Consider the following 72,089-nt stretch of genomic DNA (forward strand, 5'->3'; position numbering starts at 1 on the left):
CAGAACGGACCGGCTTCACTGAACTCCCTCCCTCTGTTATATTGTCAACTTCCTGCGGATTACGTTTTCTATGTAAATTGTGTCTTTGGTCGGCGTGGTTTCTGTAGTGTAGCGGGTTCGCCTCACACGCGAAAGGTCCCCAGTTCGAACCTGGGTAGGAACATGATTTTGGATCCTGCTCCAGGTAGTGAGGCGACTGCGTTCTCATTCGCCTTGGAAACAGCGGCCAGGATGTTTTGCTCTGAAGTCAGGAACCCTTGATTCAGTTCAATTCCGCACAACTGGTGTGCAACCAAATAATCTCCCATCGTGTTTGCTGTCTCTCTCTCGTTCTCTCGCCATGTTTTCCTTGAACTCCTCATTCTTCGTCAGTTTGTCTCCTGCCCATTTTTTTATTCTCTCACTTTGTAAAGGAGACTGTTATTTTGGACGAAAGGAAGGAAAAATATTTCGATTCAAATGAATTATCCCATACAACAGCTGTGAAGTCTCGTTCAATGATTGTACTTAACACAGAGACAGTTCGAATTCTACTAAGCGAAGTATGTGTTGAACAAGGGAAAAGCCAGAAATCTGTCTTGAAATCGACCAAACAGGATCTTGTTGAATGGAGAACAGAGCTCTACGGGACGAACGGCCTGCTCGTGCTCCAGTTGGTTCTGCTTTTTGTCACCTCCAAGTCTTCGCTCACAAGCAAATTCCCCATCGCTCCATCTACACTCTTCCCTCACTCTCACACACACACATTCTCTCACTCTCACTCTCACACTCACTCTCTCTCACTCTTACTTTTTTGTTCCGCTTCCCTATTCCGTCAATCGTTGCATTCCTTCCGATCCGCTTCTTTCCCTCCTTCTCTTGTTGTTAATCGCTCTGTCCCACTGATTCATTCCAGTCTCTGAGAAACCAACAACTCTGTCTTTCTATCTCTAATACGCAGCAAGTGAGCATCAATATTTTCCCAGGAAATATCCGGATGCTTTCAAAACCGAATCAGTGACTAAATCTACGTTTCTCTATGAAGTATGGTGGGCTGTCTAGGGGTGTGTGTGCCAGCTGACGCTGCCGGGAACTGGAGAACAGATGGAGGATTACCAACATTCACTGGACAGTGAACAGCACAGGCAGTTCTGAGAACATACTGATCAGCATTGGGTCAGCTAGCACAGGGGAAGTTTGGAGGTTGGGCGCGTATGAACAACCGGGACCCAGCGAGAGACCAGAACTCAAAGACATGCCGGAACCTCATAAACTTGACGATGCCGGAAAATATCTGGAAGTTCACTGGTCACCGGGAGTTGGTGATTTGGCTGCGGATGGATATCTGCACTCAGTAGCAGAGAAATAATGAGTCAGACGGATAAATAAATAAATATTCTGCCTTTTTTCCCTTTACCCCGAACTTCAACTGACAATGGAATTCGTCTTCTGTTTCGGACCCGTTTTTTGATGTTACACTTCCTTATTGACATCCAATTTGAGCATATTTGGGCCCAATCCAATCCAAGAGGTTTTGAAATCCGTAGGGCTGATACTTCACAACATCAGCGGTGAGAAACAGAATGAATGCTGAATGGGAAGAGAATCAGAAAGGCTTTCCCAGTCCGCACTGACTCACCCAAAAAAAAGTTTAATGGAGCGTGTCTGTGAAGGGATGGGTCCTGAATCAGTGTGTTTGCAGCACCGACATTGAACAGCTCAATAAAGAGAGTCAGCGGCAAGCGGCTCCCAGGTACGGCTGCTGCGGAGAACGGCAGCTTTCTTCCGGCAGTACTGGATCATAGAGCCGATATGCTGCGCTGTTGCTGAGCCTATCCGGCTGGTTCTGCCAAGTGCAGTCCGCGGACCTGGGCAGCGATCCGTGTTGTTCTATTGATTATAAATACCCAGACCGCCCGTTTACAGTCTCGTCTCTGCTGATCTGTCGGGAAGATTCAGCTGGAAATGCGGCGACTGCCTTCACGTGTGGAGGGGAAAGCTGGTGGCGACAGAAGAAAATTAACACCCTGGGAGAAGCGGTGACCGGAAATTCAGCAAAAGGAGAGCGTTGAATGCCAAATGTGAAAACGACGATCTGCCGTGACTCGGATTCGAATCGAGGTTGCTGCGGCCACAACACAGAGTACTGACCACTATAAGATCTCAGCCTCACACTTGATCTGTGCGCTTCCTGCACTGCCAAATCCTCTGATACCGGTGTGATTCACCCTCTGACGCTCCACGGACCAACATCGTGCTGACCGTCCGCGCTTCCGCGGTGACAAACAGAGACAATACTGGAAATACTCGGCTGATCAACCGATTCTGCTGCGAGAGAAAGAGATTCAGTGTTACGAGCCCTTGATGCGTTGACAGAATGGAAAAGGAAACCAAGGAGTTTACGCAGTGGATGTGTGAGAGTGGGATGTCCCTGACAGGGTAACGCCGGGGTGACAATGAGGAAAAAAAAACAAACTCAGGGGGTCAAGCAGCATCTATGGAGGCAAAGGATAGAAAACGTTTCGTGTAGAGACCTTACATATGGAAATTGACACCAGGGATCGGCTGGAAACAGGGTTACCTGAATAGTGAATGATTGTGAGCAGTGAGAGGGTGAGAACATTGACAAAAGAAGGTCGGAGTTGGGAAATGCAGAGTAGGACGTCAAGTCCAGTCGGTGAATCTCGGCATGTGTTCCATTCCCAGGGGGAAAATAAACAAGAGAATGTGCAGACGGATGACTGACACGGACGAAGAAATCAAGCTCACAATTCCTGTTCCAGTGAAGGATAAGGCTGGCAGAAATAGGGATAGCTGGTTGATGAGGCGTATTAATAATGCTCAGGAAAATGAATGAGGTAAATCTCAGCTGTAGGCAGCTGGGATGAAGCGAATACCTTGAGGGGTATAAGGAATGTAGGAGTACACTTTGGAGAGAAGTCAGGAGGGCAATAAGGGGACATGACATCGCTTTGGTGGATAAGGTCCAAAGTCATTCTATTTGTATTTAAAGCAAAGGGTTACAAGGGAGCGACTACGTCCATTTAACGATCAGTGAAGTCAACTGTGTGAGGAGACAAAGAGAGATGGGCGAGATCTTAAATTTATGTCCCTCGTCTCTACATTGCATCATTAATGGAGACGGGAGAATTACCGGAGGATTTCAGGGTTGCGGATCTTGTTCCTTTATTCACAAAAAGTAGTAGAGATAGCTCCGGATACTGTAGACCAGCGATTCTTACTTCAATGGTTGGTATGTTGATGGTTAAGATCCTGAGAGTCATGATTTATGAACATTTGGAGAGATATAATACGATTATATATAGTCAGCATGACGTTGTCAAAGGCAGGTCTTGCCTTCCGAGCCTGATTGGATTTTTTGAGGATATGATTAAAAACGTCGATGAAGGGAGAGCAGTAGATGTAGGGTATACGGATTTCAGCAATGCATTTGATAAGTTACCCTATGCAAGGCTTATTGAGAAAGTAAGGAGACATGGGATCCAAAGGAAATATTGCTTTGTGCATCCATTACTGGCTTGCTCACAGAAGGCAAAGAGTGGTTGTTGACGGATCACATTCTGAACAGAGGTCGGTGACCAGTGGTGTTCCTCAGGGATCTGTTCTGAAATCCTTACTCTTCGTGATTTTTAGAAATGACCTGGACGAGGAAGTGGAGGGATGGGTTAGTAAGCTTTCTGATGACACAAAGGTTGGAGGTGCTGTGGATAGTGTGGAGGGCTGTCAGAGGGTACAGCGGGACATAGATAGGATGCAAGACTGGGCTAAGAAGTGGCAGATTCAGTTCAACCCAGGTAAGTGTGAAGTGGCACATTTTGGTAGTCAATTATGACGGCAGAATCTTGTATAATGGTAAGACTCTTGACAGTGTGGAAGATCAGAGGGATCTTGGGGTCCGAATCCAAAGGACGGTCAAAGCAGAATCTCAGGTTGACTCTGTGGTTAAGAAGGCATTGGGTGTATCGTCCTTCATCAATTGTGGATTTGAATTTAGGAGCAGAGAGGTAATGTTGCAGATATATACGACCCTGGTCAGACCCCACTTGGAGTACTGTCCTCAGTTCCGTTCACCTCACTGCAGGAAGGAAGTGGAAGCTATAGAAAGGGTGCAGAAGAGATTTAGACGGATGTTGCCTGGATTGGGGTGCATGCCTTAAGAAAACAGGTTGAGTGAACTCGGACTTTTTTCCTTGGAGCAACGGAGGATGAGAGGTGACCTGATAGAGGTGTATAAGATGATGAGGGGCATTGCGCATGTGGATAGTCAGAGGCTTTTTCCAGGGATGAAATCGTTGCCACAAGAGGACACAGGTTTAAGGTGCTTGGGTGTAGGTGCAGAGGATATGTCAGGGAATCAGATTTTTTTACTCAAAGAATGGTGAGTTCGTGGAAAGGGCTGCCGGCAACGGTGGTGGAGGTGGATGCGATCGGGTCTTTTAAGAGACTTTTGGATAGGTATATGGAGTTTAGAGAAAACAGAGGGCTGTGGGTAAGCCTGGGAATTTCTAAGGTAGGGACATGTTCGGGACAACTTTGTTGGCCGAAGGGCCTGTCTTCTGCTGTAGGTTTTCTTTGTTTCTTTGAATTTATCGTGGAGAAGATCATGGAAGCTCGAGAATTCAGGAAGGAGAATACTGATGTCTGCAATCGTATCCACATGATAACATAGGATGTCCTGTATGTCTTAAAGCGCATAATGATTGTTAAATCCCGGGGCCTGACCAGTTGTAACCTAGGAGAGTATTGAGAAGCAGGAAAGAAATTGCTGGGGCTCTGATGAGATTTTGTATCATCGTTAGCCCTGTATAACCTACCGGAAGACGGGAGGGTGACTGATGTTTTACCTTCTCATAAGTCGGGCTGCAAATAAATGCAAGGGAGCTGACGGGGAAGTTACATGAAGATGTTCAGAAAGACGGAATCTACCTGCTTTTGGGAAAGGACGGACTGAATAGATACAGTAAACATTGCTTTGTGCGTAAAAAAGTGTGACTCACGGATTTGATTCAGTTTTTAAAGAGGTAACCAAGAGTATTGAAGAGGGCAGGGCGGCAGACGTTGTCTACATAATCTTCAGCAAAGCCTTGGACAAGGTCCCTCGTGGCAGGCGAGTCAGGAAGTTTGGAGTAATGGAACCCAAGGTGAGATAGCCAATTGGATGGGAATTTGGCCTGCTGGTTGACGTCAGTGTGTGGCAGTGGAGTGTTGTTTATTTTTCTTCCTGGAGGCTTGTGACCGACGGAGTACTGAATGGATTGTGTTGTGTCCCTTTTTTTGTCATAAATATATACATATACATAGGCTGAAAATTTAGGTGGCATTGTTGTTATCTTTGCGGGTGACACCAACATTGGTGGGGAAATCAAGAATGTTATCCAAGGTCACAACAGGATCGTGATCAACGAGGAATGTGGGCCGAGGAATGGAACATGGAATTTGACTCGTACAAGTGAGAAGTGCAGCCTTTTGGGAGGTTAAACCAGGGTTTGACTTACACAGTGAATGGGAAACCCTGTGCAGTGTTGCAGGACACAGAGATCTCGAGTATAAAGACATAGATTCTGGAATCCGGCGACACGTGTAGATAGGCTGATATCAACTATGTTTTGCACCCTTGATTTTATCAGTCAGGGCACTGAGTACAAGAGCTGCGACGTCGTCTTGGAGATGAACAGCAAGTTGCTGAGACCGCACGTGGAGAATTGTGTGCAAATCTGGTCGCTTCACTGCAGAGAAGCTGTCATTAACATGGCGAGTGTGCAGAAAATATTCACAGGGGTGTTGCCGTGACCAGGCAGCTTCACTGATGAGGAGAAACTGGATGGGCTGGGGCTTTATCCCCTGAAGCAACGGATACCTAATGCCGACCTCATAGAAATTGTAAAAAAAAATAATGAGGGCATAAATAAAATGGATTATCACTGTCCTTTATCCCTGATCGGATCGTTTCAAAAACGGGGGTTGTGCGTCTCAGCTGAGAGGAGAAAGATTAAACAGTCTTCAAAGCTGTGTTGGGAAAATGAGAAAATGATTAACTGAAATCAAATATTACCAACCCGTGAATTTCAGAAAACTTCAGATATCCCACGAGGGTGATGCCTTGTAAAATCTACTATTTCTTGAGACCCCGCCCCAAGGGAAATATCCAATCATTCGATTTGAAATTAATTAGTTAATTCTAATTAAATGCAATCCATCAATTAAAAACCGATGTAAAGCTCTCGAAAGCCTGTCCAGTCAATTCGCAGGGAAAGTACGGAATGCGAAACGGAATTTAGTTTCTTGATTTATGTCGCTGCGCTGTGATCTGTCGATGGGCATTGGCATCAGCTGTCTCTGTGGCGCAATCGGCCAGCGCGTTCGTATGTTAACCGAAACGTTGGTGGTTCGAGCCCACCCAGGGACGGTGAGCTCAGGTTTTCTCCCCGACATCCAACACTTCTTGGGGTGATGAAACAGCAAATCGCCATGTCAAACTCTCACTTCTGCATGAATTTTTAAACGTAAGTTCCATACTTACATACAATCAAAAGAATGAAATGAGACAAAAGCTGTTTCACGACGCTGAAATGAAACCTGGGATTGCCGGATAGCTCTGTTGGTCAAACACAGCAAGTTTCCATCTGTCGATGACCACTGTTAGTTCTGAAACGTTAATTTCCCCTCCCTCCGCAGATCACATTTCCTTTATACTTTTATTTCAGCAAAATTCCACACTTGATCAGGAGTATATCTTTTCAACAACTTGTTTTACTATGTTTGAACATGAACAATAAGCATTGTAATGGGAATTGGTGAAGAATTGTGATTTTATTCATCATTATACTGATAGTGCTGGTTCATTGTTTAATAGGGTCCTCGCCGTTTTTTCCGAAATATTGCCCCAGCGACGACGATGCTGACGAAACAAAATGCGACCCAGGGACATCGTTCAACCTGTTAGGGCTTAGAGCTGTACAGTCATGGAGTCACAGAGGGATGGAGAGCAGAAACAGGACTTTCGGCCCGCCCAGTCCGCAAAAAACATTTATCACCCATCCATATAAATCTTTATTTATTCTTCCCGCATTTCTGTCTATTATTCCCAGATTCCATCGCTCACCTACACACCTGGGAAATTTTACGGTGGCCAATTAAACTCTCAACCCATGCGTCTTTGGGACATTGGAAGAAACCGGTGATCCTGCAGGAAACCCAAAGAGGCACAGGAAGAACTGCACACTCCTCCCGGACAGTACGAGGTCAGGATTGAACCCGGATCTTATGTATGGGCTCAGTGGCGCAATGAACAACGCGCTGGACTTCCAACGGAATTTACCTGACATTTAGCCGCTTCACTTGTCATGAAAAGCTGTCTTGCAACCGAATGGTGCGGCGATTTAGTCATTGGGTATTCTTCCTACCCTAGGCTTGGGAAGCATTTCATCGACCACCTTATCTGTGTGCAACACGGCGGGTGTTTGTGGCTCAATGTATAGCGTGTTGGACTTCTACTAATACGTGATTAAGCAATTCAAAGGTTGTGGGTTGGAGTCCCACTATATTCGCTATGTTTTCCTTACTAGTTGCAAGAATAAACAATGAGGTGATGCCGTGACTGTTTGGAACGGAAAATCCGGAAATCTGGGACATTGTTCGAAATAATCGAGTAGTTCACTCAGCATGGATTGGGGTTATTGTATTTCTCTCAGGGAATTGTTGCCGGGGGAAATTGCGAAGGGCACTGAGTCCTCGATTAATTCTCAGACGGGGGAGATATATTTTGAACAAAAACGAGGGCGATAAGTTCACAAGAGACAAGAGATTCTGCAGATCTGGAAATCTGGAGCAAAACACGCAAAAAGCTGGAGTAACTCAGCGGGCTGGGCAGATTCTATGGAGAGAAATGAACGGTCGACGTTTCGGACCTAGATCCTTCATCAGAACTGGAAAGAAAGAGGACAGAAGCCAGAAGAAAAAGAGAACTGGGTGGCGGATCAGCACGAGCTGGTGAGTGATAGGTGAAGCCAGGTGAGGGGGAAGGAAGGTAATGGTTGGGCTTTAGAAGGAATGATCTGAAGCAGCTGATAGAGAAAGGTGGAAGAGGCAGAAGGGAGTTCAGCAGACAATCTGATCACCCGTGATCTTATTGCATGACTGGCCTTGGTGTCCTGATGATGCATCTCATGCAGTTCAGGAAATAACGTCAATTTTCATCACCAAAATCTGTCGCCTCAAGTTCCCAGATTACCTGGTGCTGAAAGCCCGGATAAATCTTCACTACTTCTTCACATTAGAAGTCCCGACCCTGAAGGCACTCGGCAGAAGAGTGCTGACGAAGCAGTTTCTGGTGCGTTGCAACTTTTGCTGATTGCTGAGAAGGCAACGACAGGAAAAAGGTATTGAATCATGAAGTCTTCATAAAATGTGTTTCGGCCAATATTAGACGTTCGTTTACACATCTGTTGGCGCAGTTTGAAACCACAGACGGCTGAGCAGAGATTTTCGAGATAAGTGGTCAATGTCCGTGATTTCATTTCCAATGTTGGGCTCAGGAAGCTGGGATTTCTTCATCTGGATGAAGAACATTGAGAGTACACTTTATGGACCTTTTGGTGTGCAGATCCAAATGTACCTGAACTTGACAACATGGACGGATAGCGTGCTGAGTTCAATCTTTGAATCCACTGGAAATGTGTAAGTTTAACCTTACAGACCTGTGAAAAAACTGAGAATATTCATTAAAATGTGTGTGCCTGCACTGGGGTCTGGAAAACCCTGCAGTATGACGTGATAACCGTTTACCACTGCTCCCTCCGGTCTGCTTTGAGGAAATATTGGATGGGTTGGAAAAAGGGAAATGCATCTACCCTCAAACATACGACCTGGGAGAAGTAGCTTCAAGATTAATATTCTCAACCGATCAGCGCAATTGTGTAATGAATGGAAAGAAAAGAATCAGCTTGGGACCCGCCTTCTTCACAATTCATCCCACAAAAGACAGGCTCCGCTGGGAGTTGAACCCAGGATCTCCTGTTTACTAGACAGGCGCTTTAACCAGTTAAGCCACGGAGCCCTCATACCGTCCTACAGCTGTTGTAATAAGATGCAACTTAACTGCTCTTCGTCTGTTGGCGAGAGAATTGCTTCATATTCTGCTTATTTCAGATCCACTTTTCCGCCAGCTTCCGACCATTGTATCACCGATCCAGGAACGGATTATCCGCAATGACAATCCCGTCTGATTTACTGAACACTTCCTCTTCTCCACCCTTCCCCCCCCCAGTCCCACTCCCGCCACGTCACTACCACTCTCCGTTCTTTATGTCTGATCTCACTACAGCATCAAAGTCCTCATATGTGAAATAAAATGACAAACTAATGAATTGCCGGTGTTTTCCAACCTCCTTAAGTGGGGATGCCTTTGAAACCACTCCTTCATTTTTCTGATTAACAAGACGAGAACACGGGGGAATGGGTCCATCATGAAACAACTTCCAGTTCCAGACGGTTTGAATTTATTCACCAGTGATCAGTTAAATTGCCTGGTTAAATTGCAACGAACTTAATCGGCAACTTTGACACTCCTCAACTCCACAGGAGCTGTCTGACGTGAGTATTTGTATTTTGGGTATTATTAAGACCACATCTGGATGATGAATAAAGTGATACTGCATCTGAAACGCATTTGCCCACTCCCGCACCTTGTCTCAATCGCCCCACAGTCTCTTTGCATCCTCTTTCGAACCCAGAATTCCACTCATTTAGTGCTGGAGGCATATAAGCAATCATGCATTTAGTATTTTCACACAAATCATTTCATCAGATACAGGGACAGGTTCTGTACAATGCAGGAGAACAAAGGACAGGACCTTAACCCCATCACGTCTTCTGGGCCACGATGCCAAGTTAAACTCATCCTACCTGTTGTCACCTGGCCCGTTTCTTTCTATTCCCCGCCTGCCCGTCTGTCATGAAAAAAATCAGGTGTTTCTGAAATGCAGCACTGAGCTGAAAACGATATTGTTCTGAACGACCTCACGTCCCCGGATATTTCCCTTCATCATTTCATTGACTGAAGCAGAGAAGTTAACCATTTCGATATCTATGGTCGTCAGGATGGCCGAGCGATCTAAGGCGCTGCGTTCAGGTCGCACTCTCCACTGGAGGCGTGGGTTCGAATCCCAATCCTGACAGAAGCATTTTAAATTTTGATTCTCCCTCTCTTTGTTTACCCTGTTTTCTTCCACTGGCCGGCAGTCTTGCCTCGTTCATTCTTCGTTTCTGCCATTGAACAACCCTGTCCTTCCACGGATCGTGTCTTCCCCAAGTGTTTTATTTATTTGTCCTATCGCCCTTCGCGAATTTCTACTGGTCCCTCTCGTCTGTCAGCGAGATCATGGTTCATGCTTTCCCCACTCCCCCGTCACATCTCCATATCTGTTGTTTTCCAAATACGCAGCAACGTACTGAAGGCAGCGATGCCTGCAGTCACAGCCCAGAGGGGTAATGGTGAGTTGGACAGTTGAGGAATGAGATTTCTTGTGTGAGCTGCGAGGTCTAGAGAGACTGAAAAACAGACAAATGCAGACAGTGCAGGAGTGGAAGCGTTAGACGGTGAGCTGACGGATGACTTGCAGCTTCAGCGAAAGACGATGGAGGTAACTGAGCGGAATGTAAGGGGGAACTGAACCAGTTGTTCCCGGACCGAACTATTCTTCTGGGCCTTTTCTCCAACCCCACCCCCACCCCCACCCCATTCCTTGATCTATCAAATAATCATCCACCTCCACTTTAATTAATTCTGATGATCCAGCGTCTACCGCCGGCCGGGGCATGGAATTCCAGTTATTCGCTGTCCTGTGCAGGAAGAAAATTATTTGGAACCTCAGTTTTAAATGTCTAGTCCTTCATCTTAGTGTTCTGCCCCTTTGTTTTAGACTGTCCCGTTCTTAAAACAAAAACATCCCGACATCTGCCCTGTCAAGCTCCCTGAACGTCTTATTTTGTGAACAAGGTCACGCTCATGTTTCAGCAACAGAAATGACAGTGGGCTTCCAACAAATGAATTCGAACAATTGCGATGTAATAACCGGATGTGGGCTCGTTAGTCTAGTGGTATGATTCTCGCTTCAGGTGCTGAAGTGTACAATATGCGAGAGATCCCGGCTTCAAATCCCGGACAAGCCCATTTATTCACCAACTGATGGGCACTTTATACACGGGGGAAACATTCCCAAATATTCCTGTTTCCACGCCAGCGTTTTGTGAATGCCCCTGTTGTAAACGCGAAAGTGTTCAGGGCTTTCTATAGAGTAGCAGTTGTGACGTTCGCCTCACACGCGAAAGCCTCCCAATTTGAAACGTGGCAGAAACATTCTGAAAACTCTGTTATCTGGAAATTAAGTGGCGTGAACGGGACACAAACATAAATGTATTAAATTAAATGCAGCTGATGCCCCGTCCACAAACCGAAGACCTCAGAGACTCATACAGCACCGAAACAGGCCCATCGGCTACTCTGGACCTTGTACACTATGGTGCCGGTCTCGGCAGGTGCAATTTGCCTGTGCTTTGTCCATGTCCTGAACTTCCCCATTCATGCACTTTATTGCGCAATCCGTTTGCAAATAAAAACTGGTCAATATCATTGTATTTTGCAACAGTTCGTAATTTCCAAATGCATAACGCTGCTTTCGTTTCATCAAGAACAAATTCTTCACTTTCTTCCCGATATATCACTGCACACACACTGCAGCTTTGCCGTATCCCTCATTATGCTGAACTTGGGAACGCCGTTGTGTTTGCTCTGCCAATAATGGGAAGTGTGACCTGATGCACTTCAGCACAAAGCAGAAGGGGAGACGATATGACCTGCACGGCACAGTTCTTGGACCGGAGGACTCAACTTATTCAACATGCAGCTCCAAACCTGGCACCGGATTCCCATCTGGACTGAAGGTTTAATTCGCCAGGAGACAGAAGTTTGAAGCTGAATCTCACAGCAAATATAGCAAAGGAAGGCATGCCGGAAGCAGTGGCAGTTTGTCTGGGGAAGATTGAGAAACGGCATTGAATATCATGACAATCGACAAGTTGCAGTAGATATTTCATTGTATGATACATGAATGGCGAAGCAAAAAAGCATTGGAAAAGCGATTTAGCCAGGACTGATTGGGGTTATTATTGATCAATACTAAATCGATAAAAAACGATAATCTAGAAAAAATCGTTGAACCTTAGGATTCGGAACGGATTAAAATTCTGGTAAAGATACTTGTAACAGAATATAGAACGTGAAAGTTAATGTATGGGACATGGAGAGGATTGTATGACTTGCAAAATAATGGCCGATTATTCGGAACAGACAAGGTGGCCGAGAGGTTAAGGCGATGGACTGTTAATCCATTGTGCTTTGCACACAAGCTTTCGAATCCCATCCTCGTTGTGAGCTGTTGGTTTGTGTAACGAGCTTTTAGCACGTTCAAGTAAACACTTCGCAGACTCCAAATTTTCCCACCGTCACACAAACCGTCATGAAAGGAAAAGTTCGCAAGAAGAACTTCTCACGAACTTTGGTGGAATGAGAAGGGAATGAAAAGTCGAGATGAAATGGGGTGACGACCGGTCCCGCTCTTTCCACCTTTCTTCCTCTGTTTACAGAGGTGAACCCCGTATGGATGTTTTCTGGGGAGACTTCAGAAGGAACAGAGCACACATTTTGGGAAGTGGTTGCAATTGAAACCTTCCTTCAGAGGTGAGGTGAGGAAAGATTGAGTACAGAGCTGGGCAGCTGAATGTCCGAAGCAACCGATTTTGGACCGAAGACAGACCGATCCGGGAATGGGCCAGGTCATGATATACAGGGGACTGCGGAAGAGCGGGTCATCGTTCGGACTGAAGAACTCCACATTAACATGAAAAACGCTGTGTGATGAAACGTTCCGCACGACTTCATGACTGCTGTCTGCGAGACAGGTGAAACTGCCGATTTTACTGCATCTTTTTCTTAACTTCTGACAACCAGCATTCAGTTTTGTTTTCCCTTTTCGACTGTTCTGTTATCTCAGGTTACATTTCTGCTGATCTGGTTGCACCTTCAGGTGCAGACATTTTACATTCATTATGGGAGTGCTGGATGGTAACCTGTCACTGCTAATTAAACGGATGAAAGATCAGAAAAACATTGCAAAAGATAGTCCTGGTTTTCCAGATGAGGAAAATAAAAACTCCAGAGGATGTTAGGCCGTGGATGCAAGAGGGTAACAGTGGAATGATCGGGGCTCATTTGGACGGAAGCAGCAATCTGAGGGTTCAGCCCGGAGATGCAGGGGAGGTAATAAATGAATAAATGACATTTTCTCGGTGCAGTGAAGATGCAGAGGAACATTGCAGTTGCCGAATGAGAGGAGGGACAGCAGAATTCTCGAACACACATGGACTGGAAAGGAGGAGGGATCAGACAGCAGGTGGTTGACAGTCGATACATCCCCACTGTCTGATTCCGGCAGACTCTCGATGTCTTCGTTCAGGTATCACCATTATTGCTCCGCAATTATTGTCCTGCATGAACGCATAATAAGTTCCGCAAATGTGTAAATCTTGCACTGAAACCTACCGATATCTATCAAAAGATAATAGCCCCAGTTCTGTCCCCAGATGTCGTGCGATCGCCCATCCTCCAGTCTCGATCCAACCCTGACCCAATCTCCCTGCCCTTCAGCAAGTTCATTATCCATGCAGCACTGGACCATTTCATTCCACTGGACTCAAACCTGTGTGGACACTTCCTGCGCTGCTAAAAACCTACCATGTGATGCTCTGATTTTTCCTCTGTTTGATGTTTTTTTTTTCTCTTTCACAACAGGATGTCTCATTGAGTCTTGAGTAGTTGATTCATCGTTTTCGGCTTTCCACCAATCAATCAGAAACTGCGTGAGGAGTAGATATGAGCGTTCATTTTTCCTCAGGTTGTTGTTTGGCCCAAGAGGCAATGATTACATCTGTGAATATTGACAGCAGGCTGCTCCCAAATTAAATAACATTGACGTCTTAACAGCGGTGTATCATCGCGACCGAGGACCTCAAGGAGGACGGCGAAAGTTTTGCCAATGACACTAGGTGCCTAGCTGTTCATTGGGCCTTCAATATTGAAATAATTAACAGAGAATATTTACAAAGTGGGGTGAGTGCAAATCGTTGGAGGTAATTTATCTAGCCTTTCTAATAATAATTTACTAAATGTTTCATGTCACACGCAGACAAACGACACCTTGCTCCGATGTCTTAATCTCCTTCTACATGCAAAACGCTGGAGTAACTCAGCTGCTGAGGCAGCATCTATGGAGGGAAATGTCCGGAGCAGCACACAAAACTTTGGACAAACATTTCCCTCCATAGTTGCTGCCTGACTAGCTCAGTTATACCAGCTGTTTTGTGTGCTGCTCCAGATTCCAGTATCTACAGTATCTTGTATGTCCATGGTAATCTCATTTCCCAGCTGGCAACCTGTCGGCCTGTTGGCGACATCACTCTGCGCTTAGTTTAAATGAGGAGCTGCTGTAGCACGAATAAACCTTCATGGCGCGGATCCTGAATCCCACGGATCTCTGGATGAAAAGGTGGGGCAGTCAATTCCAGTGTTTCACTGTTCTCATTTACTGTAATTTTCAGATGATTTTTCAGGTCCAGTGAAAGTGTAACTGCAGACAATTAAAGACATTGATTCTTCGTTACTGACACATTGCTCAAACTTCTGTATGCGGCACTTGTCAACTCAACCACCTCCACATAGATGTCGAGGAAAGATTAAGATAAACTCCTTTCCCTCATTTACTGTCAGCTAATCAGAGGGACAACAACAGGCTAATTATGGAGCGTCGAAAGCAACCCGGCTCATGCGATGCGTCCTTTTTCATAATGCTGGGAACCTGGACTCTGAGTACGTTATCGTCAAAACACTGGTGATGTGAATGAGGCAAACCGTGTGGTGCCTCAGATGACCCACAGAGAAGGGAACGTCATGTCTGCGTCACGTGGTTTGTTTCATTCACAATTGGTTACGGTACTGAAACAGCTCGCCCCACACATCGGACCGAGCCAGCGTGTAACCTTTGCATCTGTCAGCGGGAAGGGGTGAAACGGGGAAAGCGAACTCCGTAAATTTGGAACGGAATGAAAACTCCGCCGCTACTGCGAGTTCTCTCAGTTCCGTCACGGAAATATTCGACGTCTCAAAATAGTTCACACCGGCGAATAATCCGTGTGCTTGAAAATGCTCCCTTCCTTCTTCTCACTTTCTCACAGACCGCCGGCCCCATCATCATTCTCAATTCTTTCTTGAGAATACTTGACAAGGAATGGACCATGTGGCCTAATGGAGCAGGCGTCTGACTTCTGTGTTTGATGTGACGTCATCAGAAGATTGCCAGTTCGAGTCCTGCCACGGTCGTTTTATCGACATTCAGGTTTTGTTTCCATTCTTTCGCTCACTCCCTCCACCACATTTCTCTGATCTGTTTCGAACACACTCTTTCGAAACGCGCCCGTTTCGACCACAGTCTCCTGCGCCGCGTGTACTCCGGTCACCGCCCTCATGGACAAAATAACGTTACCTTACCGTCATCGCTCGCAACATTTTATTGTCTATGCTTCTTTCAATGTATTTCCACAGGCACCTTCAGAACTGTAGAGACAGAAGAGATGTTGCAGATGTTGCAAATGTTGGACTCGCGAGCGACACAGACAAAATGCTGGGGGAAATCAGTAGGGCAGGCAGCATCTACAGAGGGAAATGAACAGTAAAGTTTACGATCGAGATTCTTCATCAGGACTGGAAAGGAAGCGGGCAGAAGTCAGAATAAAAAAGTCGGGGATGGTGGAGGATCACAAGCTGCTAGTTGATAGATGAGAAACACTATGATGCTGGAGGAACTCAACAGGCCAGGCAGCATCCGTGGAGAAAGGCACGCGGTCAAAGTTTCGGGTCAGGACCCTCCTTCAGGACTGAAGATAGGAAAAGGGGATAACAATATTATTGAGGGGAAAGCACAACAGTGACAGGTGGACAAAAGAGGGGAGGTGGGGTGGGCACGGGGAGGTGATAGGGAGATGCAGGTAAGAGATAGTGACAGGCAGGTGGGGGAGGAAAGATCAGATGCACCGGGGGATGGGTTAAAGGTAAGAAGAGAGCGGAGAAAGGGATATAAAAGGGAGGAAGAGAAGAGACCAGGTATGGGGGGGGGTTGTGGGGAAGGGAGCGGAATGACTTGAAGTGGGAGAATTCAATGTTCGTGCCGTTCCGCTGCAAGGATCCACGATGGAAATTGAGGTGCTTTTCCTCCTATTTGTGCTTGGAATTCCCCTGGCAGTGTCGGAGGCCGAGGACTGACATATCAGTGATCGTGTGGGAGAGGGAGTCGAATTCGCTGCAACGGAAAGATGCAGATCGCGGTTACGGACAGAGTGCAGATGTTCTGCGAAACGGTAACCTAGTCTGCGTTTGATCTCACACTTGGAGCACCGAATGCAGCAGATGATATTAAGGGAGGTGCAGGTGAATCTCTGTCTCACCTGAAAGTACCTTTAGGGCTCCTGGATGGAGGTGATGGAGGTGGGGTAGGGACTGGTGATGCACCTATGTCAGGTGCAATGGAAGGTTTACGGGGTGGGAACGGGATGGGTGGGGTGAGAAGGAGTCAACGTCGGAGTCGCAGAGAGAGCGATCTCTACGGAAGGAAGGAAGGAAGGAGTGGGGAGTGGAAGATATGCTTGGTTGCAGGATCCAGTTGGAGATGGCGGAAGTGGCGGAGAATAATGTGTTAGAATCGTAGGCTGCTGGGATGAAATGTGAGGACAAGGGGAACCTTATCCTGGTTGGGTCTGGGAGGGGCGAGCGTGAGAGTGAATGTGCGGGAAATGGCAGAGATCAACAGTCAACGTTATCGGCCGAGACCTTTGAACAGAACTGGAAGGAAAGAAGGCAGAAGCCAGACCAATCGGTCGGGGGAAGGTGAGAAGCGCAAGATGAGAGGCGATAGGTGAGCCCAGGGTAGAAGGGGGAGGTAGGTGGGTGGAGGAGTGGAGAGAGACGAGAATCTGAGAGATGACAGACAGAAGATACAAAGGACTGAAGGAGGAATCGTGTTGGAGAGGGCAGTAGACTGTGGAATAAAGGGAAGGAGGTGGGGAACAGATGGGCAGGTCATAAGGGCGAGGGAGGGGAAAGAGAAGGGGTGAGGGGGCAACATGAATGAGAGAAACAAAGGTGGGAGGTGGAACTTCTCAGCATCAGTTTGCTAGAAAGAACTGCAAATTTCAAGTCTCAATGGCTGTGTTGTGACGGGGAGAAGCGGTAAGTCAAAAACTGTGGTCCTGTTAACCCGCAGTATTTGACAAGAATCCAGCAGGTCGCTTGGCAATCAGTCGGACTGCTGATCTTTTCAACGTTTGGAATTTCTGTTACACACACAAGGCTTTGTCAGTCCAATTGGCTGAAGAAACCCGGCAGCGTTACTTCTCCGCACAATGTTCCCTGTTGGGGACGTCGCATCCTCACCATCTTCAGCAGCAGTCGATTGACCCAGGCAGGCAGCTTATCAGACGATACCGCCGGCATAGGTGGACGCACCTTGCGATACAAGACCAACATTCTGGAACATCACCAAAGCCGGCCGCAATGACAATGAAATACATACCTCCTGGTTCATGACACAAAGTATCAGCGGCCAGTTACTCTCCCGCAACTTCTCGCGGCGAAACAACCAGGAGCTTCTTTCTCCCAGCGGACAGTGGCGGAGTCAGAGATATAGAGGACTAGGTTCCAGCCTACCGTCTGCTGAATCAGGGCGGGTGAACACGTTGGAGTTCCCCTACCTCAGGGTCTGCGATTCAGGCGCATTTTGTTCAGGGACATTGTTCCAACTCACCGAAACATTTTGAGGCGATATGATGTCGGAAGGAGCCACTGCTGGGAAGCCTGACTTATATCGGTGAAATGTGTGGCACATTCAGCAGGTCGGATCGCAGGGGAGGGCACTCCAGCTGTGAAAATTCGCACTGATTACGGAAGGAACTTACTATTTGAGATAAAATAGAAACCGTCATCATGTCATTGAATCTGAAGGTACCCTTGTGACCCCAGGCATCATCCCACTGATAAATCGACTGCGTAGACTGTGCCGTGAGGAAGCGAGATTTAAAGAAAATATAAAAGCTGCCGAATCCGGGGATTGAACAGGAACCTTGAGATCTTCAGTCTAACGCTCTCCCAACTGAGTTATTTCGGCTCCTACTGTAGACACTGCCCGCACTAATGAGGAGACCATTGGGTCAACGGCAGTAGTGGCACGAAAACTGGAGAACCTGACCGTGGACCAGAATTAGGTTCATTATTAATCCTGGAAGTTGTATCCCAATCCATTTTAAAAAGAAAGGCGGGACAGTGGGAGGAGATTGTGTGCTGGCAAGAAATATTCGGAAAATCCAGCCAAATTAAAGAATCTTCTTTTTGGACGATTCGCCGGTTCTGGTTGGGCACCAAATAGTTCAACAGTCAAGGGTCCAAATAGTCCCTTCAGTCGAAGCAGTCAGTCAACATTCCAATCCTGTGTGCTGCATTCGGAGTTCACATTGCAGAAATTAGACGCATGTTGATTGATCGCTTTGCAGAGCTCCTGCTTTCAGTCCGCAGGGTTAACGCTGCACTTTCAGTTGCCCGCAACACTAATTCAACATCCCACTCTCACCCAGATCAATCTGCCTGTGACCTACTGCACTGCTGTAAAAAAAGCCCAATGAACGTTTGAACAACACCTTATCTTCTACCTGGACGCGTGTTGTCTTTAAGTCTGCAGTCGGAGTGTGGGGCAATCATGGTCACCAGCAATCCTCCGCAAATAAAGTCATCCTGCACTTTAATTCACCGTCCGTCAGACCTCCGTGAGAGGCACTCAAATGCGAAGGCAGTCCGTGTAACCTATTGACTGAGAACACCCGAGCAGAGCTGTAACGTGGAGCGTCAGCTCTCGGATCAGCCGGATATTTGTGCTGTCTTCAGGTTTTCCGTTTCGGCCTTTGTAGATAGAGGACCAATCACCGTGGATGTGTGGATATTATTAATTTTAATACCTTATGCTTTATGGAAAGTTGAAGTTAAAAATATTCCAAGACACACAAGATTAACGGAGATTAAAAAAAAACGTATTTTAGAGGATAAGTACGGAAGACATGTGAGGTTCCACCTTGCTAACCCCAATGGTTGGGTAACAGCTACAATGTTGTGATCTTTCATGTTTACTTTATCTCAGGAAAATGTAAAAGACTTGAGCAGAATTGAAAAAGTAAACATATCCGAATGCTTGCATAGATGACAGCCCTCGCTTGCAAATTAAACCGTTGAAGGAGCCCCTTCCCCCTTAGAAGTTACGTAGTAACTACGAGGAACAGCGGGAGGTTGGTAGAAGTTGTATTTCTCCTGCAAAGTGTCAGCATGTCCCCGATGGTACAATGGCCTCAGTTCCAATGTAATACTTCCGTGTTTCTGTTAAACAGAACCTCGATAGAAATTCCGGATTAAAATCGATTTATTTATTTCAGGCTCTTTTCCCATTCACCAAAGTGACCTTCTGGAGGTCCGGGCAGATAGTGCATTGATCATGCAACCGGTTTATACTGAAATCTGGAAAGAGTCATCTCCGTGTTCAAAAATGTGAGCAGCAATTACAAGCGATACACATTAACCGGATATCATCGTTTCATAAAACAGGTGCATTGATCACAGGAATTAGTGTTTTAAATAAAAATGCGCGCAACCAGCGTCTTCCCTTCTCATTGTCCGTGTCATTGATATTTGTCAACAATACGTTTCCTTCTGTGCTCTGTTGTTATTTTCTTCAATGTAGTATTCTGTAAATGCTTTGCTGAGTAGCAATGTCTGTGTGTGTCTGTGTCTGCGTATGTCTGTGTTTGTGTGTGCCTCTGTGTGTGTGTGTGTCTGTGTCTGTGTGTGTCTGTTTCTGTGTGTGTGTCTGTGTGTATCTGTGTGTCTGTGTGTCTGTGTCTGTTTTACAGTATATGTCTGTGTGTGTGTTTCTCTGTGTGCATGTCTTGTGTGTGTTTGTGTGCCTGTGAGTGTGTCGGTTTGTGCACGTGTGTGCATATGTTTGTGTGTCTCTGTATGGATGTCTGCGTCTCTGCGTGTACGTGAGAACGCTCGTTGTGTTCTGACTGTGGACTAGCATGTGCGTACATTTGAGTGTGTTCACGTGTCATGTGGCATTAGTCTTTACTTATCTGTGTCTACAGCAAGATTCATTCATTCTGTGACACCCTGCTGAAATCTGAAGGAGCTCTTGATTATGTGCATTCCCTTCCTTTGTTCAACGATCTGCCGGGTGTGACTCAGCTCATCTCCTTAGTCCAGCTGTAACACCTTCTTTATTATTCTCTTGCTGTCCTCTGCCGGATCCTGTCGAGTCATCTCCATACACGCTGTGATTATGATACAGGAGAGCCTGGGCGATATGCCCTGACCTATCAGTGGCACGAAATGCAGAACGGTGCTCTCCAGTATCTCCTCTCCTGACATCCATAGAAGCTCCTGCGAGATGCTGCTTAGGGTAAATTCTCGCGCATAAAACGACTTTCCTTTTTTCTTCAGCTCCTCTATCTCGTTCCTAACTGTCAACACGAGTGTCTTAAGGGTATCGTAATCTAATCGAAGGGAGGAACGGTAAGAGGAAATGTAATAGGACAGCAAGGGAATGTCGCAAACAAAATCAGCCCCTGGATTGCTACGGCACTGGCTGATGCAAACGTGACAACAGTCTTCCAAGTTTCAGCCAAGTCTTTCTTCTTCTGGATTAGTGACGACACGTGGTTCTCCAGAATCTACAAACGGACGCGCCGCTTCAAGGCAGGGAATTCCACCTTTAGCACCTGCGGTAGTTTCCAGAAGTCAAACTTATCTCGATGCCAGTGAGGTCAGAAATATTTGTAGGCATTCCAAGCCCTCTTTCTTGGAGCGCTCAGTGGAAGTGTTCCAGCAATATTCGAGAGCTTTCTTCTCGTCGTACCGGCTTTCTTCTCGCTGTTTTACAAATTACAGATCAGAGTCTATTTTATTTAGCACTCCGTAACATTTATTCTTTTACTGCTGGACTTTCTGTTTCAGTTGTCATGTGTTTTCTTGAAACTGAGCACCACTGAGGACAATGAAGCAATAGCACTATATTTGTGAAATGTTATACCCTTCAAGTAGGCATCGGCTTTAAAGTTGCTGCCGGATCCCAGGGAGCTCCCAGATACTGTCTGCATCATCGCTGGAGAACTGGTACTGTTTTGACTCCATTCCTGCATCCTTGTCAGACGCTGACGCCCGACGTCCTTTGACGCCTGGCGCGCCCAGATCATTGAGGAAGGATGATATACCACCGCCCGACTCCCCCATCACTGCAATCTCATATGTTGCATGAGAGAGGGGACGGACGTGACACGGGAGACGGCACTTGCAGTGGGGGATGATCGGCAGCCGGACAATGGTAGATGAGGAGAAGATGTGGAGTCTGGGCACAAAGGCTGGAGGTGAGGGGTGGAAATAGACAAATAATTAAAACAAGCAGCTGTGGGCACGGTGAAGGCTGGGAGAAAATATGGAGGGCGGTAAGTGGAGAAACAAGAGGTGAAAGTGCCTGAATGTAATGAGTAAGGAAGGAGATGTGGAACCAGATCAGAAAAGACTCAGGAGCAGCTGACGGATGAGACATGGAGGGATGATTGGTGGATCGAATCAGTGGGGGAGGAGGTCAAAACTGGCCGACGTGAGAATAGAGGGGATGTGGATAAAGGAGGGTGGGAGGAGCTAAGTGGAGAGGAAGGAGAGAGAGGGGAAGCAGACGGGGTCGGGGTACTTCAATTGGAAAATTCAAAGTTTATACAAATGAGCTGCAGATACACCACGCGAAGTATGAGGTGTTGTTCTCCAGATTTGCTGTTGGTCTCACCGTGGTAGTGAAGAAGGCGGAGGACGGACAGGTCAGAGTGGGAATGGAAGGGAAGTTGAGCTAACGTGCAACTGGGAACACGGGAGGGCCAATATGGACAGAGCACAGGGGCTCTGCGAACCTATGGCCTGGTCTACGCTTGCTGTCGCTGATGTAGAAGAGGCCACACCCAGAACACCGACTGCAATAGGCGAGGTTGGAAGAGGTGCATTTCAAACGTTCCCTCACATGGAAGGGCTGTTTAGGTCCTGATATTGGTGAGGAAAGAGGTGCAGGATCAAGTTTTGTACCTCCTGCGATTGCGGGGGAACGTGCCACGGATCATGAGGGGTGGGTTGAGAGGGATTGGCGGATCAGAAAATCACAGAGAGAGTGGTGTCTGCCAAATGCAGATAGGGGAGGGAATGGGAAGATGTGGCTAGTGTTGGGTTGCAGTTGCAGCAGGCGGAAATGACGAAGGATATGGGGCTGTGTGCGGAAGGTGGTGTGGAGCAAAGTGACGAACAAGAGAATTCTATCTCTGTTCCGTGTGAAGGGAGGGGGCGTGACAGTTGAAGTCCGAGAAATTGAGAAAATGCGGGCGAAATCTCCATCAACCGCAAAAGGGTGAGTGGATGACATTTGAGATGTCATGGAATGGAATTTTTGATAATGGAGAGAAACAGAGAGAATTGGATGACCTACTTACGAGGGTCAGGGTGGGGAGAGGTACAGTCAAGGTAACGGTGGGAGTCTAGTCTGTGGGGGTTCATAGTGAACGTCGCTGGACCGTTTGTTTCCTGCGTGGTAGCTCGGAACGAAGATGAAATCAAAGAGTTGTGGAGTGGCACCGGAGAAGGATCGGAACACGGACAGTTCCACGTTGCCAACAAAAAGACAGGAAAATTTTGGCCCTAGGCGACTGCCCATGTGTACACATTTGGTTTGTAGAAAGTGAGAAGGGTAAAAGGGTAGTTGGTCGGGAAAGAACACGTTCAGCCAGGCGGATGAGAGTGCATGTGGTGGTTGCATCTTTGTGTGGAAATAAGAGGAGAACTGTAAGATCCTCCGCGATGTCGTGAGGGAGATCGCACCTTGTACTGCGGTCTGTGACAGTGCGGGAGACAGTAATCTGTTTTTCGTTGGTGGAATCCTGGTCCAGGGGTAGGTATGAGGAGGGATCGGAGATCGGCGATCTGGCTTTGAAAGGTAAAGGACTCTCCGGAAGAATACAACGGCAGCGACCTTGTCTGAGGGTTTGATGACTTGGTCGAGATTAGTGGAAAGTGATTGGAGTGCTGCGCGTTCAGAGGTGAAGCTGGAGTGGGAGAGGGGAGTGGAAATTTCGAGGCGGTTTATATCGTCATGGTAATTGGAGATAGAAAGATTGATAGGGGACAGAAGGCCCGAAAGCGTAGCAAAGGGGATTGTTGGATACAATTATCAAAAGGAATAATAAGTGGGTTCGGGGGCGGGGGGATGTGAGGACTCGTTGTCAAGGAAACAGACATGGAGTCAGAGGCGACGGATGAAGACTTCGACATCCAAGAAGAGCCTGGAACTCGATGAGCAGCTTATGAGGACTGTCTGCTCCAGCATCCGGCAGAGGTGGCCGGGGGTGGGTGGGGTGGGTGTCTGGTGAGGCACGGCAGGGTTTGGAGCTGTCGCAAGGTGTAGGGTCACAGGAGGGATATGATGGAATTGAATGTGAGAGGGGACTCTGGGAGAGATGGAAGTATGGGTTGCAGAGTGAAAAGTGGGAGTGGAAAGAGTGGTGTAGGGGCTGATATAAGAGGTCAGAATTTGGGGTCTGGGTTGCCAAAAGCGGCGTAGGATGCGGAGGAAGACCCAGAGAACCGTTGGGAGCTTAGGGATGGGCTGGGGAGCAAGGTTTTACCGGAGGAATGTCGGGTGTCCAAGTCGGTTGCACTTAGCCCTGTCCACCCGCCTCTCCCTGACCCCTGGCACTTGGCAATACAACTGCACGAGGTGAAACTGGTTTTCTCACAGCTCTTCCTTTACCACCATTCAGGAACCTAAACAGCCCTGCCGCATGCCATTTGAATTTCCATTCCCATTCCCATACAAATCTGTCCATCCTCAGCCTTATCCACTGCTACTGCAAGGATATAGAAATTAGATGAACGACGCCTCGTGTCCCGCCTGTGTAGGCTACCACTTGGTGGGAAAGACAATGAATCTCCCAATTTCCGGTTACCCTCACCTCCAGTATGTTTGCCACACTCCTCTCTCTCCCACCATCCCCCGGTCCATCCTTTATTGTCCCGTTTTCCATATCTCTGCGGATCACCATCATTCATTGTCATCCTGCGGCCCTTCCTAGTTCCGTCCACTCCTACCCTCAAATTTCACACACAGTGCCCCCCCGCGACAGGTCCTGGTTCCACCTGCCCTTCAGCTCTCCCAGAATGATTCCCATTATCACCTTCCTCACATCATATTCCAGCTCTGGTGGACATTGTGTTCGTGTTTATTACCATCTCTGCCGTCTCCCCGCTCACACCCCCAAACCGGCTTCATCTGCCACTTTCTGTCTGTCTCCATCTGTCCTCCACCTGCTTGTCTCCAATCCAACCTCTCCCTCCCCTACCTGGCTCCATCTGCCAGTCACCATTCAGCCACCTTCGGTCCAACAGTCACCCACCGGCCCCTGTTTCACCTACCCTACTGTTCGCTTTACACTGCCTCTTCCCTCTACGCCCTTAGTCCTGATGCAGTTTCCACCCGAAACGTTGAGAATTCCTCTCAAAACCCCGTCCCTAACCCAGATGTTTCGATCACTGATTTCCTCCGGGGATTGTTTGGAGGTCCAGATTCCAACCTCTGCAGTCCTTTCTGCTACATTTCTGTTCAACTGCAGTTTTGATCGGCGACAGAGCACCGAAGCGGGTCGGCGCTGTCACCGTGTTCGCTGAACTGGTTGGGGAAACTAGCACTCGGGCCACCTGAAACATCGCGGGTCACCACTCTCTGCAGGAAGAGCCACGTTCACAGATGCATTCTATCCTCTGATAACAGGCAACATCAGTGTTGCTGGACACGCACCAGACACCTCAATGTAAAATTACTGTTGCGATGGGCAGGCCACATATTGGTTGCTGGAAACAATGTTTGTCCGTCATAAGTCGATTGGACACAAGGCTGGAAACCATTGTCCGCAGAACGGATTGAATTGATGACGAATTAAAGGGCTGCTGCTGACCGCGAAGTTATCGGCAGTAAAGGGAAAGATGCAGTAAAAATGTGGCCTTTACCATAATCAATACTTTATCTACTGAACACAATCCGTACACGTTTGAACTTCTCTTCCTTTATAAAGTCATTAAATATTTCCCACTACTTTCCTGTTCCTACGAAGAATGGAGAACACAACATTTAATTATCGTATTTGTCTATATGCAAAACAAGGCTTTGTTTCTCTGAGGAAGTAAACTGTGACATAGAGCTGGTGGAAAAATTCCTCGCAAGCAAGAGCACGCAAGCTACTGAGTCATGGATAAGTGATAATTACTGTGTCCGGAACATTGGTTGCAGACCAGTTATGCGAGACGATAAGGGTGGTGGGTGCAATGAACAACGAGGAGGAAGCTTGTCCTAAACAATGAGGAATGACGCCTGTCTTTGAGTCTCTTGATTATAACTCAATTGTGTTGGACAATAGGTGAGATGTCTGTCTCTGGATCTCTGAGGCCTGACCGAAACTCGCAGCGCTGCATGCACTTAGTGTGCGTGACAATATCTGTATAAATTTCTGTCTGCTCCTTAGCAGGAGAGAGACCTCCGGAATGACTCTCAACGAATACTGAAGAGAGCTCTCGTTAGCGATATACTGCTAATAAACGCGTTTTAAATAAGAGGGCTATAGGTAAGCCTAGTAATATCCAGGGTAAGGACATGTTTGGCACAGCTTTGTGGGCCGAGGGGCCTGAATTTGCTGTAGTTTTTCTATGTTCTAACCTTGTGGCACTGTGTTACTTTGCAGCGGACAGAAGTTGGAACTTAAAATCGGGACGACATCCCCAGGTGTGCTGAATTATGGTGTAACTCTCTGACCACGTTTGTCACTCCGCATTTAATTTAGGTGAGGTGAAATTACCGATATTTTTCAGAAACGTAAATTATGGAAAAACACAGGATTCACCGGACGTTACCGAGAGACGCATCTGAAGTTTGGTCTCAGGGAAAATGGGAGGTAAGATGCTGCTGAGATCTAAAGCCCGGAATCCCTGCGTTGTTTTCTTTCCTTAACGCATTTTAACATCAATCTTAGCGGAAATATAAGTCCATTCTTCAGCTGTGTTCTGAATTTGGACTGAGTCACCGCATAAATACAAGTGTTTGTGCAGCAGCTCAGCAACAGCAACATGTTGCTGGTTCGGTCCACGATAAACATCGGGTCACTGAAACCGGTTGGATAATAGCGCTTCATAATTTGTATTAACAGAAAAACTACAAAATACGTCAACCAAAGCAATATGAAGCTGCCAGATCCATTTCAGTATCATTTTGACTCGTATCATTCTTGCTGCCTCTCAGCCTCTTGCGGACTCTACTGGCCGCTAAAATATGCCCCATGGTCATAGCATTGAGCAACAATATCAGGAACATTGGGAGCATGGGGGTAAGAAAGTAATGAATCCATCTGAAAACTATCCATGCGGGATCAGTATAAAATTCTAGTTTAATGTTGCATCCCCACGGTACGTTCTGTACTGTAACTTCAAGTTGATTTGCGAAGTACCAGGGGATGTGTTTTTACAACAGAACAACGGACACACGGTTCCTATAACTTTGGCTGCAGTTTTTCCGGTGCAATATTTAGACCTCATTTTCTGGCAACAAATCATTACATATTGATCAAATGTGAAGGAGAGAGTGAACCACACGGAGATGTCTGTGGCCGCATGACGAAGCATCTTATGGGACGAGCACACTTGGGTAATGAACAGGAAAGTTGCTGGGAAATAGAAATCATTAATACGGAACAGTATCATGTCAATGACCACAACCAACAGGTCTGCTATTGCCATGGCCACGAGGTAGCGAGAGACACATTTGGAGAGACCGCACTTTCCCCGGGACAGGATCACAATCGACACCACGTTAGCTGTGAGATGGGAACAATCGGAAACACTGATAAGAATACATGTATGGTGTCAATTACACAGTGTGTGATTTAATGACAGACTTCACTCCAAGATTCGGGTTTAACATGGACATTTCACTTGTGGTGCTTCTGATCAGTGAAGCAAATATTTAACACCCAACTTTAATGCAATATAACCATTGTAAATCAGAACAAAGAGTAACGTATGATTGAAAGGCTGCACCAGGGAATTTCTTTGGTGATTCGCCCACATCGCCGCTGAACTATTGGGAAGTCCGCGAAAATTCGCAGCAGATTTGAGGAAACTCTCCGTCGGCAAATGCTGTGGAGGACCATGAAAATCAGCAGAAGTACAGTGGGAAAGGTGAAGTCACTGGAGTCGTCCGAGGGGTTAATGCATATTTAAATCCGTGAGCAGCAGTGGACAGGCATGGGAGTTGAGGAGCTGAAGTGTTTCGGATTTTACTTGCTGCTCTCAGTGCCGGGATCGTGATATAGATTAAGGGGGAAACCTGTGGTCAAACTATGGGTCAGGAGTCAAAACTGTACCCGCCGAGACTGAAATTTGGAATGACGAATAATGAGAGTTTTCAGAGTGAAAAGGACAGATCAGCGCCCAAATCGTTGTTGTCTGAGACCGCACAAAGGTGCCTGTTAATGGATTGGTGACATTCTATGTTCATAAGTTTAGCAGGAGTTGATGCCAAACATAACAAACGGATTTAATGATGAGTTTTACGGTAAGGTCGGACGAAAGAGCCGCGGAAACTTCACCTCATCCTTTGAATCAAAATACTTGGCAAAGTCGCATTAACACAGTTACTTCATAATGGCGAGTCCAGTGAGTGACCCAAACAGGAGATCCTTTTTCATACATACACTGTGCCGCAAGTTGTGATAACTGGGATGGAGACACCCAGTACAGAAACGGACACGTTGTCCCACAGCGTCCTCGCCGCCCCCACCCACACTAATCCTGCACTATTCCATTGTATTCTCCCCTCGAATAAGATTAGTCCTGGACAGACACAACCTGTGCCGCGAACGAATCGATGACCCCAGGACTTCAGGGTGAAAATAACATTACAAAATCTTCTGAGAGAAATAAGTGTATTGCCAGAGAGAGAAGTTGCCAAATATGAAGCGGCAGAGATCAAAAGAGTAAAGAGAAGGCAGCCGAAATGGGAGGATTGAAATGTCTTCGGAGAGACAGTGGGGATACGGCAGATGCACTTCGTGGTTGTGGCAACAACTCTGTAAACATTGAAGCAGTTTCGAAAGGCGCGGTTGGGGAGCGCAGTTGAAGAGTCATTAGGAAGAACGGGTGAAGGTAATTAGGGGTATTTTAAAACACATTTACATGGAGCAGTATTTCAGCAGGGTGGAGAAACCTGTTGAGCGAGGTCTTCCCACTATCAGACTGCATGGTTCTGATCATGAAATGGAAATGTTTAGCTGAAGCAAAGCGAGAAATCCCGGCATTTGTTCGACGTCTGGAGTAGAATGGTGTGGCAGGATGTCAAAGAGAGAAGTCACATTGATCTGCGAAACAATGTCAGGGAAGATTCACGGCGAGGCTGTGTCATATTTCAATCGTTCTCTCTGTGCAATTTATACCGTCAGCAGCGGTATGTTGGAGAGAATTTTGCAGAAGGCAGCTGTCTGCCACCGCTCGGAAGGGGAAATGTGAAAAGGAGTATAATAATCCTTTAGGAGATGAGGCTGAGAATTTCTGTTCCTTCATGGAGTGTAAACCCACCTTCAGCAGGGCTTAGGATGACATTGAATAATGTTAGGCACTTCATTTTAAAACAGGTGAAATATCCTGATGCATGGCACTGCAGTCGCTCTCCTGACGACACACAACTCTCGACGCGTGTGCAGGCACGAGCGCTGGCGAGATCCTTATCTGAACCATGTGGAAATTGGTCAATTTGAAATTGCAGACGAAGTTTTGCTGACGGGATATTATCGAGAGTAACGGAAAGGAAGGGGTGATCAGTTGATACATGGAGAAAATAAAATGAATATCACCAGTTTTACAGACTGTAATGGTTTACAATCAAACGCAATTTCCTGGAAATATGTGAGAAAGCAAAATTATTGGAAGATTGTTGCCGTTAAAATAGATGTTCAGGGAAATCAAACGAACAGGTAGGTCAGGAATAAACGCCTTTCAATTGATTTGCGGGTCAAGAAAATTAAACATCAGCCTGTTGCCAAGATAATAACGGAAAACATTTCAATAGGCTTTTTCTAACTTTCTTACTTCAATGTAATAACTTAGCAGGAACACCAAAGACTGCTATAATCGGGACGGAGATTAATTCTGCCTGTACTATTGGAGGCAGCACGGTAAAAAGATAAGCACTGGGTGGAACATCCATCCTGGTGGAGGTGTGATGGAGGAACTCTGTCCTCTGTGCTGGAATCCTACTGACAGCGCGTTACAGAGACAGGTTTCATATGTATTCAGGAGACTCTTCCCATGGGATCAGAAAAGAAAAACAGAAACATAAACATTACTTCCAGGCACCTGAGCAGCATGTCAACAACTTTGACAGTTACGTTTGTGCTGCATCATATTGATCCACTTGTGAAGTTTAATATTAACTTCATTTATCTCCAGTGCTGGTATCTGGTGCATGGCTGTAACATGAGAAACAGGCACAGCCTCAATTCTCCGATTTTGGGAAACGTTTCGCCACTGCCGTTGCAAAATTAATTCAACCTGCGTTCCACCTTTCAACGTTTTGCTCAGTTCCTTGTTCTGCAAACATGTGCAACACAATCCAGGAGATCGGGCTTGTAATTTGTTCAGCAATTTGTGAATGATTCAGGCTCTTAAACTAAAACACACTGAATACTGTGCGTTCAATATTCCGTATGATTTTATCATGGTCTTTAACTATTTAGTAGCTTCTCCACTCTTGTGTTATACTTTCTCTCACTCGATTGTGAGAGAACCATTGAAATAAAACCACTACTCAGAAATTAACTGGATCAGGTAAATGTGCGGTGTGAAACAGACGCTGGGCAGGGGAGATGAGTTACAAAACTAAAATAAATGCTGAATGATCACAGCCCCTTACTGAGCAGACAGTAAGAAAGGTGGAAATATCGAGAGCATAAGTGCAGGACTCGGTAACTGGGGACTCGATCTCAGTGCATATTCCGGCTCAGTTCCCATAACATTCAGGCATGTGTGTCCTGTCATCTGTCTGATGACGACGCGAATATGTCTCCACAGCTCCTGTCATGATGATTCCTGCATATCCATCGCACTCAGAGAGAAGAAATTTCTCCTCATCACCATCGCAGCCGGTCACCGTTGATTCTCAATAAGCGTTCACTGGTTCCAGATTCCTCAGCCACGGGACACCCCCTCCCTGCATATAGTCAGCCGAGACCTTCCAGAATTTTGTACATTTCCCTTTCTCCTCTCGTTCCTCTAAACGCCGTGAATAAATTCATTGGATACTAGATATCTCTTCACAGTGCAGCTCCAGCATCCCTTCAATCAGTCCAGTCATTCTGTCCTTGCATTCGTTCGATGGCAGCAGTTCCCATTTTTTTTCAGATAATGCGACTGAAACTGCACACAGTCCTGAAGGTTCAGTGGTTCACTGGTGCTTTGCGATTGTGGTGGGACATTCGTGCGCCCGAAATAAAAACCTCTTTCACTGAATGTCCACATACCCATTGTCTTATCAACGGCCTTCACTTAGGGGTGTGCAAGAACACCAGGAGCCATTTGTACATCAGTGGTTCCAAACCTGGCAACATTTACATTATATCGGATCTTTCATATCCTTCTCCGAAATGGATACTGCCTGATCGGTTACGTAATAGTAGAGAGGTCAATGCACAGTTGGAGACTTTCGGCCCATCATGTCCCTGCTGGATCTTTTCAAGACCAACGTAATTTTTCCAGTCACCACGATTTCTCCACACCTTTGTAATTTTCATTCACGGAACCGAGTCGGAAAACATCTCTTTCAGAGACCCCAAGCGCCCTCACTTAACCTATTCTCAGCACATCGGCGGCTGTAATGTTGCTACTTTCTGACACATAACTTATTTCCAGTTGCTGATAATTCGAATCCTAATTCCACGTTAACATTCTCCGTCGCTGACCTTCCCTTTCTTTTCTGTCTCTCACTTGTTCGTGGAATTCCACTCGCAATGCTCTACATTAGAAAATGATCCCTGAAACTAATTATTTCCAAATGTTTGTTAAAGTAAACTGCAGAGACCACACCAAGGTTTAGCCTTCACATCTCCACTGTTCGCTTAGGTCCTGTTCCATTGGAATGACCCAGTTGTTCTCTGTCAACGAGAAACCATTGTGAAGTTCTGGAGGCCTAGTGCAATAAGTTGATATAAAAACTGCTGAATGGGAAACAGAGATTTATCTATCTTGATGTGGGTCGGTGCATCGTCATATAGTGTGCGGATGAGGTCTGACATGGATGCGCACTTATCCTATCAAATCTGGCAGCTGAAATCTATCATCCACGGAACCGTTCAACTGAATCTTTCAGCACCATCGCTCGGTCGTTGCGGTATTTCCCAAAGTGCGCAGAACAAAATTCTCTCCACGTACAACCTAACCAGCATATTACACAGGTTCAAAATGAACTCGTCTGCATTTGAACAGTTTTGTTCTTTTGTGCTACACGCTGAGTGAATGGGTAAGGTTGACATTCAAAGCGATGTTGCCCCCTTCTATAGAAGGCAATAAAGCAAGCATGCTGCTGCAATATATGGTCAGAGAGGCAAAGCGCACGTTGACCTGAGTTAAGAGAGGGTTGAAAGACAGCATTGAAGGTATCTGTTTGCTTCTGTACAGGGCCTCGGTCAGATGGATCCAAGAGTAATGTGTACCCCCTGATTCTCGTTCTATGTTAAAAATTAACATTAGTTCCATAACATAGATGCACCAAAGATTCACTTGACATGCCAGAAATGCTGGTTTGCATATTAGAGTGATCTGCGTGTACCAGCTCGTTATCCCTCTGCAGTTAGTTATGTGAATGTACGGAGATCTCACCGAAAGTCACAAAATTCCTCCAGAGCTCTTTGTGCCAGAAGCAGAGAGGGCGCTGAGCTGGCTGAGTGCTCGAGAACCAAGCCCGTTGAAGAATAGGGGAAAGTCCACCAGGGAATCAAGTGACCGGACATTTCTTCATAGTTGGGATGGTGAGTCTTTGGAGTTCTGTACCGCAGAGCGTCCTGAGTCTTCAGCCATTGAGTTAAATGAAGCAGCAACTGGGAGACAGACATGTGAGAACAGTGTTTTGGGGAACATCTCGGGTAAGTGCTGCTCAGGTGGAAGATTAGCCAAGGTCTTGATGAGCGTGACTTGGGTGTTCTCTGTTACAAAGTGCTAGGGTCTTTCTCTTTTGTGTATGCTCCTAAGCTATATTTGAACCTGTGTCCAACGTAGACGTGTGATTGTTGTTTTTAATGGTGTGAGCTACACCAACAATTTTGCTGATATAACACTGGTCAACAATCCACTGAAATCACTGACATGCACACAAGGACAAACCGAGGAGTAAATCTGCCTGCCTCTGAAAGTTTTTCATTCAATGTGATCACGGATGTTTTGCCGGAATTCTCAGCAGCTCTTCTTTCCCAGTTCACAAAGACACAATTCCCTTGATCTTTTGAATACAAATGTACCTCTTTTGTAAATAGTCCAGTTATTGACCCTCCACGGCCTTCCGGTGTGGAGGAGTCCAGAGAATCACTAACTTACGAGTTGTTCCGAATAACTTCAGTTATTGGTTTTCCTTTATCTGATGTCATTTTCCATCGACCATTCCTCTCCGACACTTCCCCACCCCCTTAGAATCTGACATGTTTTAAAAAGATCACCTGGATTTCTTCTAAATTCTAAATAACACGGTTTTAACATCAGCTGTTCACGAAAGGACATCACGGTCATCCCTGGGATTAGCGGAGTCATGGTCTGCTGGACGATCTCATAAACTACAATATTATTCACTGAAGCAGTGGAACAGAACGGTATAGTTTAATGTAGGGGCGGCTTTAGAAACATGCACGAGTATAAAATATATCTCCGTTTCTAATCTCCAAACCCGTGAAATTTAATTAAAAATGTGCCATTTGCCATCCAAAAGTCTTGGTGCACCGGCCTGCTGATCTTCCGTGGTTTCATGCACAAGGACACCGCCTCCCTTTTGTACTCCACTCATTTGGTAGCCTTCTCCATTCATATGGTGAATAACCCCATCGAAGTGCAGATCTTCACATATACCAACATCAAAAACCTTTGGCTAAATTTTCGCCACTCAGCGAATTTGTCCATATCCAGTTGCCGTTCAAATATCCTCTTTACAGCCTGTTACCGTTGTCAGTAAAGTTGCAGACGATACACGCTGCTCCCTCCTCCAAGACAACACTGTACACAGAATTATTGAGGGTCCTGAATTGAGTGCCTGGGCTCTGCAGGTGCACCATTATTACAAGATGGAAAGGATTATTCCTTTCATTGGTTTTTGTATTCTGTCTGAAAGCCGCTCTTCACAACATGGTAATTCACGATCCTCAGTGCTATGCGCACTTATCTGAGGCACCGCTCTTCTATATGGATCTTTTAGACGTGCAAATACATGGCAGCAATGTATTTTCATGTCCAAGGGATGCGAATCAACTCTCAACTCTCTACGTTACATCCCCGAAAATAGTTTTCAAGTGCGATGTGCCTTCCATAAAACCACCTTGACGAAGTTTGATGACATGAAGCTTCTCAAGTATAGAAACGATCATTCCCTCCCAGATGACACACTCAGGTACATCGTAAACAGAAGATTTCCAGCGAATTGATCTGTAGCTCTTCGTTTTTCCTCTGTTGTTTCTTCGTATAAATGCGAGTCACATCTTGAATTTTGTAATTCGCCGGCACACAGCAGGTAAGATGTAAGGTAAAAAGAAAACAAAGAACGGGTCCACTGTTACGTCTCTCGCCACGTCCAATAAAACTCTTGCATGGAGGCCGATGCTCTGGGTGGCTTGTTAAGCGTTACACTCATTCATGAATCCGATAACGTATCCCTCGTTAGAGAATGTTAAAAGTTCTAACGGACTGTCAGATGAATCCTCTGTCGTGAAGACTGATGCAAATAACTGGTTCAAATTACCTCCCATTTTCTTCCTTTCCTGTTATTACTTTCCAGTCTCGCTGTCCAGGACTCAGACCATTGTCCATGTCTGCAATGCTGCAGAATAAACAACAGCAGAAGACAGCATCGAAGAACCATTCAGACTGAGCCATGGAAGGGAGGGAAACGCGCACCCGGATCCCCAGAAAATCCAAAGGTTGGGACAATCTTGAGAGGCGGTTGGTTATGAATGGGAGAATGATTGCAGAATATTAAATTCTGTAATTCTCTTCATATCAACCCTGAAAGCGCCTCATCTGCAAACTGTTCCCCTTGTTTTCTCTGCCCGTGATCAGAGTTGCCGCATCTGCTGCATTTTGAGTGATGGGCAGGTGAGTGTTGTTTTTACCTTCACCTCTGCTGAGTCTGCACTTCAATTACCTCGCTGAACCTTCTTTTCTTCAACTTTGTACGTCTCTTAGATCGTAAGTCACCGGGTGGCAGCTGAACTGATTCCTTTTGATTCCAGACTGTACATGCGCGAGCACAATATTTTACCAAGCGTCCTGCTTACATTGACGTTGCCAACAGTTCCAGTTCAATTGAGGGCGCCAGGAAATGAAGTGAATAAATGTCAGTGCCGGTGATGGAGGGCGGATTCATGTGTATCTTCCAATGAAAACCAAACAGTAACACAGGTGGCCCGGCAAACTCTCATCTCATCGGCAAGCGAAACATGTTAGAACAGATTTGATCAGAAAAAAATGTTGCATCAATAAGAACTGAAATTTGGTGCAAAGGCTGACAGTACCTGACGCACACGGATGGTCAGACTGACCTCCTTGGAGGGAGGGGGAGTCTTTATCTGATGGGTGAATGTCAGCAGACCGGAGAGAAAGATTCATTGTGGTTGCAGAGGCGGGTCACCAGGGTCTAACTTCAGTTTTTAAGGGGATGCTTACTGTTTATATCAGAAATTGTAACATAACTAATTCAGCATCAAATATGCCGAATATTGGCATCAACTGTGATGCAAGGATCATGAACGTCCTATGAAAAGGCATCAGGCAGAACACTGACTATTTAATTTTACCCCCTCCAGAAAGGTTTCCTCATGTTCTAAGCATTTCTGTTCCATCCCATTATTTTATGTTTATTATATCTCCAGCTGTCCACTTGATGGTTATAATTCAACAGCATCATTTGATGAACTTCACTTATCCTGTCCTTGCTTCAAACACTGTCCAATGTTTCACGTCATTATCAGTCTGCAATACCACAGAATAAACAAAGGCATAAGACAGCATCTAATAACAGTTCAGATTGAGCCATGGAATGGAGGGGAACGAGCACTCAGTCCCGAGTAAATCTGAACAATGGGATCAAACGTCAGAGGTAGTTGGTGATGACCTGGGGAATGATTACAGAGCTCAATATTCAATTCTGTATTTCTCTTCATATCAACACTGAAAGCGCTTCATCTACAAAGTTCCCAGTATTCTCTCTGCTGGTTTTCAGATTTGCAGCAACTGCCAAACATTGAGTGCTGGGCAGTTGGGTGTTGTGTTGAAGTGAGCTTTTCCAAAGGCTGCAGTTTAATGACCATGCTGAACCTGCTTTTGCTCAACTTTGCACGGATTTCAGATCATCATCAACCAGTTGGCAGCTGAAATGAAGACTTTCCATTACAGTTTGTACATGCGGGGGCACAATATTTTACCGAGAATCCGCATTCTCCTTACAGTTACCTGGCCAAAAGATTAAGTTCCATTTTGGGCACCTAAGGCAAAGTCAAAGTAGAGTTTATTGTCCAAAGCACAAGTACATGTATGTACAGGTACACAGGTGCTTATGCAGTCCTTCAGCTGCCACTGTCTTCCACATCCCCCAGCTGACCTCTACTTACCTAGGCCACTACTGCCTGTTCATCCATACCCTTCACTCAGTCCACCAATCCACCCCGCAAGTGCTTTCTCAGCACTCATCATTCTCCCACTTCATACCCATCCCTACTCCCATCTCACTACTCTCAGCTGCTGATGCAGGGATTTCCATCCGGAACTTGTCTGACAGTTCCTTCTCTCCTACAGATGCTGATGAACTCACTGAGTTCTTCCAGCAGATTGTTAGATTCTCCACATGCCACCATCTGCAGTCTCTTGTGTCTTTATTGTACAATCTGGTGAGTGGACAGATGCATGACGGACACAGTTTCACATGGATACGCATGAAGTTACCACTGTGGCTGGGGAAACAGAAAGACAGAATATTATTAAATTGTTGACACATTGCGAAATGTTGATGTCCAAAGGGAGCTGGGTGTCCATGTGTCAGTGACTGAAATAAAACATGCAGGCGAAACAGAACCGTCCAATAAATGATGTTCAGAATGCCAGACCGCCCTTAAAATAAAGTAACCATGTTAAAGATTCTCTGCAAGTAAGTGCAATTCAGTGACATCTACAGTCGACTTTAATAACATTGTTAAGGGTTTCATGACTGTCTGCGCAGCTCCCTTCCTCCTGGATGCAGGTAAAGATTCTTTCATTGACTGAATGTAGCTTTGAGATATCTGATATGGTGCAAACTGAACCATTCCTGTCTCCTGTCTCTCAGTATCTGCTTATCATTTCCAACTCCCATTTGAACTACATTTCCCAGTGTGCATAATTTGTCGGAGGGGGGGGGGGGGCACCAATGAACAGTCTACACACAAATCCCCTGTTGTTGTTCGGTGTCTGCATGTGTTCCTGAATTTCATGACCCTGTCTTGAAGTGTGACCACCGCTGACATTGAGTCCAGCTCACTCCAAAGTTATGTGTGCCTGGCTCTCTCCATGTGTGTGCACAGCTGTGTTTGCAATTTTCCCTGGCTGAATCTATGTGAATGTATCTCCCTCTGTACCTGAGTGCACTTGCTCCTGTCTGTGAGTATATTTGTCTCTCTCTTTGTGTATCCGTGCACCTGCCCAAACCCTTCAGTGGACATTTCACTAAGTCTAACTGCAGCTGCATTTTGATCTATGACTGAGTGTGTCTGATTCTGGCTGTTACTGTGCCTGCCTCTTTCTATGAGTGTTTGTGACTGTGTATGTCAGTATCCCAGTCTCTGTATGTGTGAGGAGCTGTCTTTTTGTGAGAGTGCTCTTGCACAGTCCATGAAGGTCCCTGAGTCTATCTGCTGGTGTGCCTGCCCTCTTTCTATCTCTCTTTCTCTTTCTCTCTGTCTGTCCCTCTGTCTGTCTGTCTGTCTGTCTGTCTGTCTCTCTCTCTGTCTGTCTCTCTCTCTCTCTATGTCCAGCCATGTATGTAATGTTGTCTGGTTGTCTATTTGTGAGTGTACCTGCCTCCGTCCGTATGTGCTTGCCCTGTCTCTGCGAGTACTTGTCCCTATCTTTGTATGTTCCTGCATCTCTCTCTCTCTCTCTCTCTCTCTCCCATTTCTTTCTTGATCTTGAATATATTTACGAAAATTTATTACGTCTATTTACGATAATGTGTCAATCTCTGTCGGAGCATGAAACTCCCGCTTCACTTGGGGACACCTGCTCTTGTCTGTGAATGTTTCTATTTCTCTTTTCTTTGTCCAAATCTTTTTGTACGTGCTTCACTCTCTGTTTTTGTGTGCATGTCAGACTGTGTGTGATTGTGCCCTGTCAGTGTGTGCACCAGTTCACCTCTTTGTGAGCTCCTGCACCTGACTGTGAGTTTGCAAGCCTCTCTCTTCTCTCTGCCGGTGTGTATGGTTCTGCGTCAATCTCTGTGTGGGTGTTAACTTGCCTTTAAATTTGTGTGCACCTGGCCTTGTCCATTCAGTTGCCTCCCTCGGGCTCTCAGTGTGCACGCCACTGTAATTCACTGGGCCTGTGTGTGTGTGTGTGTGTGTGTGTGTGTGTGTGTGTGTGTGTGTGTGTGTGTGTGTGTGTGTGTGTGTGTGGTGTGTGTTATTTGTATGTCTGCCCGGCACTGTCTGTGAGTGTAGCTGGCTTTCTCTAAGGAAATTCCAGCCTCTGTCTGTGACTACAGCTACCTGTCCTTACCTGTTCGTGCCCTTGCTACAATCCCTGTGTGTCCTGCGTCTATCGACTGGTGTGTCTCTTTGTGAGCATTTACTGCTGCCTCTGAGCAACTGCATCTCCAAATAGCTCCAAGTGTTCCTACCTCCTGCCTGTGAACGTTCTTGCTCCCTGCCTGTGAGTGTCACTTCCCCCGCCTGTGAGTGTCTCTGCTCGCTGCCTGTGAGTATTCCTGCCCCCTGCCTGTGACCAGCCAGCCCGTTTATTTTATTGAGCATAAAACAACTTGCCCTTCTTACCACCAACCTCTATGTCATTTGTGAACTGTATCATTCCTGCCCGCTTGAAATCTAGTTCATAAGTGTCTGTCACAGGCATCAAGGGCCCAGCACTGATTCCCGTGTTAAAACATGGACAATACACTTCCACTCACTGCACAACCCTCAAATTCTGACAACATCCACCAGGCATGATTTGGATGAAATTTGACAAATTTGCCTGGAACCTATGAATCCCCCTGAACCTTCAACCCATTCTCTCATGTGCTACATCATCAAAGGCCTTTAAAGTATTACCTGCAGAGCAGAGAAACTGCATTATTCTTATCAACACAGCTCGTTAACTCTTCAAAAAATAAACAAATTAATCAGACAGGGATTCCGTTGATCAAAACCATGCAAACTTTGCTTGAGCATGACTGTCTGTGCAAGTGTCGATTAAGCAGTCCAATCCAACTTTTCCAATTCCTTTCCCACCACTGATGTAAAACTCAGCAGCGTGCAATGATCTGATTTATTCCTGCTGCCCTTCTTGAATAAAAGCACCACATTTGACATCTTCCAGCCCTCTGGGTCTTTTCCAGAGATGATTTGATTATTTCTGTCAGAATCTGGCAATCTCCACCCATGCTTCCCACAGCAGCCTGGGATATATCTCATCACGGCTGGGACATGTATCTACCTTCAATCCTGGAACATCTAACGCCTCCACTTTTGTGACAGCAATTTGCAAAGAATTCCCTGTTCCCTTCCCTGGATTCTCCAAATACAACGTCCTTTACCACAGTGAACACAACAAAGAAGACCCTGCATTTATCGCCAGTACATTCACGACCCTGCATTTATCGCCAGTTTACCTGCCTTTGTCAAAGTATGTTTCTGCGTATGTCTGTGTCTCTGTTCAGGTTTCTGTCTGTCTTTCTGCACCCTGCTTGTGTGGGTCTTCCTGCCTTTCTTTCTCTGTGTGTTTGCCTGCCGACAGAAATGTGTGTATGTGCCTTCCACTGCCTGTGTGTGTACATGCCTCATTTTGTGACTGCCCTGCTTCCATATGTTTGCCAGCCTGTCAGTGAGAATATTCCTTGGTATGAGTGTGTGCCTTCCTTTTCTTCTGCGTGTACCTGTATCTGTGATTGTGCACGTGTGTACCTGTGCTTGTGATTGTGTACATGTCTCCCTGTGTCTGTGATGGTGTTCATGTGCACCTGTGTTCCTGATGGTGTACGTGTGCACCTGTTTTCGTGACTGTATGTGTGTGTGGACTTTCGTCTGTGATTGAGTACGTGTGTGGGCCTGTGTCTGTGATTTTGATTATGTGAACTGTATCTCTGTTTTTTTTTCTGCCTCTCCCCATCTCACGCTCCCAGTTCACCGGCGTCTCTGTGTTTTCTTCTCTGTATGTCTGTGAATTGACGGCAGCGTGTGGCTACTTCTCTGAATGCGCTTACCTGCCAGTAAGTGCTGGTGTGCTGTTTTACATTGGTGCATTGAATAGTCTCTGTATTTGATGGTTCCTATCTCTGTCTGTCAGTGTTCCTGCCTCAATCCTGTGTTCCTGTCTGTGTGGAGTTCTCCCTGTTTCTGACTGTGTCTGCATCTACAGCTGCAGTAATATTCCTGAATGTGTCTCTGAGTGGGCATGTCCCTCACTTTAAGTGTTCCACAACAGATATTGAGAGAGCCAGCCTCTGAATTTGTTTCTGACTGCCATGGTTTGCAATTATGTCTGTCCCGCTGTGTGTGAGTGTACCTGCCTCTGTCTGTGGGGTGCTTCCCCTGCCGGACTCAGCATATGCTTGTCTCTCAAATTGTGTGTCCCTGTGCCTGCCTGCATCTCTCTCTTTCCCATTGTCGTAACTGGCTGTGTATGATTTCCTCTGTCAGTGCATGTTTGTTAATGTGTCACTGAGTGTCCCTGCATATGCCTGTCAGAGTCCCTGCCTGTCTGTTGTGGTGCTCCTGTGTGTGTGTATTTCTGCCTGCCTCTGACTGTTTCTGCATCTGCAGCTACCTGTATATTCCTGAATGTGTCGCTGAGTGGGTGTGACCCTGGCTTTAAGAGCTTCACCTCTGACATTGAAAGTGCCTGCCTCTGAATTTGATTGTGACTGCCTTGGTTTGCAACTTTTACTATCGATCTGTGTGTAAGTGTAACTGTGGAGTACTTCTCCTGCCCCTGTCTCTCTGTATATTCCCCCTCAAATTGTATGTGCCTGTATCTGCCTGCATTTTTCTCTCTTTCATGTTTCTGCCTGTGCATGACTTCCTCTGTTGGTGCATGTTCGTGAATGTGTCACTGAGTGTTGCTGCCTCTGTCATTCAGAGTCCCTGCCTCTCTCTGTGGAGTTCTGCCTGTGTCTGACTGTCTGTATTTGCAGCTGCCAGAATATTCCTGGATGTGTCTCTGAATTGGCATGAACCTACCTTTAAGTGCTCCAGCTCTGGCACTGAATGTGCCTGCCTCTGAATTTGATTGTGTCTGCCATGGTTTATAATTTTGTCTGTCCATCTGTGTGAGTGCACCTGCCTCTATCTACGAGGTGCTTCCCTTCCCCTGATCTGTGCACACTGGTTCCTCAAATTGTGTGCCTGTGTCTGCTGTCATTCTTTCTCCCTCCTTTTCTCATGCCCAGCTGCACATTATTTCCTCTGTAAGTGAATTGCCCTGCCTCTGTCTCTGAGTGTCCCTGCCTCTATCGTGTGGTGTGCCTGTCTCTGTCTGGATTTCTCCCTGACTATGACTGTGTCTGTGTCTGCATGTGCCACTCACTGAATATACCTGAGTGCTTCTCTGAGTGGGTGTGACTCACCTCTGATATTAAGAGTGTCAGCCTCTTAATTTGTTTATTTGTCCCTCAAATTGTGGGTGCCTGTGCCTGCCTGCCTTTCTCTCTCTTGTTCCCTTTCTCATACCTCTTTGTGCATAATTTACTGTCAGTGCATGTTCCTGAATGTGTCAGCGAGTGTCTCTACCTGTCTCTGTCAGTCCCCCTGCCTTTGACTCTGAGTGTCCCTGCCTCTGCCCATGAGTGTCCCTGCTTCTGTCCATGAATGGCCCTGCCTCTGTCCATTAGTGTCCCTGCCTCTGTCAGTGTGTGTTCCTCCCTCTGACAGTGCATGTACCTGCCTCTTTCCGTGAGTGTTCATGTCCCTGTCAGTGTGTTCCTGTCTTTGGTGCTGTGCCTGTCAATGTGACGACTTCCATCACTCGCTTACCGTGTCTGCTTCTGCAGCTGCTTGAATATTCATTACTTGGTATTGGTTTTTATTGTCACGCAGCGAGGTACAGTGAAAAGTTTGTCTTGCAAACCGATCGTACAGGTCAATTCATTACACAGTGCAGTTGCATTGAGTTAATACAGAGTGCATTGATGTGGCACAGGTAAAAACAATAACAGTTCAGAGTAAAGTATCACAGCTACAGAGAAAGTGCGGAGCAATAAGGTGCAAGGTCACAACAAGGTAGATCATGACGTCATAGTTCACCTTATACAATGAGATGAGTGTGACACTGCTGACATTGGGATTGACAACCCTGGAATTTGTTTGTCATTGCCATGAGTTGCAATAATGTCTGTCCATCTGTATGTGAGTGCACCTGCCTCTGTCTCTGAGTGTCCCTGCCTCTGTGTGTGGCTAACTTCCTCTGCCCCTGATTGTTTGTATTCCTGTCCCTCGGATTATGTGTGCCTGTGTCTGCCTGCCTTTCTCTCTCTCTCTCTTTCTTGAACATGCTTGTGCATGATTTCCTCTGTCTGGTAGTGTTCCTGCCTGTGGCAGGGAGAATCCTTGCCAGTGACAGTGAGTGTCCCTACCTTCGTCACTGAGTGACCCTGTCCCTGTCAGTGTGTGCTCCTGCATCTGCATGCACCTAATGTGTCACAATGTACTTCTCTCTCTCTCTCTCTCATTGGGCTCCTCTCCTTCTGCATCTCACTATAATTAATATTTAAGCACATCCTATTTCCCGTACTATCCCAAACGCTTTCTGTGGCAGGTGGTCAAAGTCATTCTCAAAGTCAAAGTTGGGTTTGGTGTCATGTGCACAAATACATAGATGCGCAGGTGCAGTGATAAATCTCACAGCAGCATCACCGGCACAGAGCATCATATCAGCAGCATTCCCAAGCAATTGTCATCAACATACGAACTCACTGCTGCAGGAGTACACGTTTCTTCGTCTGTGTCCATGATCCTGTCTAAGGATTCACATAACCGGCCTTTTTTGTTTGCCCCCTCTGCCTGCCCCTCTCCCTGTTGTGACCGCCTGTGCAAGTTTGCCTCTGTGCATGAACCTGCCCTGTCACCAAACACCTGCCCCATCAAATGGTAATTTGACCTGAAACAACGCCACCCTCCCCGGCATATCTCCGCTGCATTTTTCTTCTCGCGAGTGACTACAGATGAGAAGTGTTCATTGAACCGTCACCTGAAACTGCCTGTGTCGGTGCCGACCTTACCCTCTCTGCGTGGTTTCTGTAGTGTAGCGGTTATCACGTTCACTTCACACGCGAAAGGTCCCCAGTTCGATTCTGGACAGGAACATGATTTTGTATCCTGCTTCATGTGGTGAGGCGAGTGCGTCTTTTGGTCATTCCGATTCACATTTGAAACAGCGGCCAAGAGATTTTGCTCTGAAGTCAGAAGCCTTGATTTAGTTAAATTCCTCATGCCTGCTGTGAAACCAAATTACCTTCGTCATGTTTGCGCTCTCTCTCTCTCTGTCTCTCTCTCTCTCTCCCTCTCCAACTCTCTCTCTCTTTCTCGCTATATCCCTCCTCATCTCTCTGTTTTATTCTCTCACTTTTTGAAGGAGACGGTTATTTAGGACTGAAGGAAGGAGAAATATCTAGGTTCAGGTAAATTCTCCCATGGGACCGCTGTGAAGATCGATCAATTACTTCATTTAGCACAGACAGAGTTAGAATTCCGGAAACCGAAGGAATGAGTGAACGAAGAAAAGACAGAAAATTGTCTCGAAATCGAACAAGCATTGTTGAATGTAGGAGCGAACTCGACGGGCCGAAAGACCTGCTCGTGATCCAATTGATTCTGTTTTTTGTCACCTTCTAGTCTTTCTCTTACAAGAAAAGTTCCGTTCATCTATCCTGCGCCTCTCCCTCTCTCTCTCGCTCTGTCGATCGCTTCCTGTTGTTCTCTTTCCATCTGTGTCCATCACACACTTTTCTGCTCCTCTTCCCTTTCAGTCTCTTGCTCTCAGATGTGTTTTCTTATTCCGTCCATCATTGCATTCCTCCATCCCTCCTTCTTTCTCTCCTTCTTCCTCCCTTTCTCTTGTCGTTGATAATTTCTCTTCTGCAGTGATTCATTCCTGTCTCTGAGACATCTATTTGTCGCACACAGCAAGTATCCATCAAAGTATCCATTTGGAGGGGGGGAGAAGAAAAGTGAAAAAGAATGAAATATCGACAGCTGGGCTGAAGCGAATCCGTTGAGGGGCAGAAGGTACGTTGGAGAACAGCTGAGAGGGAAATCAGGAGGGCAAAAAGAGGACACGCCACAGGTTTGGTGGAAGAGGTGAAGGAGAATCCTGAGATATTCTGTGAAGCAAGGGCGAGAATGTCTATTTAAGGATGTGAGTTTATCCATGTGTTGAGCCACAAGGAGATGGGCGAGGTCTCAAATGGATATCTCTCGCCTGTATTTTTCATGGAGAAGATGCTGAAAGCTGGGGCTTTCTCAAAACGAATAGTGATGTCTTCAACCATATCCATATGACAAAAGTGGAGGCACTGGGAGTCTTAAAGTGCATCCTGGTGGTTAATTCCACGGGCCTGACTAAGTGTAGCCTGTGACATTGTGGAAATGCAGGAAAGAAATTTCTCGGGCTCTGGCAGAGATTTTTGTAACATCGTTAACCACGTTAAAGCTACCGGAAGACAGGAGGGTGTCTCATGTTGCACCTTTACTTCAGAAGGGCTGCAAAGGACAAGCCAGGGAACAACAGGCCAGTGAAGGAACTTCTGATGGAAAAGTTACTTGAAGGTATTCCGAGAGACAGAATCTACCTGCATTTGTGAAGACAAGGACTCAACAGGGATTGTCAGCACGGCTTTGTGCCGAGATCGCTGCCTGACGAATTTGATCTTTGTTTGAAGAGATGACCACGAAGATCTACAAGGCCAGGGCCGCGTATATCTATAGGACTATGGATTTTACCAAGGCATTTGGAAATGTCCCGCGTGGGAGGCTGTTCAGAAAGGTTGGATCACATGGGACTCACAGAAAACGAGTCAATTGGATGCTAATTTGGCGTGTTCTGGGAGTCGGTATCCGGTAATGGTGTTCCTTTTGCATTGGAAGCCTGTGCCCAGTGGAGTTCCGCATGGATCTGTGCCGTGCCCCTTTTTTGTCACATCTATATTGGCGACAGAGATGAAGATTAAGGTGGCATTTTTATTACCCGTGCGGGATAAATCAATATTTTGGGGTAATGAAGAAGGTTATCTGAGAGCACAACAGGACCTTGATCAACTTGGAATGTGGGCCAAGGAACGGCAGATGGAATTTAACTGGGATAAGTGCCAAGTGTCGCAGTTCGGGATGTTAAACCAGGGTAGTACTTGCACAGTAAATGGGAGGGCCCCCTGGAGTGTTTCAGAAGCGAGAAACCTCGGCGTTTAAGGGCATAGTTTCAGGAATTTGACAACACAGATAGACAGGTTGGTGGAAACGATGTTTTTCACGCTTGCTCTCATCAGTCAGGGCACTGAGTACTAAGTTGGGACGAAATATTCGAGTTGTAAGTAACGTTGGTGAGACACACGTGGAGAACTGTGTGCCAGTCTGGTAGACTTGCTGCAGGGAAGATGTCGTTGCTCTGTTGAGGTGCAGAAATTATTCATAAGCATGTTGCAGTCACTGAACAGCTTAACTTTTCAGGAAAGACTGGAGAGACGGGGAAGACTACCCCCGACAGCATATAATGAACAATCTGGACCTGCCGGCCACTGCTGACCACTGAATAACGTTCCTATACGTGGCCCGACCTGGCAATGATTTCACATTTCCCATTCTCGTGGTTCCTCATATGAAATGTTTTGGTGAGTTGATGGCTGAATATAAAATATTAGACCATACAGGTGAGGCAGCACAGTTTGCAGATTCAAACTATCCTGCCTAACCTTTTATCAACACATGCTTTTGGTCTGTTCTCAAACAAAACCGTTTGTTTCGGATGTGAAGAGGGTTATGCAGTGCTGTCAGGGTGGCCGATTGGTCTTAAGGCGCCAGACTCAAGGAATGAAAGTCCTTCCGTTGCAACGGGGGTGTTCAGGTCTCTAAATGGGGGCGTGGGCTCGAATCCACTCCTGACATCTGCTGATTTTTACATTTGTAATTTTGACTTTTTCAATCCCCGTCAATAAATTCAGTTAACAGGACCGCAGATGGTTGAGTGGATAAAAAAGTTGAAAAATCACAGCGCTGTTTTCTCACAGCGGCTCGGGATGCAGCGGACTCAGAGTGCGGGCGGTGATCAGTGAGGGAACTTTGGAGAGGAGAGTCTGTGACATCTTCTCAGCACTGGTCATTGGTTGGACAGTGTGACGTTGCTGCCATTTGCGAAGGTTGGCTGTGACAGTTTTGTTCACATTTTTGTTTAAATGAAGTGTGGGAACAGAGATTTCACGACAGTTTAAGTCACATTCTAAATGAAACCTACCGGGGAGCTCGGTCCCGTGGGTTTCATGACTTGCTGGGTAAGAGAATTCAGAGAAGCCCCTTGCGGTTGACACGTCAGCGGGAGGTGCCAACAGCTCGCCCACTCAATATAATCTTGGCTGCTTTGCCCCAGGTCCCAACTTGTGCTCTTTGCCAGTTCCACAGAGTCTCGATTGCCTTGATCTTTCAGAAATATATCCAAGTCCTCTGCAAATAGTCCAGTGTTAACCTCCACAACTATGCATCATGGAGGATTTCAGAGAGCGACGATGGTGAGTCAAGATCTTCAAACTAACCTCAGTCTTAAATGATCATCCTTGCAATTATTGTTCCTCAACAGTTCCTCTCCGACAAAAGGACACATCTGAACATCTCCTCAGTCATGGTCCATTGGAACTTTACACTGTTCAGAATGGCCACCCCTCATGATGTATTCTAAACAGTCCAGTTTCAACTTCAACAGCTGTTGTTTTCAGCACGCACGTTCATCCAGGGAGTTTGGTTAGTCCATGATTTCCCAGCCGCAACCAAAGCTACTATACCCGTCACCGATGCACATTACTCCAGGGACGGCCTCACAAACCTATACAATTCTAATAAATCAATTTATCTGTTTCTGATCTCCAATACCGTTGCAAAAAACGGCAATCTGCCAGTTGGTTTTATAAATGCTTAATGCACCTTACTGCTGTGGTTTCATGCACGAGGGCACCTCGGTCTCTCCGTGCTCTCCATAGACCCAGATTCAGAACAGAACTGAAAAACGTGCCGGGAACTTATAAACTCGGCGATTGCGGACAACAACTGGGCGCTTACTGATTACCAGTAGTTGGTGATTTGGCTGGATGGGGATGTCTGCACAGTAACAGAGAGAGAGGGGGGGGGGGGAATAAATAAATATAAATTATGTTTTATTTTCTTTATCCTGAACTGCGACTGACAATGTAATTCCTCTTATCTTTCGGACCTGTTCTTTGATCTTACACTTCCTCATTGACATCCACTTTGGGATATTTCGGCCCAATCCTATCCGAGTGGTTTACAGTCCGTAGGACTGAGCTCTTTATATCAGCAGCGGTGAGGAACAGAATGAGTTATCAATGGGAAAAGAATGAAAAAGTCTTTACTAGTCGACACAATGAATTTACTGGTCGAGTAAATCAAGCTAACAATTCCTGTTCGAATGGAGGCTGGCAGAAATAGTGATCGATGTTTGATGTAGAGAATTGGGAAAGGTCAGAAAAATGAATGAAGTCTCGGCAGCTGGGATGAAGCGAATCCCTCGAGCAGCATAAGGAAATCGGGAGTACACTTGAGAGGGAAATTTGGAGGGCGAAGATAGGATATGACAAGTTTGGTGGGAAAGGTCAAGGAGAATCCTCAGTTATTCTCTGTATATTAAGAGCAAAGGGTAACAAGGACGAGAACGTCCATTTAAGGATCACTAAGGTTATCTTTGTATTGAGTCACAAGGGAGATGGGAGAGGTCTCAAATCTCTTGCCGGTATTTACCATGGACAAGATCATGGAAGCTGGGGCGTTCAGAAAAGCGAATAGTGATGTCTTCAATCATATCTACATTATAAAAAAGAAGATGCACTGAGAGATTTATAGCATATAATGGTGGTTAATTTCGGGGCCTGACCACGTGTAGCCTTTGACATTGTGGAAAGGCAAAACAGTAATTGCTCGGGCCCTGGAAGAGATGGTTGGAACGTCGTTGACCACGGTAAAGCTACGGGAAAACGGGAATGTGGAATCTTTACATCAGAAGTTCTGCAAGGATTTGCCAGGGAACTGCTGGCCGGTGAAGCGAGTTATGATGGAGAAGTTACTTGACGGTATTCCGAGACAGGATCGACCTGCATTTGGGAAGTAAAAGACTCAGTAGGGAGAGTCAGGAAGTCTTTGTGCTGAGCAAACTGCCTCATAAATTTGATAGAAGTTTGAAGAGATGACCCCAAAGATCTATGAGGTGAGAACGGTGGACATTTATAGGAATATTGAGTTCAGAAAGTCCTTTGATAATGTCCCGCTTGGTAGGCTGTTCAGGAGGTTTGAATCACATAGGACCCAGTTAGAACGAGTCAATTGGATGCTAATTTGGCGTGGTGGTCGGAGTCGGTGTCCGGTAGTGGAGTGTCGTATTTTTATTGGAAGTTGTGACCAGTGGAGTTCCACATTTTGGGCTGGTAAATGTCGCATTTCGGGATGTTACACCAGGGTAGGACTAACGCAGTAAATGAGAGCTCCATGTGGAGTGTTGTAGAACCTAGATATCTCAGAGTATAAGTAGATAGTTTCCGGAATTTGACGACTCAGGTAGACAGGTTGGTAAAACGATGTTTGTCACGCTTGCTCTCATCAGTCAGGGCACTAAGTACAAAGTTGGAACGTCACGTTAGAGCTGTACATAACGTTGGTGAGCAGCACGTGGGGAACTGTGTGCAAGTCTGGTCAACTCGCTGCAGGGAAGATCTCGTTAACCTGTACAGGGTGCATAAAATATTCACAAGGATGTTGCCGTCACTGTACAGCTTCATGTATAAGGAGAGACTGCATAAACTCTGACTTTTTCCCTTGGAGCTTCGGAGGCCGAGGAGTGACTTTATTGAGGTTTATAAAATCACGAGGGCCACACATAAGTTGGATTGTTACTGTCTCTTTCTCTTGCGTCGGACGGACTGTAATTGGAGGGCATACGTTTCGGGTGGGAGGAAAGATTGAAGGGGATCTGATTGACAAATTGTTCACACAGACGGCGGTGTGTGTCTGGAATGGGCTGCCAGAGGAAGTGGAGAGGCGGGTGCAAGGACAAATTTAAAACACATTCAGACAGTTACGTGGATTGGAAACGTTTCGAGGAATATGGGCCCAGCTCAGGCAAATTGGACGATATCACTTTTCTTTTGTTATCTAGGACGTATTGAGCAGAAAGGCCTGTTCCCGAGCTTTATAACTTCACGACTCTATTTGAGACATTGAATCCTAGAAACAATAACGAGAGTAAAGATCTGTTTCAGGCCCGCTTGATCCCCCTCCCAACTCTCTTTTAGTACATTGAAGACTGCACTGGTGCTGCTACCTAACACAGAGGTCAGACCTTTCATTCCGATCTCCGCCAATTTCCACACGGACCGTCTCTGACACTTCCTTTCGCTTCATCGTTCTCACTTTTTCATTTAACTGGCACTGAGCTGCTTTACAGTTCTGTTGGGAACACGAGGAGACGATTCTCTGAATCAAATATAACTAACTCGTTAATTTAAGGAAATTACAGAAACCACGATTCGTTGAGAGACCGTCACACGGGATATTAAATGCATAATTCTAATTAATTCCAATCCATCGATTGGAAAGCGTTGTAAAGGGGCAGACACCTTGAGCAATCAATGAGTAGGGAAAGCGCAGAATAGGAAACGTAATTAAGTTTTTGATTTATGTCGCTGTACTGTGAGATTCTCCGTCGATGACCATTGTCATCAGCTGTTTCTGTGACGCAATCCACCAGCGCGTTCGGCTGGTAACAAAGGTTGGTGGTTCGAGCCCACCCAGGTACGGTGAGCTAAGGTTTTCTCACCGACATTTTACACTTCCGGAGACGCTGAAACAGCAAATCACCATTCCCTCAGAGGTGAGAGCTTGAAATGGTGTTGACCTTGCTGAATGTTGAAACGTTACTTGTATTTTGTATGGGATGTGGATTGTCTGGAACTTATATTTGTAATTGGAATCACAGGGACCATATGGAATCAAAAGAATGAAAACAAAACCTACACAAATAAAAGAAACAGTGGTGCTGCCTGACGCCAGGGTATGCCGGGTTGCCCTGTTGGTCAAAGACAGTGAGTTTCCATGTGTCGATGACGTCTGAGAGCTCTGAAACTTCAATTTCCTCTCCCTCCACCTCTCATATCTCCTTTTTACATTTATTTTAGCACAATTCCACATTTGATCAGGACAATATCTTCTAAACAATTTATGTTCAAATATTTCAACATGAATAATAAGCATTGGGATGGAAATTGGACACGAATTGTGATTTCAGTCATTATTTATTGATAATTCTCGTTTTTCACTTCATGAGTCCCCGGTGATTTTCCGAAATATTCTCCCACCGACTATAATGCTGATAAAGCAAAATGCGCTGCATAAACATGAGCCTTACAGCGAATGAGTCACGAAGGCATGGAGGGATCTAACGGGAAAACAAGCTTTTCGGCCACAGAGTCCGCAAGAAACGTTCACCCCCAACATACGCCAATCTTTCTTTATTCGTCCCATATTCCTATCAACGATACCCAGATGCTATCCATCAGCAACGCAATAAGGACACGTTACAGTGGCCAACTAAGCTTCCAACCCACGTGTCCTTGGGTCACAGGAGGAAACCGGTGAACATGCAGGAAACCCACATAGTCAATGGCGGAACGGAACTGAACACCACACCCGGACAGGATGAGGTGAGGATCGAAGCCGTGTCTAATGCATCTGGGCTCGGTGGCGTAACGAACGACGCGCTGGACTTCAAATGTGTAAGTTACTTGAAAGCGAAACACTTTACGTGAAAAAATGGTGTTTTGCAATTGAATGAGGCGGTGATTTAAAGCACGGTTTCGAGGGTATTCCAACTACCCTGGGCTTGGCAAACATGTTCCGACTTCTTTACTCGCAATCCAGTAGTTTTCAGTTATTTTCTCTCCCAGTTAACACAGGTTGATTCCTCGTTTTCCCCACATGCCTTTAAATCTTAATTATGCAGAACGGTAACTGGTCCTCCAGTTCGAACGAGATGGCGCCCAATCACACCCATGTCGTCCTCCCAATCCGAACGACCTTGGAAGGTGGAACGAATGGGGAACACCCGGAGGAAGTCCACTCATTCACGAGGAGAACGGACCAAGTCCTTACAGACAGCGGCGGGAATTGAACCCTGATCGTTGGCGCTGTAACTGCGCTGTGCTACCGTGCCGCCTCAAACGCGTCAGTGGAACAGTGGAAGGCAATCGATTTAACAGAAAAAGCAGATGATTTTCAGCCGATGTTTTCGGTGTGAAAATTCACTGTATCCTTAAACCCTCTGCGAGCAGGGTGCGAACTTGAGCGGGGAAACCCCATTGGATTTCGAATCCAACGCCTTAACCACTCGGCCATCGCAGCTTCCCTCTGTTATTTTCTCTATTTTGATCCATCTTACCAGAGTCATAACCAAGTGAATTTAATTTGCTGTTTCCTCTGCGATTCTTCCGCAGTCTGGCATCTCCATCCATTATCACGGAATATCAGTCTCCCTTCTGCACTTCATGATATTTTCTGCCCATTTCCATCTTTCAGCTGATAAATGTTGCCTGTTTCAGGGAACGATTTGAGAATGTGTATCCATTCAGAAATTTTAACTGGAGTTTCATGAGAAAGGGAAAACACTGCAGCTCAGTCTGAGAACGGGGGCCATCAGCAGTGACACATTGTGGGTTCTGTTCTCAATCTTAGTTTTATCCTTTCAGGAATTGAAAGGATCCCTGAATTCTGCAGTCAATGTGCAGGAGTTGGCAGTGTGCTAATGGGCTCTTCCCCGAATATCCAGCGGCGCTGGAGAAGATTTACTGTGCGGCGCCCTCTGCAAGAGGAGACACGCACGCTAGTCTCTTCTGGGCAGACTCAAAAATGCTGCTGAGTCATCAGAAAATCGTGCCGATCAATTGTTTGCAAAATGTTATCGAGGGATCCGGTGTTGCAATAGGAGGGCAACTGTGGGACTGGTTTGGTCGCTTCATCAGTGAATGAATGAAGGAAACGGACGCAAATCTGCGTTTGACGAAATCCGATGTTTTATTTTCAGTAACCTTATCTATATGCACCAAAACGGGCTCTGTAGCGCAAATAATAGCGTGTTGGATTTCGAATCATGTATGATCGAAGTAATTCACAGGTTTTGGGTTCAGGTCCCACCAGAGTCGACATTTGGTCCGAATTCTTTGCAACAAAGTCAGAATTCGAATGGGGGCTGACGACACCTGATGTGAGAAAATGTGGAAATTCAGGTCATGGTTTGAAATAATCGACTCTTTAAATTCAACACGGAAAGGAGGTGGTTATTTTCTCTTAGAGCGTCCGAGTCTGTGAAACTGTTGGGCAAAATTTTGCGTGTACTGAGTCTTTGATTATTTCAAAAGCGGAGAAGGTCCATACTTGAAAAAAGGAGACTAATACGTTCACGGGGTTGTCTGGAATGCAGAATTATGCAGGCAGTCTGATTACCCGTGACCTCTGGAGCGTCTGGGTGCCCTTCGCTCTTTCCGATGAGTACGGATGTTTGTGTGTGGGTTCAAGTTTTATATTTTAGTTGTATTCAGTTTACGCATCTTTTTCCATTACATTGATGTTGCAATTTTGAAAAGCCCCTTGCATTCTGTTCATTGTAAGTCAAACATGTTCTGAAGAAAAATAGACAAATTTGTCTTCTATAGTTCAGGAAATAGTGTCACTTTTCACCCGGAATCTGTCCCCTCACAATCGGCAAGTGCACAGTTTATGCGGTACCTCATCCCCGCGTCAACCCCGTTTCGAAATGGTAATCTTGATTACTTCTTTAAATTAACAACCCGGACTCAGAAGGCACAGTTTCTGGTGTGCTGCATCTTTTTCTGATTGCAGAGAAGGTAACGGCGGGTAAACGTTGTTTAGTCATGAAGACTTCATGAAAACGTCGGCCAATATTGTACGTTTGTGTATATATCTGATCGCTTAGTTTACAACGGCTGTGAATATTCCATAGAGGGTCCAGAAGAGATTTTCTTGAATCGCTGCCAATGTGAGTGATATCATCTGCAATGCGAAACCGCCGAAGGTGGGATTGCCTCACTGATTAAGAACTTTGAGAGGTCACTTTATGGACATCTTGGTGTCCATGCCCAAAGGACAATGAAAGGAACAACAGAGGTAGATAGGGTCCTGAGGTCATTCTTTGCATCCGCTGAAATATATGGTTGTCACCCAAGAGACCCATGTCGACGTTGAGAATGTTCGTGAAAAGTAGCAACCGTACACTGGCGTCTGGAAAAACCCCGTGGTCTGCCACCCGGCCGTCTGACGTGACAACCGTTTACCACTGCTCCCTCCGGCCAACTATGAAGAGATATTGGATAAGTTGGGAAACGGGAAGACGTATCAAGCCTCAAACACTCTTTCTGGGACCAAGAGTTTCAAATCAGTCACTAAGGGCACAGAATTTGCAAGATTAACATGTTCAACCAATGAGCTTTGTTAGGTAATGAACGAAAAACAACTTCGTTGTGCGGTAGTGTGGCCAAGCGGTCTAAGGCGCTGAGTAAAGCTCCATTCTCCACGGACGCGTGGGTCGAATCCCACCACTGCCATTGGGCGAATACCCGCTGCAATCAATATTACCTACTTCAGTATGAAAATGCATTGGGAGATGATTTGTTGAACAAAATCTAAAAAAGTCACAAATTACCCTGCCTGTGTCAATTATATCATTGCAGCACTGAACCGCAGTCCTTAGGTGTTTTAGGAGATTGTGGACAGGTGGAGATTGTTGCCAGTATTTATCCGAATCAAATGGGTGTGAAGCCATTCAATATCAATCCGCATTCCAGCTCATATCTGCAGCGCTGCTTTTACCGTGCCTTGAAATACACAGAGAACTGGTCGGCTTTCGAGTCAAAAGATTGGCGTCACGCTGGTCGCGGGGCTGGGATCGTTTGTCAACAGGAACAGGGCAAGGGCAGAAACAGGACACGGCCGCGTTTGCAAACGATTGTCACTCTGAACAAACAGCACACCGCAAAAACGCAAGGAAACGGAAAACAAAGCCATCGGAGTCGTCATCCGGTTGAACCGCTCGCCCTATTTCTTGATCGGCAGACACCAACAGACCTGCAGCGTTTTGGAGGCTTTTTATTTGTTCTATTGCTTTTTGTTTTATGTTTAACTGCGTGAACGGCGGTGCTTGCATGGAACCCGCCTTCATCATACGGCAACTCACCCACAAATGAAAGGCTCCGCTGGGAGTTGAACCCAGGATATCTTGTTCACTGGACAGGCACTTTGACCAGTTTAAGCCACAGAGCGCTAGCGCTGTCCCAGAGCTGTAATGATGAGACGTTGCTTGCATTAACTTCTCTTGTTCGTCTGCTGACAAGGGATTTGCTTCAGATTCTGCTCATTTCTTCAGATTCACTGCATCCAGGAACGGATTCTCCACAGTGACAACTCCGCCTGATTTAGTTAACGCTTCTTCGACTCCATTTGCACCATCTCTCATGCTTCTCCCGCCACCTCCACTCGTTACGTTTGATCTCACCACAGATTCAGATTTCCTCACAGGTGAACTAAAATACAAAAAAAAACTAATCAATAGCCGGTGATTTACAACTTCCTCAGGTGGTACTGACATGGAAAACAATTGTTTTTTGTCCATTTAACGAGGTGAAAACAGAAGGGAACGGAATGAAAGCGGCATTAAATCGCTTCCAGCGAGAGGGGTGGCTGATGGTTTGAACGTGTCCAACTTGCGGAACACATTTCCCTGGGATTGACTCAGTCAGACCCTCTGTAGTCTGACATCTGGTTCTCAAGCAGATTTGGATATAATTCCGTCCGTTGCATCCCTTCTGTGTGAGAAGCGAGAGACGGAAATGTGCAGATCCTTAATAATGATACAATTTACATTTCACAATGTTCTTAGGATTGTCACGAAGTTGCATTCTACATATTCTGCTTCAAACTTTGATTGTTTTTACTTCAATTATCTCTGTCACAAATGATTCCTAATTCGTGACTGTTGTTGGTGTCGCACAGCTTTAAATATACATCTGTTCACTCGTTCCTTGGTCAGTCCCGTCAGCTGATAGACAGCACTGGCGATGTTGATGAGAGGAACCGCCTGTTGCTACAGATGACCCACGGAGAAGGGAACGTGATGTCTGCGTCAAGTGGTCCGCGCCACTCACAATTAATTACGGCCCTGAACAGCTCACTCCATACATCTCATGGAGCCAGCTTGAGCACATTGTATCTGTCAGCAGGAATGGGCGTGGCAGGAAAAGTGAAATTTCTGACTTCCCAACCAGGATGAAAACGCTGTTCAGTGTGTAAGTACATTCAGCTACATCGCGGAACCATTCCACATGTGGAAACACTTGACAGCGGTTAATTATCTGTGGTTGAGAAATGTGTCCCTCCTTCTCACTCTCTCGCAGGACATCGGCCCCAGCAGGTTTCTCAGCTCATTCTCTTGGCTTTTACAACAAAGTGAGACCGTGTGGCCTAATGGATAAGGCGTCTGACTTCGGTGTTTGATGCGAGGTCATCAGAAGATTGAAGGATCGAGTCCTGTCACGGTCGTCGTACCAATGTGGTTTTGCTTCTATTCTGTCGCTAACTCCCTCCACCACAACTATCTCATCTGATTCAAACAGACGCCTTTTAAGCGCGTCGGCTTCGAGCAGTGTCCCGCGCCGCATTTACCTCGGTCAATCCGCCATCGTGTGCAACATAATGAAATGCTGCCTTTTCGTTTCACGTAACATTTTATTTCATGTGTCTTGTCTGTGATGTATTTCTGCAAACGATCTCATAAACATCGGGGTGGAGCTCCTCAAACTGTCTGGAGCAGCTGCCGCTGGGAAGGAGGAGGGTGCTGCTCATTCAGCAAGTCAGATGGCAGCGGAGGAGACACCATATTGAACCTGCATAACCTTCAGGTTAGGACCTTAAAAACACGTTTTCATTCCTTCAGGAACTCTCTCGTAATCGGGGCCTGATGGACACGTTCGTTGTCGCCAGGCCCGGTTACTCCAACTCCGGAAGCAAGACTACGTTTGAATAGAGGATGGCAGACGGCGACGGATTGATGGACATGGAGACGCCAGGGTTCAGTCCGATGTGTAAGGACAGAGTATGGTGATCTGTTGCTTGTCCAGTACCGCTGTCAATCTGTGAGCAGTAATCTATCAACTGTTATTGGGTCCCCGAATGTACAGACCCGGACTACCACTCACACCGCAGAATTCCTGCATGTGAGGAGCCAAACTGCAGCATCTCCTGTGTCATCAGTAAACGCACAGTCTCAGTCATTGTGCACTTCATACACAGATAGAGTCTGCAATCTGTTCTGTGAAGTCTCACGGCAGAAATCCCGCTGACATTAATCGCCTTCTGACCGTTTACCCTGAGAACAGAACGTGCTTTGACGTCTTACTTTCACCCCACGTGCAATATTTTTTTCTGTTAATGTTGACGACCTGTTTTTCACTCCTGCTCAATCTCCACTCCAATGTATCTGATCCGTTATCACTGTAATCTTAACATTTTCAGTTCCTGCCATTCAGATATCTCAGAACCGACTCACCATTCCCAAACCTTGCCGCACAAGTAGATGTTGAAGAACCGACTCTTCGGACACGGGGTGCGCAATGTTTAGCCTGTGAGTCAGCAGGAAGTGAACGTCGCGTATTAAAATGAACGTCCTTGTGGAGTATTTGTGCGGGGCATTTTAACTGATCTTTTGTGTCGAAATGCACCACGACTTTGTGCTTGGAACTTGGGCAAGCTGCGGGTTGTCAGCAAATCTGCGACAGGGAAAACAGAAGCCACAGAAGAAAGCGCAAAAACATGCAACATCTTTATTGCTGTACCTCTCCTGGATTTGGGTTCACATGACCCTGACAACAGGTCAGCACTGACCAATCCTCGAACACACACTTTTCATACATGTCGCAGCCTAATTCATCAGCGTTCTGATCCAACCATCTCCTCAACCGTGACTGCAGATTTGATCCGTGGCTCATACTGCTCCTGGCTGTTTCAATAAACTTTCCGAACTTGCTTTGCCATTAATTGCCCTCTGAGTCAAATTCCACTGAATTTCAGGGAACGTTTGAAATACAAACAATAGAATGCAGAAACATCCCCCAAACTGATGCGCCGAAACCACGAGGCAGCTCACGCTTCAGCTGCCGTGTGTCCCAAACCAGGCGATGTCATTGGTCATTTCCTGTCAAGGCTCAGTTTCTGCTTGCTGCAGAACTGATTCGCTGAAACAAACACGGACTCTGATGGGACTCGAACACACAACATTTGAATTTCTTTCCAATGCACCGGTAGAAGTCCAACACGCTATCCATTGCGCCACAGAGCCGTGTTACCAATTTCAGCTGCTGCACAGCAAATATGAGTCTCCACATCCATCTCACTTTTCTTCTCCGGTCTTCTCTCACCCGCTGGAGAGGGGAAATAAGTCCTTCAGTCCGCCACACACTGCACTGTACACAGAACCGAAAACATATCCTGAGCCAATGGACCGCTGTCACTTCGATATTCCGATACTGTGTGTCGGAGCAACGAACATTTTCAATCTGAATGGGTAAAGAGACTTGCTGATGTTACGCCTGGTCACGCGGGACGAGGTGTCCTACAGGGAGGGTGTTCCGTTCAAAGGCATCACAAAAAGATCGCCTCGAGCGGGAGACACCCCACTTGTGAGAACTTTCATTGATTGGATGCAGACCGGAAAAATCTGGGATCCTTTTATTTCTACATGAGTCGCACACGGGGGGCATAATTCCAAAATATTTCCGACCATAATTCGGCCCATCGAGTATTCACTGCTATTGGATAATTACTTCTATTTTTTTAAACAACATCCTCCCGCCTCCTCCACTGAATCCTTAAATCAATCTTCTTTACTGTCAAAAACCTATCAACCTATTTGGCCTCTTGTGATAACGAATTCGGCAAATTCCAACGATTTACACCACGCACTGGCTGAAGAAATTCCACATCATCTCGGTTTAAAGGGACGTTCCTGTGTTTTGAGCCAGTGCCATCCGATCCCGGCGTCTCCTACTAACAGAAACGTCGAGCCCTGGTTAAGACCGATAATGTTGCAGCTGATATCGGACTGGGTGGAAGTATCCATCAGCTGCTAGACGCCCTCCGATTCACTGTTGAGTTTATCGAGGGTCGGCCGGCGGAAGGGGAACACCGGGGGTGATACAATGCATCAGCTGGGATTCACTCAATATCTCACCCCTCATGGCAGCTTTTCAGAGACTGTTTCAGTGGTTTGTCACTTCTCCCGAAACTCCAATTAAACAGGAGTCTGGGAATCCTCCAATTATTTCCGTAACTAATTAGTAAATTGGCAGATATATCAGAGAGAGACAGACAGACAGACAGGCAGACAGGTAGATGTGTCGTCCCGAAATCAATTTTCCCTTTCCGTCCGCTGTAAATAACACAGTGCCACAAGGTCGATTCGAACAAATACCTTTATTAGCAGTGCACCGCTGGGAGAATTCTCTTCAGCCCTCATTAAGAGTCGCTTCCCGAGTTCTCCCCGAACAAAGGGCAGACAGACATTTATGCAGGAATTGTCACGCACATCCCATGCAAACGGCGCCCCGAGTTTCGGTCAAGCTATAGAGATCCCGAGACAGCTATCACACCTTTTGTCTTAGTATAATGGAGTTATAATCAAGGTTTTCAAAGGCAGGTATCACCCTTCATTTTTCAGACCAAGTCTTCACCTCGATGTTAATTACACTCAGTATCGCCACCGTCTGACATATCGGAATGGTTCGTTACCTGAAACAAAGCCAGTTAACATACTTAACATTCCAACCCAACAAGTGGGTCAGCAGCTTGCGAGTCCTTGCTAAAGAAATATTATATATATATGGTATGATGCCCACGACCCTCCTAGCAGCCACCCCAGCCAACTTGTCCCTCCTGTAAATCCCTGTCTAAAGCTATCTACTTGCGTCTGAATGTCCTGAATGGCATGGGAGATGTTGTAGAACTCGTCTCTCACGTTGGTGATACATTTGTCCCCAACTATAGCACATACTCCTCCTTGCTGAGCCAACTGGTAGTCCACAGCATACCAGGTCTGCTGGGCATAAAGTCGAAGCTCTGCCAGTTGCCGGTTCACTACCTTCAGGCCCTCCATAGTACTGTTTCCCAGTGCAGCCAGTCCACAAATAAGGTAGTTCCGGTTTTTTTCGGCCATTGTTCCTGCCGAACCCCCCAGAGAGAGAGTATTCAGGAATCCATAGCCTAACGATGCTAAGGAAGATCCCAATGACATAAGACCCCTCCAATCCTCACAGACCTCCACACTAACTGACCGCACCACGTCTTCGTCGGACATGAGCCTTCTGGGGGCAGGGGACGTGACCGGCCCGATCGTTCCTATTGCAAACCAGACTGGCAGTGTGGGGGTGGCTGTGGTGTAAGTGCCATTAAAGAGGAACACATACCCTTCCTTAGCCCGGTAGCAGGTTACATTACCCGATTGCCGTGGACTGGGCATTTGAGAATACCAAGAGATCCCAGCAACATTTCTCCCATGCTCCCTCAGGTAATTCTCCCTGGTTAGCCATTCTAAAGAGACATTAGACAATCTCACGTGGGTCCCGTTCCCTTCTCCACAAACCCATCGCTCTCCTGCAAGTAACGTAGCACACCTGGTGGCAGCGCACTCACAGCTAAACCATCCCCCTTTAAAACCGCAATTCCTCTCTGTACAGGTAGTGGCGGCACATGCTATCGTATGCTGTACAATTGCTAGCCCACAACCCCACCCTATGCCGGTGAAACAGTGGGAGAAGGACTGGTGGTGGGCTGTACTACTAGGTCCTGTTACTGTTCCTTGCAAGCATTTACCCGGCAGCACCCTCCTGTAAGTTCCCATCTGTCCAACACACTTTGTTTTTGAAAATTCATACTTTAAGAGGGCCCTGGGTCTCCAGCTTGGTGTGGCTATAAAAAGGTCTTCCACTGACCCTGCCAAGGGGTAACAAACGGTGAGATTCCCATGTAGCTGCATATGTATTTTGTAAAACAAATTATCCTCTAACACCCTCACAAGAGTACTAGTAATGGTGAGGAATCCGAATTTAAAAAGTATTATTTTCCTCCGGTGGCCATCGTTTACAGTCGCTCAGATGAATCCAGCGTTCCTGGCCTTTTACTTTCACGGTTGTCAGTGTTTGGAATAGTATCTGGAAGGGGCCTTTCCACCGAGGTCCCAGTTTAGGGCGCTCCCAATCCCGTATCAGTACCGAGTTCCGATTTCCGTGTTCTGCCCTTCAGGTGGTTTGAGGGCACTCTCCACCTGTGAATGAAGAAACTTTAAAGAGGACGTAAATTGTCTGAAATATCTTTGTAGTTCATGCCCCATGATATTAAGGTCAATCTGTGTGGGGGGTTGGGTGGCTGCGTCCCATGGGGTTCTTCCCGGACGCCCATAGACGATTTCAGCAGCCGATACACCGGTGGCTGAGTGGGGGGTGATTCTCATATGGTATAATGCTGAGGAGAGAACCTTCAACCAGTTTAGACATGCCTCTGACACTAATTTGATTAGTTTATTCTTAAGGGTGCTGTTAGCTCTCTCTACTACACCTGCTGACTGAGGGTGGTAGGTGCAGTGGAACTGCTGTTCGATATGCAGTGCCTCGCACAATTCCTTATTTATTTTCCCTATGAAGTGGGGGCCATTGACAGAACTTATCCGTCGGGGTACCCCAAACCTTGGTATAACCCCTGTGAGCAATAACTTTACCACTGTTGAGGCCTTATTGTTGGTGGTTGGAAAAGCTTCAATCCATCTACTAAATACATCAACAATAATAAGACAGGACTTGTAACAATGTACACGCGGCAATTCAATAAAGTCGAGTTGTATGCATTGAAAAGGACCACCTGGCAAGGGGGTTTTGCCTGGGGTGCACCACCCCTTTCCCAGAATTGGTTTGTTGGCATATCAAGCACGACCGTATTTTGCCTTGTGCTGCTTCCTCCAATCTGGGGTGCCACCAGGTACGTAGTAAAATGTTACTCATTCCCTCCTTGCCAAGGTGGGTGTCAGAATGTAGGCAGTCAATAAGCATTGGTAACAAAGAATCAGGTATACATACTTGTCCGACTGGAGTAACCCAGAGGCCGTGTAGCGCAGAGTGCGTACACCCGTGCGCCTTCCACATTTGTTTTTCTGAGTCAGGGGCATCCCCCTGTAAGTGCTGCACAGTGACCATGTCTGGGGTGCCCGGTGTTGCTACCTTTGGCTTGCAAACAATTGCTTGTTTTTCCGTAGTGGAAACGGTTTTAGACCCCTGGCGTGCTGCCAATTTCGCTTCTGTATCTGCCCTGGTATTTCCCTGGGTTATTAGGGAGGCATCTGAAATGTGAGCGGAGCATTTAATGATGGCCAATTTGTTTGGGAGGAGGATGGCTTGGAGGAGGTTCTTTACATAAACCGCATTCTGTATGGGGCTACCTGTAGAGGTCAGAAATCCCGTGTGCCCAGAGTTGGCCAAAATCATGGGCAACTCCAAAAGCATAGCGGGAGTCAGTGAAGACGTTAGCTATTTTGTCCTTGGCTAAAATGCAAGCTCGGGTCAGGGCAAAGAGTTCTGCTTTTTGGGCAGAGACTGGGGGCTTCAGAGATGCAGATTCCACACTCTGGGAGTCGTTTACCACGGCATAGCCGCTAAGGTGGGTGCCCTGTTCAGAAATGTAGGAACTACCGTCGACGTACAGGTTTAAATCGGCTGACTGGATGGGCTTACCTGAAAGGTCCGGACGGGGTGCAGTTAAAAAGTGGTTACGCAGTAGACAGTCATGAGGTGGGTCCGCAAGATCCTCAGGTGAGGCCTCCAGGAAGGTGGCAGGATTAATGGTCGTACAGTAGGCAAAAGTCAGCAGTGGGTTATTCAGGAGTGCCACCTCATATCTGTTTGAGCGGGCCTGGGTAAGGTGTTGCGTCTGGTGAGAAGTTAATAAGAGTGCCGTTACGGTATGCGAGTAATAAACCATCACTGCCTGTTGCAGGGTTATATTAGAGGCTGCTGTTACTAGGAAATAAATGGCTGGAAGCATGGTGGAAGTCACCTTGCAACTGGGTCCAGCCGAGTGGACTAGTATGCTCCCGGTCTTTTCCTATCCCCATGGGTCCTAGGTAATTATGAGAGGGTGGTGGTAGTGGTGGTCCACAAGGGGGCCCGTACACTGGGTTCTTAAGTCATTGGGGTACAGTGGGTATCCTTTACCGGACCAGTCAACCCCTTCTGGAACGCAAAATTGCCGCACCATTTGATAGCCCGTATTGTCGGAGTAGGAAGGTTGGGGCCGAGGGGGTCTCTGCACCATTTCCTGTTTTAACTTTGTGGCGTTCGTGTCGCGCCCGTTACTCCAGAAGTGGACTAGCGCCCTCCTCATGGCTTGTCGTGTGTGGTCAGGCCAGTTCATGTCATTAGCTGAGGCCACTCCCGCAGGGATGCATTGTAGTAGGAGGGCGTTGAACTGGGGGGAGGCATTGCCTCTGTTGTAGGCACCGTCCTCCGCATAGGTACCGTAAAGGGAGCAGAAACGGTCCCAAATGTCTGGGCCGTCCTCACCTTGTTTCGGTCGGCATTCTAAAACTTTAGTTATGTCAATAGGCTGTTGGAGGGTTTTACGAAGGGCAGTTCTAATAGTGGCCACCTGGTCCTGAGGCCGGACGGCGACCTGAAAGGCTGTCCAGTCAGCATAGTTCCCCAGGTGTTCTTTCCACTGTGCCACTTCATTAGTCGTAAGGGTCATGCAACAAAGACTGAAAAGGTCTTGGGGGGCGGCCCGATACATCTGAATTGTTCCAATCACATAATCTATGAAATCCTCCGGGTTGGTTTTACGGTTGGGCGCCTGACTCATGATTAAGCACATCTCCTGAGGTTTCCAAGGGGTGTAAATTTGTATTGTCGGATTAACGCTGCTTTAGGCTGGATCAGGATTGGGAACACTGCTGTTGGGGAATTGTTTCTTAACCTTGGCTTCCTTAACCCCGTTCAATATGGTTGGTAGGCTGGGATCTGCAGGGTCGCCATAATCAGTGGTGGAATCAGAGTCGGTGTCCGTCTGAGAATCTATTGAAGGACCGTCCCTGGCCAAAAAGCTTTGTCGTTTGCCTGTGGCCTTAGAGCCACCTGTCTGTGGGCTTTCCCTTCGACTAAACCGCATCCTGCTTCGGGACGCAATAGGGCCATGGACTTGTCCTGTGGGCGGGACTTGGCTAGCAGTCGCTGGTGGTAATGGCGGGACGGCTGGCGGGCTATCTGCATTATATAGGGGCGGAAATGAAACCGGGGGGTAGGTAGGGGGTGTGGGTCGGACCATCCAATCCTCCTCCTCTTCGTCCGTATCATTACTTTGGAACAACAGGGGCACGCCAGACATGTCGGGAGGTACCTCCACTTTATCCTTACTACTTTTATTTATATTTCTGCTCTTCTCCTTATACACCTCACTTACCTCTTCGCACTGAGACTTCAGGACTTCCCAACTCTTAGGATTTCCCTGTTCATCACACACACTAATTCCCCTTCTGCGAGCATTATGTTCCCAGCTGGCCTGCTTAGATTTATTTGTTAGGTCTTCGGCCGTTTTTCTCCGTGGACATTAATAATTTCCATTTTTCCCCTGTATTCCGCTCCCAAATTGCCTTTTCTGCCTTTAGGCATTTATCTACTTCCCAAGTTCCCCCCAATGGCCATATTTCGTTTCCCAATTTCTTATTGAGGCATGCTGATAATTTACGGAAGTTACTCTCGTTTTCCGATCGTTTTTACATAACTTAGATAGTGGGGTATTGGACCCAGACTTATCGAGAGTTTGTCCCATTTTTGTATTCTACCCGATCGGACGGTACGAATCGCTACGATTACCTATAAGATCGGTCTCTTTCCTTCACCCACTTCAGGTTCCTGACCTTCCCATGGGGGATTTCCCCTCTTAGGAACCGGTCTAAGGCAGGGTGGTAGTACCGGAGAACCGATCTCAGAACTTAGAGCTCAAAACCTTGAAATTCACAACTTAAAATCCCAAACCCAAAACTGGGGACTCGAACCCCGAACAGAACTTAACTTAACTTAACTTAACTTAACTTAACTTAACTTAACTTAACTTAACTTAACTTAACTTAACTTAACTTAACTTAACTTAACTTAACTTAACTTAACTTAACTGGGGACTCGAATCCCGAACGGAACTGAACATAACTGTGGACTCGAACCACGAACAGAAATTAACTTAACTGTGGACTCGAACCCCGAACGGAAATTAACTTAACTGGGGACTTGAACCCCTCCTTACCTGTAGCACTCGGACAGGTTCGAGAGGAGTCCGTCAGAGGATTGTCAGTAAGCGAAGGGATCGACTGCTTGAGAGGGATCAAGGTGAATCGTACCTTGTTGGTCCGTCCGTCTCAGGTGGCCGATATCGCCGTCGGTCGCTCACGCCGCTTCCGAAACCTCGTCTTGGACTTCTGGCTGGCTCGCCAAATTGTCGTCCCGAAATCAATTTTCCCTTTCGGTCCGCTGTAAATAACACAGTGCCACAAGGTCGATTTCATGATGTTGAGGTGTTTGGTAACATTTATTTGGTTGTAAAACTTAACCCTGAACAGTTAAATGAAAATGTATCACACAACTTCCAAATTGTCTGAAGCAGCATTTTGATAGGAGGTGGCATCGATTATTTCATTCGTCAGTGTATCCTCTGAACATATCTAGTAATTTGAAGAACATAACGTCATTTTATGTATTTCATGATGCAGGGTAGTTTTTTTTAACAGTTATTTGATTTTACAACATAACGCTGAACAGTTAAACGCAAATGTATCAAAAAGCTTACAAATTGTACGAAACAGAGTTCTGAATGGAGATAACATCAATACTTCCATTTGTCAGTTTCTACGCTTAACCTATGAAGTAACTTGTGGAAAACAACTTTATTTTATGTATTTCATGATGCTGAGTAGATTGGTAACATTTATTTGGTTGTACTTCTTAACCCTGAATAGTTAAATGCAGTTGTATCACAATATTTCCAATTTGTACGCAACAGCGTATTGAATGGAGAAAACATCAATTCTTTCATTTACCAGTATCTTCATTTAACCTCTGTACTACGTTGTGGAAAACATCTTTATGTTATGTATTTCATAATGCTGAGGAGTTTGGTAACATTAATTTGCTTGTACAACTTAACGCTGAACAGTTAAATGCGAATGTACCGCAAAACTTCCAAATTGTCTGAAACATCGCTTTTAATAGAGAAAACATTGATCTTTTCATTTGTCAGTTTCTACGCTTAACCTATGCAGTAACTTCTGGAAAACAACATTATTTTACGTATTTCATGATGCTGAGTAGTTTGGTAACATTTATTTGGACGTACATATTAACCCTAAACAGTTAAATGCAAGTGTATGATAAAACTTCCAAATTGTCTGAAACAACGGTTTGAATGGAGAAAGCATCGATTCTTTCATTTGCCAGTTTCTACATTGAAGCTACGTAGTAAGTTGTGGAAAACAACTTTATCTTATGTATTCCATGATGCTGAGTAGTTTGGTAACAGTTATTTGATTGTACAACTTAACCTTGAACAGATAAATGCAAATATATCACAAAACTTCATTTGTACGAAACAACGTTTTGAATGGAGAAAGCATCAATTCTTTCATTTCCAGTTTCTACATTTAACCTATGTAGTAAGTGTTGGAAAACAGCTTTATGATATGGATTCAATGATGCTGAGTAGTTTGGTAACAGTTATTTGATTATACAACTTAATCCTGAACAGATTAATGCAAATGTATCGCAAAACATCCAAATTGTACGAAACAACGATTTGAAGAGAGAAAGCATCGATTCTTTCATTTGTCAGTTTCTGTGCTTAACTTATGAGGTAACTTCTGGAAAACAACTTAATGTTATGTACTTCATGAAGCTGCGGATTTTGTTAACACTTATTTTATTGTTCAACTTGACACTGATCAGTTAAATGCAAATGTATATCAAAACTTCCAAATTGTACGAAACAGCGCTTTGAATGTAGAAAACATCAATTCTTTCATTTGCCAGTTTCTACATTTAACCTATGTAGTTAGTTGTGGATAACAACTTTATGCGATGGATTTCATGTGATGAGGTGTTTGGTAACATTTATTTCGTTGTAAAACTTAACCATGAACAGTTAAATGCAAATATATGTTAAAACTTCCAAATTGTACGCAACAGCGTTTTCAATGTAGAAAACATCAATTCTTTCATTTCCCAGTTTCCACATTTAACCGATGTAGTTAGGTGTGGATAACAACTTTATATGATGCATTTCATTATGCTGAGGAGTCTGGTAACATTTATTTGGTTGTAAAACTTAACCCTGAACAGTTAAATGCAAATGTATCACACAATTTGAAAGGAGATGGCATCAATTATTTCATGCGTCAGTGTCTCCTCTGAACATATCCAGTAATTTGAAGAAAATAACGTCATTTTGTATTTCATGACGCAGAGTAGTTTTTTAACAGTTATTTGATTTTACAAGATAACGCTGACCAGTTAAATGCAAATCTATCACAAAACTTCCAAATTGAACGAAACAGCGTTTTGAATGGAGAAAGCATTGACACATTCATTTGTCAGTTTCTACACTTAACCTATGCAGTAACTTGTGGAAAACAACTTTACTTCATGTACTTCATCATGCTGACTAGATTGATAACAGTTATTTGGTTGTATATCTTAACCCTGAACTGTTAAATGCAAATGTATGATCAAACTTCCAAAATGGAGAAAGCATCGATTCTTTCATTTGTCAGTTTCTACGCTGAACCTGTGCAATAACTGTGGAAAACAACTTGATGTTATGTATTTCATGATGCTTAGTTTGGTAACAGTTATTTCATTTTACAACTTAACCCTGAACAGATAAATGCAAATGTATCATCAAACTTCCAAATTGAACGAAACAACGTTTTGAATGCAGTTAGCAACAATTCGTTCTTATGCCAGTTTCTACATTTAACCCATCAAGTAAGATGTGGAATACTACTTTATTTTATGTATCTCATGATGCTGAGTAGATGGGTAACATTTATTTTCTTCTACAACTTAACCCTGAACACTTAAATGCAGTTGCATCACAATTTGTACGAAACAGCGTATTGAATGGAAAAAACATCAATTCTTTCATTTGCCAATATCGACATTTAACCTCTGTAGTACGTTGTGGAAACATCTTTATGTTATGTATTTCACAATGCTGAGGAGTTTGGTAACATTAATTTGCTTGTACAACTTACCGCTGAACAGTTAAATCCGAAAGTGTCACAAAACTTCCAAAGTGTCTGAAACATGTTTTTGAATGGAGAAAACATCCTTTCATTTGCCAGTTTCTACAAGTAATCTACGTAGTTTGTTGTGGAAAACATCCTTATGTTATGTATTTCATGACGATCAGGAGCTTGGTAACATTTACTTGGTTCTATAACTTAATCCTGAACAGTTAAATGCAAATGTGTCACAAAACTTCCAAATTGTACGAAACTGCGTTTTGAATGGAGAACACATCAATTCTTTCATTTGTCGGTTTAGACATTTAGCCTATGTAGCAAGTTGTGTAAAACAACTTTATGTTATGAATTTCATGATGCTGAGGAGCATCGTAACATTTATTTGATTGTATAACTTAACAATGAACAGCTAAATGCAAATGTATAACCAAATTTCCAAATTGTCTGAAACAGCGTTTAAATAGAGCAAACATCGATTGCTTCATTTGCCGGTTTCTACATTTAAGCTCTGTAGTAAGTTGTGGACACAACATTTTCTGATGTATTTCATGATGCTGAGTAGTTCGGTAACACTTATTTGATTGTACAACTTAACCTTGAACAGATAAATGCAAATGTATCACAAAACTTCCAAATTGAACGAAACAACGTTTTGAAAGGAGAAAGCAACAATTCGTTCTTATGCCAGTTTCTACATTTATCCCATGTAGTAATATGTGGAATACTACATTAATTTATGGATTTCATGATGCTGAGTAGTTGGGTAACATTTATTTTGTTCTACAACTTAACCCTGAACACTTAAATGCAGTTGTATCACAATACTTCTAATTTGTACGAAACAGCGTATTGAATGGAGAAAACATCAATTCTTTCATTTGCTAATATCGACATTTAACCTCTGCAGTACGTTGTGGAAAACATCTTTATGTTATGTATTTCATAATGCTGAGGAGTTTGGTAACATTTATTTGGTTGTACAACATAAAACCTGAACAGTTAAATGCCAATGTATCAAAAAACTTCCAAATGGTACAAAACAGCGTTTGAATGGAGAAAGCAACAATTCGTTCTTATGCCAGTTTCAACATTGAACCCATGTGGTAAGATGTGGTATAGAACTTTGTGTTATGTATTTCATGATGCTGAGTAGTTTGGCAACATTTATTTGGTTCTACAACTTAACCCTGAACACTTAAATGCAGTTGTATCACAATACTTCCAATTTGTACGAAACAGCGTATTGAACGGAGAAAACATCAATTCTTTCATTTGCCATTATCTACATTTAACCTCTGTAGTACGTTGTGGAAAACATCTTTATGTTATGTATTTCATAACGCTGAGGAGTTTGGTAACATTAATTTGCTTGTACAGTTAACGCTGAACAGTTAAATGCGAATGTACCACAAAACTTCCAAATTGTCTGAAACATCGCTTTGAATGGAGAAAGCATTGATACTTTCATTTGTCAGTTTCTACGCTTAACCTATGCAGTAACTTCTGGAAAACAACTTTATTTTATGTATTTCATGATGCTGAGTAGTTTGGTAACATTTATTTGGATGTACGTCTTAACCCTGAACAGATAAATGCAAATGTTACACAAAACTTCATTTGTACGAAACAACGTTTTAAATGGAGAAAGCATCAATTCTTTCATTTCCAGTTTCTACATTTAACCTATGTAGTAAGTGTTGGAAAACAGCTTTATGATATGGATTTCATGATGGTGAATAATTTGGTAAGTTATTTGATTGTACAACTTAATCCGGAACAGATCAATGCAAATGGATCGCAAAACTTCCAAATTGTACGAAACAACGTTTTGAAGAGCGAAACCATCGATTCTTCCATTTTTTTCAGTTTCTGTGCTTAACTTATGAGGTAACTTCTCGAAAACAACTTTATGTTATGTATTTCCTGATGCTGAGGATCTTCGTAACATTTTATTGTTCAACTTGACCCTGATCAGATACATGCTAATGTATCACTCAAATTGTAGGAGACAACGTTTTCAATGGAGAAAGCATCAATTCGTTCATTTTCAAGTTTCTACATTTAACGTATTTATTAAATTGTGGAAAATAACTTTACTTTACCTATTTCATGATACTGAGTATTTTGGTAACATTTAGTTGTTTGTAGAACTTAACCCTGAACAGTTAAATGCAAATATATGTTAAAACTTCCAAAGTGTACGCAACAGCGTTTTGAATGTAGAAAACATCAATTCTTTCATTTCCCAGTTTCTACATTTAACCGATGTAGTTAGTTGTGGATAACAACTTTATATGATGCATTTCATTATGCTGAGGAGTCTGGTAACATTTATTTGGTTGTAAAACTTAACCCTGAACAGTTAAATGCAAATGTATCACACAATTTGAAAGAAGATGGCATCAATTATTTCATGCGTCAGTGTCTCCTCTGAACATATCCAGTAATTTGAAGAAAATAACGTCATTTTGTATTTCATGACGCAGAGTAGTGTTTTAACAGTTATTTGATTTTACAAGATAACGCTGACCAGTTAAATGCAAATCTATCACAGAACTTCCAAATTGAACGAAACAGCGTTTTGAATGGAGAAAGCATTGACACTTTCATTTGTCAGTTTCTACGCTTAACCTATGCAGTAACTTGTGGAAAACAACTTTATTTTATGTACTTCATCATGCTGACTAGATTGGTAACAGTTATTTGGTTGTATATCTTAACCCTGAACTGTTAAATGCAAATGTATGATCAAACTTCCAAAATGGAGAAAGCATCGATTCTTTCATTTGTCAGTTTCAACGCTTAACCTATGCAATAACTGTGGAAAACAACTTGATGTTATGTATTTCATGATGCTGAGTAGTTTGGTAACAGTTATTTGATTGTACAACTTAACGCTGTGCGGCTAAACGCAAATGTATCACCAAACTTCCAAATTGTAGGAAACATGTTTTTGAATGGAGAAAACATCCTTTCATTTGCCAGTTTCTACAAGTAATCTACGTAGTTTGTTGTGGAAAACATCCTTATGTTATGTATTTCATGACGATCAGGAGCTTGGTAACATTTACTTGGTTCTACAACTTAATCCTGAACAGTTAAATGCAAATGTGTCACAAAATTCCAAATTGTACGAAAGTGCGTTTTGAATGGAGAAAACATCAATTCCTTCATTTGCCATTATCTACATTTAACCTCTGTAGTACGTTGTGGAAAACATCTTTATGTTATGTATTTCATAACGCTGAGGAGTTTGGTAGCATTAATTTGCTTGTACAACTTAACGCTGAACAGTTAAATGCGAATGTACCACAAAACTTCCAAATTGTCTGAAACAGCGATTTGAATGGCGAAAGCATTTATACTTTCATTTGTCAGTTTGTTCGCTTAACCTATGCAGTAACTTATGGAAACAACTTTATTATTTGTATTTCATGATGCTGAGTAGTTTGCGAACATTTATTTCATTCTACATCTCAACCCTTAACAGTTGAATGCAAATGTATCACAAAACTTCAAAATTGTACCAAACAGCGTTTTGAATGGACAAAATATCTATTCTTTCATTTCCCGGTATCTACATTTAACCTATGTACTAAGTTGTGTAAAACAACTTTATGTTATGAATTTCGTTATGCTGAGGTGTTTCGTAACATTTATTTGGTTGTTCAACTTAACCCTGAACAGTTAAATGCGAATGTATCACAAAACTTCCAAAGTGTCTGAAACAGCGTTTTGAATGGAGAAAGCATCGATTCTTTCATTTGCCAGTTTCTACATTTAAACTATGTAGTAAGTTGTGGACAACAACTTTTTCTGATGTATTTTATGATGCTGAGTAGTTTGGATACAGTTATTTCATTGTACAACTTAATCCTGAACAAATATATGCAAATGTATCACAAAACTTCCAAATTGTCTGTAACAGCGTTTTGAACGGAGAAAGGATCGATTCTTTCATTTGCCAGTTTCTACATTGAAGCTATGTAGTAAGTTGTAGAAAACAACTTTATTTTATGTATTTCATCATGCTGAGTAGTTTGGTACCATTTATCTGGTTCTACAAATTAGCCCTGACAGTTAAATGTATCACAATCCTTCAAATTTGTACGAAACAGCGTTTTGTATTCAGAAAACATCAATTCTTTCATTTGCCAGTAACTACATTTAACCTCTGTAGTACGTTGTGGAACACACCGTTACGTAATGTATTTCATGAAGCTGAGGAGATTGGAAACATTTATTTGGTTGTAGAACTTCACCCTCAACAGTTAAATGCGAATGTATCACAAAACTTCCAAATTGTCTGAAACAGCTGTTTGAATGGAGAAGGCATCACTTCTTTCATTTGTCAGTCTGTAAGCGTAACCTATGCAGTAACTTGTTAAAAGCAACTTTATCTTCTGTATTTCGTGATGCTGAGTAGTTTGGTAACAGTGTCACGAACCAGCAACAAAAGAAACACACCGTGTCATTATTCGGTGTTATAAACTATTTTATTAACCACTACTTAAAATAATACGTAAAATAAAAATAAAAAATGTTAGCATGTTAGACATTCAAAAAATGTTAAACCTTAAACATTAACCCCAAAACTAAACTCTTCGTGTGTGTGTGTGGCTAAGTCCCAAACTCCAAGTTCAGGAAATGGTTCTTAAAGTTCAGTTCCGCAAGCAATAAGGTGAAACATGAGCAAAGGCTTCTTCAACAACCACCGTTGTCTGAAGATAAGACGTAGATGTAAAGAAAC

General features: G+C 45.1%; 3 non-coding genes across 3 annotated transcripts; 1 reads left to right on the forward strand and 2 right to left on the reverse strand.

The window, feature by feature from the left end:
• Nucleotides 1-8,981: 8,981 nt before the first annotated feature.
• trnat-agu (transfer RNA threonine (anticodon AGU)) lies at nucleotides 8,982-9,055 on the reverse strand. Its single transcript has one exon. It is a non-coding gene; the product is annotated as a tRNA-Thr (tRNA).
• A 33,928-nt stretch (nucleotides 9,056-42,983) lies between these two features.
• On the forward strand, nucleotides 42,984-43,056 carry trnav-cac (transfer RNA valine (anticodon CAC)). The gene has a single exon. It is a non-coding gene; the product is annotated as a tRNA-Val (tRNA).
• Nucleotides 43,057-51,272: 8,216 nt separating this feature from the next.
• On the reverse strand, nucleotides 51,273-51,354 carry trnas-cga (transfer RNA serine (anticodon CGA)). Its single transcript has one exon. It is a non-coding gene; the product is annotated as a tRNA-Ser (tRNA).
• Between the last annotated feature and the right edge of the window lie 20,735 nt (nucleotides 51,355-72,089).

This window comes from Pristis pectinata, chromosome 32 (assembly GCF_009764475.1).
Source record: "Pristis pectinata isolate sPriPec2 chromosome 32, sPriPec2.1.pri, whole genome shotgun sequence".
Taxonomy (NCBI): Eukaryota; Metazoa; Chordata; class Chondrichthyes; order Rhinopristiformes; family Pristidae; genus Pristis; species Pristis pectinata.